This window comes from Leptidea sinapis, chromosome 19, assembly GCF_905404315.1.
Source record: "Leptidea sinapis chromosome 19, ilLepSina1.1, whole genome shotgun sequence".
Lineage (NCBI taxonomy): Eukaryota > Metazoa > Arthropoda > Insecta > Lepidoptera > Pieridae > Leptidea > Leptidea sinapis.
Window position 1 is genome coordinate 6,869,672 of NC_066283.1, and position 63,928 is coordinate 6,933,599.

Below are 63,928 nucleotides of genomic sequence, written 5' to 3' on the forward strand. Positions count from 1 at the left end.
GCTCATTCGATCTATCTCGACTGCATCAGCTAAGTATGAAGCGATATAATGTGGGCCACATCATACCACATGATGTGGCGGTAGCTGGCCAGACTAATTCCGGTCTAACGAGCCTGCACAGTGTTAGATAGGAAATTACCATCATGAACTGTAACCTCGTGGTCATCTTTCGCGAGTACAGAGACGCGATATCAAGCAAGTTTGTTTGGATGCTAATCAATTAATTAGTAAAGTTTCGTGATTTTTTTTTATTTCGATTGGATATTATATAGGATTAGACTATTACGGTTCCGATTCAACTGGCAATTTACTGGATTTTCATGCGTTGCTCTGAGATTTATGTTACGTAATGTATTTTGGTGGCTAAACGGTGGCCTTATTCGATTGTTCCGTGGGCCCCACGGAAGCTAAACTGGGCAGATGGGATCAGTAGAGATTTAACTCCAAAATTTTCCAGGTAATAATAGAGAGCAAGCTTATAGGCTGGAATAAACCAATACCCGGGTGTATTAAATAACTTTCCATTGTTCGGGAACGAACTCTAGCTTAAGGACAGTGCTGTAAATCTCTGTTGCCCTCTATCAGGAAGTTTCAATGATTAGTTCGTATTAAGGGGCCTTATACGAACTTATTAAGTTCTAGTTTTAGTGAATTTTTTAATAGGCGATGCCAGTTTTTTGGTTATTAACAAGCTTTTCAGTATTTCATTGATAGCGTAGTATAGCCTAAATGTCTGAGTGTTTTAACTACGATCAAGGACTCTGTCCCAGCTGAAGATGGTATTCCACATTAACTTTTAGCAAACCTTACTCAAGTTTCTCTTCTTTATTTTTTAGATTTTCTTAATAGAGTAATTCTATCGGGCAATAATTTTCAGCCTATTTGGAAATCACAATTATTACACCCATTCTTAAACCAGAAAAGTCACCGATTATAGCATCATCATATTATCGCCCAATACCTTTATCACCTGTTATCGCAAAAGGTGCTGATTATTTGTAAGGTTTAAATCGTCTTGAATGGATTAGTAAAAATCGTAGAATACTACTCGAATCACAGATAGGATTCAGGAAAGGTAGGAGCACTTTGGATAATGTGGGTACTTTTATGGTGTATATGCAATTGGGCAAGGCACGTAATAAATCGGCTATTGCTGACTTTTAAGACTTACAATCAGCTTATAATAATATTGTTAATCCCAATATTCTTCAACATAGAAAGATTAATTTTCTATCCCGGAAATTCTAACTTTAAATCTTCTGTCGGGTAGTACAATTTGGCCAACAACGGGACCAAAATGGACTTGTGTGGAAAGGACTTCCACAAGGATCTGTGCTCAGTCTGATACTTATAACTTGGAATCGTAACTTCTAAACTCGTTTAAGTGTAAATATGAAGCTTTAGCTACCATTCCGACTGTTATTTTAATTCCAAATATGAAAAATATTATGCCAATAGTTATTTTAATTCTATTCTTAAAAAAGACAGGCCAAGTTTGCCAGCCCAAAAATAAAGAAAAGTGCATGCCATCCGTAATAAGAGTTGATACCACAGGCATTAAAACTAAAGCGCACACGCCTTTGCTAGCTGCTAGTGTTCAGAGGATATGCTTTTTATCTCACCTTCCTTCTCGTTGCATTGCAAATCACAGTGGTAAGGTTTTTAACGTACTTTGTGTTCCGGAGTTATGTTCTTTGCGCACTTTTGTATTATATATATAATATATATTGTAATACCATATAACACATCGAATTAAAAAAATCTACAAAACGTATGTTTTTAGTGCGACTACCTATCCACCTATATATCCATTTTTTATCGCCGCCTATAATAGGTAGGTACTAAATGAACACACACTTGCAGCTAGGTTTAAGTTTGAACAAATACATACCCGAGTAGGTAATGCTTATTTAGAACATATATACATTTTCATATTTTTCCCACGAATTACGGCTATTTTATAACTCCAGAAATATTGCATATATTGAAGTGAAATAAAAACTAATGTAATTTACATGCTCTACGATCCGATGTAAGGTGTATTTGATAGTAATATTTTGACCCCTTTGTGTGCTCCATTATTAGAGAAATCGTGAAACTGATGTTCGGAATGTGCGAGCCATATATCCAAAAAAGGAGTCGGGAAAGAAATAGTATTTGTTATTCGTAGTCAATGACGTTCTATACATATAGACAATGCACCCCATATAAAATAAAAGCCGAAATATGGCACATGCCACAAATGACATCATAATAACCTTCGACTGCTATATCTATACTTTTCTGCGTTTACTCCAGTTGTTTAAAATATTATTGGTGAATAGGCAGCAATGATAACACTATTTCAATTTCAGCTGCGTATTTTGAATTAAGAACCCGATTAGGACAGTGACATCAGTGGACTAGCAGTTAGGTATTTTTTTTAACCCAGACGAAAAAGAGTTGCTATAAGTTTTTCGTTCGTCAGTGTGTCCCTATTTTCCAATCAATATCTGTTCAGTCAGAGGTTTTTTACGTTTTTAATCAAAAATCACACTCATATTATAAAGGGGAAAGTTTGTATATTTATTTATGGGCTTGTGTTTATATTTGTTACTTCTTTACGTTCTAAAGGGATTTGGGTTTAATAAGTTAAGGTAATTAGTGTTTTAATGAGTGAAACTAATACTAAAATATAATATTTTTATTTACATAAAATAATTAGTTAAACTTTTTATTTAAATGTTAAGTTCCTTGAAATAAATCAAATTTGTATATTAGACTTGGATATCTTTTCCAAGGTACCTTTTTGGTATATGTAGTGTAAGCGGACATCAACATATATTTGTATGACAGCTTTTGTCATTTTAAATATGGTTAAATCCAAAAAACATAAATCCTTTACTGGTGAAATATAAATATGCATATTTGGTTTGTAAATTTCTTCACATCTCTCTCTTGCTACCAAACTGGCGCGAATTCTCTTTCATTATCTCGTGTACGGGAATGCTGAAAGTCGGTTAAAAAAGAATTATTGAAATCGGTTCACCCAGTCGAAAGTTCTGAGGTAACAAACATAATATATACCGATGAATTGAGAACCTCCTCTTTTTTTGAAGTCGGTTAAAAAGAGCGACTCTATTGTTTTCATTTCTGACTGTGTCCTCCATCTGTCCCATTCTGACAAGCGGGACTTGTCAATAATATTGTACCATATTTAATGAAAAAATATTCGTTTTATTAAATTACTTCCGCTTTTTGCATATTAATCTTAAATAAATAAAATAACCTTACCGATGATAAGTCACACCATCTTTTTTTGAGTCGTTAATGTATTATTTAAGCACTTTTAGTAGCACTCTTAGGCTTGTTGTGTGTGTGTTGGCAAAAGTGTGCTTACATTGTACACTTTTGCCGTTCCGTTATAAGACTGCGAATGATATGTCCATATGTATAGAACGTCATTGTTCGTAGCAAAGAATACGTAATAGTACTAGTATTCGTAGGTAGGTAGGTACTATCAAAGAGTTTAATAATGTATATAGAGTAATAATGTACAAGAGTCTTATAGTAGTAGTATCTAGTGCAGAGACGTACTATTGTGAGCTTGTAAGAGTAAATATTAAATATACTCAATATAATACAATTCTAACAATATAAAATAAAGTGAAGTGATAAGTGAACTGTGATATGAAAAGTATACTTAAGTAGATAATAAAAAAAAGACTTTATTAAAGGTCTTAGTTACCAGGTCATAAAATCCCAAAGTAAAAAAAATAACAAGTTAGAGTAAAAGTGTTCTGTGTATCACTTAGTGTGTATCAATTGGTGTTTAAATTCTCTTTGCTTGCACCTATGACACAATAATTTTTAGAATTTTATTATTTTTATTTATAAACAATATCGTTTGTAAATTGTAACCAAAGTGTTCAATAATTGTGCTCATAAGTTAGTTTTGTAACATAGACTTCGCATACATACTCAAAAAATTATTTCAAAATCATTGTTTTACAAATAAACAATTCTACCACATCGTCATGCAAGGTGATTATTTATAATTTGGATTGGTTGAACAATGAATTACGAAGATATTAATTATTCTTTGATATAATATAACTTTGATATGGTTTCAGAATCAAGACCAGAACTATATGAAGAAGTAAAGTTGTATAGAAATGCTAGAGAACGGGAAAAGTTAGTAAAGATTTCCTATGACTTATGGAATTATATTTACTATGTATATTTATATAAGCAATAAAATTACTATTGATTAAAATTAATAATCAATTGAGATACTAATAAATTATTCCAGCAATTCTTATTATATATTGCAATATAATTTTAGACATGATAATATGGCAGAATTATATGCTGTGGTGAGCACACTACAACACTTAGAGAAAGCCTACATGAGAGACTGTGTGAGAGCTCAGGAGTACACTGCTGCATGCAGCCGCCTGCTGGTGCAGTACAGGGTGGCCTTCAAACAAGTGCAAGGGGATGAGTTTCCAACTATAGAGTCATTTGTCAGTAAATACAGAGTAAGTGATGTGAAGTAACATATTATGTAGGTAGTAGTAATTATTATTTATAATAGACTAAGCAGCTTTCGCTGATGCGTCTATATCATTTGCATTAATGTTTGTCCAGTCTATTCTTAAACTGATTAACAGATTTTAATTTAACCACATCCTTGGGCAATCTATTCCATATATGAACAACTCTGTTGGTCAGAAAGTGTTTCAATGGATTTGATGATGCTAATTGATATTCTAGCTTCATATCATGTCCCCTAGGATTGCTCTTCCTTGGAAACATACTCTCAAAATTTGGGACATTATAATAATTATTTAGTATTTTGTATGTTTCAATTAGATCACCTCCTTCTCACCTGCTTTTGAGGGTGCTGAGTCCAAGCTGTGTAAGTCTTTGTTCATATGTAAGATTTTTCAGTTCCCTTGGCAACTTAGTGGCTCGCCTCTGTACCCTTTCCAACAATTCTATATCCTTAATAAAATATGGATTCCAGACCTGAAATGAATACTCCAGTAATGGTCTGATATAAGTTTTATAGATTTTTAGAAATGTTTTCTTGGCGATGTTGAAGAATGCTTTTCTGATTGGGTACAGGATTGAGTTGGCTTTCTTCACAGTAGCCACAATGTGTGCTTCCCATTTGAGATCATTGCTTAAGATCACTCCTAGGTCTTTTTGTGTATCAACCGCTTTTAGTTGCTTATTGTCTAACCAATATGATACTCGGGGATTATTTTTTCCAATATGTAGAACAGTGGTTTTGTTGACATTCAGTGAAAGTAACCATTCCTTTGTCCAGTGTTCATTCCCTCACGTGAAATTTTCGATCATTTAGGAAGTGACTAATGACACCAGACTAGCAGTTTACCACGTATGCCAAGGTGTTCTAATTTATGAAGTAGCCGACTAATTGGAACTCTGTCGAACGAAACGCTTTCTCGTAATCCAAATAGATTATATCAGTTGGTTGACATTTGTCCCAATTTAATATCCACTGTCTAAGACAGCTGAGAAGGTTAGTGATAGTAGATCGCTTCTGTGTAAAACCATGTTGTTCTCGAATAATTATGTTTTCTCTTGTTATGAATTCTCTTAAGCTGTCAACTATGATTTTCTCCATAGCTTTACACAATATGCTCGTCAAGCTGATTGGTCTGTAGTTTTCAGCATTTAACTTATTGCCTTTTTTGAAAATAGGTGTAACCACTGCTTCTTTCCAGTCTGTTGGGAGTCTTCCCGTTGCAAAAGACAGATTCATTATTAAGGTTAATTGGTTAATGATGGCGCTGCATTGTTGGAGCATAATAGCAGGAATATTATCCGGACCACTAGCTGTTGATTCATCAAAAGTTTTTATAGCCTTTAGAACTTTCTCTGGTGTAAATACAATGTTTTCTAATGATGCCTGTACTCTCTCTATGTTCACATCTGGTAATTTCCCAGGTGGCTCACACACATATGCGTGTTCAAATTGATCACCAAATATTTCAGCTACCTCTACTGACTTTGTTGTGATTTCTAATGTTTTTGGATTCATAAGAGCTCTTGTTGATATTTGGTTTCTGACATATGCATAAAAGGCTTTTTCTCCACTATCAGCAATGTTTGATTCAAAATTGATCCTATTTTGACGTGTAACTGTACTATTTTATTATTTATGGCACGATATTTTTTATAAGATTCATTATCTCAGTCAAGTAAATATATATTCCATTGCTTCTTTTTCCTGTCCGTTAATTTACATATCTCCTTAGTAATCCATTGTTTGGTTTTACTGTAACCCTTACGACTTTTTATTTTTGGTATAAACTTATCAATAGTAATAGAGATATTTTCTTTGGACATCCTCCATGTATTATCTATAGAGTCATTTTCTGGAATATCAGATGTGAGCAAGTATTTATTAATTGCATCATAATCACCATATTTGAAAGCTCGTTTATAGGACATGGATTCTTTTATAACTGGACCCACCAGTTGTATCTCAGCCAACAGAATCACATGATCACTTTTTCCTATTGGAGGGTGATAATTGATTTCACTAATGAGGGACTCATCATTGCAAATAATACGATCCAGAAGAGATTCTTGCTTGTTCCGTTTCCTGGTATTTTGATTTACCATTTGTGAAAGATTATTATCAATTATAAGATCAATAAAATTTTCGTGTAATTTATTATAGCCTGAGGTTTTTTCAATAGGCCACTTTATGTCTGGCAAGTTAAAATCACCAATTATCAACAGGTTTGAGTTTGAATTTGCAGCTTTTTTAATATTGTTGAAAAGACATTCATCAGATATTTCCATGTTGTAGTGAGTGGTAATGTTCACTATCATAAAATTAATATAATATAAATATATTATTTGACTTTAATGTTATTGGCTTCCATGCTACAAAATTTTTAAGATGAAATAGCTATTAGTACACACCTCTAGCCACACAATGCAGGGTAGGGAAATATTAAAAGGGAGAAATACACACACAGTAGAGAGTATCTGCCACATAGGCAGTAGTTGAATATTAGAGAGTCATGTGGAGTAAAAGGAGATGTATTGACAGTAGGGTGATTTGATTATGGACCTATGTATACCTTCCAAAATCAAGTCAAGAGTATCATGAAAAAAGAATGTGTGTATGAAGGGTTTCATGGAAATGTATGAAATAAGGAATGTTATATTAGTACAGAGGCGAGGAGGAGGTGGTAAGGTAAGGGTTATGGGTGTTTGTATGTATGCTGCTTTCTGTAGCATGTGTATTTGTTCCAAAAGAGATAGTAAAATAGCTCTAATGTATACTGATCACCACCATAAATATTAAAATGTTCTTTATAAAACATGGTGTAAGAATAGACTAAAATTTTGATTTTAAATATTTGAAAAAGAGAGAAGTTACAATGTTAGTTTCTAAGAGTTTAAGTCACTGTCTGAAACCAGAATTGATATGTGCATCTTAATTTCAGCTAGACTGTCCTGCCGCACTAGAGAGGATAAGAGAGAACAAACCCAATTTGATCAAAGATGATAAGGGCAATACCAATAAATACATTGCTGAGATTGTGTCTGTATGTATAATTTACTTTACTTTCTTTCATTATATTATTATTATATTGACACAACGAAATTCATAATAAATCATTGACTGACAAATTTTCTTGCGTTTGGTTCATTTTCACATGTAACAAGAGTTTTAGATTTGCCGCCAATTCACAAAAACAAATGACAAATGAATGCAATATACTACATTAGGTTACCAAAGAGCAATGTTTCTAACTGACCAGTTCTAAACATTTTCATTAAAAACTTTACCCACATACAATAAAAACTTTTTATTATTAGATTTTTAGGTAATGTGGCTATCACTTCAATTTGTATTCATTGTTTTATACTGATATCAATTATTAAATTGCAATTAGCACAAAAAGTGTACCAAACTTAAGATGCTAAATTAATCAACATGTAACATTATTTAAAATTATAACATTTCTTTGTCAAATTAAATAAATTTGTCACTTTATATTAAATATTTTTTCTGGTAGTGTTAGAGCTCAGCCGTTCAAATATATTTTATTACAGTTGTTTATAACTCTAATGGACAAGCTGCGGCTGGAACTGAGGGCCAAAGACATGATCCATCCAGAGCTGAGAGAACTCAAGGATACAATGGACTGCCTGGGCATACTGCCTTCCGATTTTGAGGGAAAACTAAAGGTATTATCTTATTGTCTTTTAAAGATGACAACATATATAATGTTCATATATGTCAGTAGTTATTAAATTTGTGACTTAATAATAAATAATATTAGAATTATAGTACAAGATCACACACTGCATTGTTTTTTTCATAAAACAAATTTTACATAAATGTTGACCGAGTATGTGATGTATTAGCCTATAAAAACCTGTAATTTATTTTAATATATTTATTAATTTGCTGATATAAATTGCAACTACTGTTGTTTTTATCAGTTTTGCATAATTTTAAATGAAAATTATGTAAAGAATTAAAAAAAATGGTTGCCAGCTCTCTGTCAGCCTTAAATGTAGGGTTGCCAGGTATATTATTGTCACCTGTTTTTTTTTTTTTTATTTAAAACAAAATGAAGTTTTATATTTGCTGTTTACAATATTCTTTGTTTGCCTGTTAAAAATGGCCATAAGCAGAGTTCGTCACAATTTCAATAAATGACTCTTTTAATAAACCTTATTAAATTATCTGCATGTTTTTGACAGACATTGAAAGGGGTTTGAATAAAGGATTGTTAATCCATTTATTTAAAAAACTGTGCTCTATGAAGTTTGTAATATGTAGCAGAAAAATTACTGTCCAAGTGGTGAGTGCTAGTACCGGTGTACATGTGGTGTTTTTCAAAAAAAAATATTTGAGTTTTGTGGTGTCATGCTTTTTTTTGGTGGAGGGACTCAGTCAAGAAGTTCCTAAGGATATTATTAATAGCGACCATTAGTGTGTATCGCCATTGCTTTTTGCATGATATTTTTCTATAATCTGGTGTGGTTTGTCCCAGGTGCAAGAATGGCTGGACAAGCTCTCCGAGATGACGGCGTCAGACGAGCTCACCGAGGCGGAAGTGAGGCAGCTGCTGTTCGACCTGGAGACATCACTCGGGGCTTTCAACAAGTTCCTGCAGAGAGGCTGATTGTACCGTTAGTATTATATCATTGGTTACATATTTGTCTGACATTAATAAATTACTCTTAGGCCTCATTTACACGAGAGTTATAAGACTAGTCAAGTGTGTGTCGTCGTACAAGTTTGTAATATAATAATATAATTTTACATAATTTTGTAAAATAAATAAGATCAAGTAAAAGTCATTAAGAATAGTGAAGTAATTTGAATTGGTTAGTAAATGAGTAAGTTAATAAAACATGAAGAGTTACTAAAAATAAATATATACAATTTTAGTACTTAAAATACAAAAAAAGCATTATAATATAATAAATAATAATGGAAAGGACAAAGGCAGAGCCAGAACCGAATCGGCCCTTGTTCACTAGTAGGTCCCAAAAACAAAGGAGACAGTTTTTTTTGGGCTCACTGGATATGGTGATGTTTATTAATTGTTTTATGTTAGTAAAATTGTAACTAATTTATTATTGTCAACAGGCCATATTTTATTGTAAAATCTAACGGGGTTTACGAAATTGTAATAAAAAGGCAAACACTTGATACATTTCCTGTATCCAGTTATGGTCACCACGGCAAAAAAATGTGTATGATGGAACATTTGTTACATTCATGTGAGGAAATAAAAATATTAGTATAAAACATGGTGGTAACAGTGATTATCGGCTTTTGAAAAGTTACAAATATCTATAAGATCTATGAACCTAATTTTAATTATTGTTTAGACTTTAGAGCTAAAACTAATTTAGCAATATGTACATGTTTTAATATTACCGTGCAATGGAATAAAGTAACATAGACAAAGTCTATATAGATATGTTATCTGTATAGACTTTGTCTGACGACCTGTATAGCCGAGTGGTTAGCGATCCTACCTACTAAGCTAGAGGTCCCGGGTTCGAATCCCGGTAGGTGCAAGCATTTATATGATGAATATGAATGTTTGTTTCTGAGTCATGGATGTTTATTTGTATTCATGTATGTTTAAGTAAATATATTGTATTAAATATAACATTGTCTTCCACCCATACAGGCTATGCCTAGTTCGGGGCAAGATAATTTGAGTAAAAAGTCTGTCAATATTATTATTATTATCATTATTATCTGTGCATGTCATTTTGATTTTTATGTTGTCAAAACATAAACGTTTCTTTAGAGTTGCGTGACAGTTTAATTTGCATTATTATAATTATTTGGTTTATTTCATAGATTTTAATATCGCATCTATAGCATATTATACTCCAGAGAGTCATTGTGTAAATTGTTCAGTACGATTTCATCGTAATTTGCGAAAACAATAATTAGTGTATGAGATACATGGAGACTTGAATAGGAACTCCGAAATGACAGGAAATGAGTTTGGTCAAAATAAATACATATCTTCTACAGGGTAGGATACAATCAAGGCACACAAGCAGAAAAACTTGTTTACGGGTTGACCCGTCGATTTCTAATACTAGAGATACTGTTGCACGTTTGGTGGGTTGACATTCTGTTGGTTGCTGTGCACATGAAATGTCCGTTATGTGGTATTTAGGGCAGGGCATCAAGATGAGATTGAGCCACCTGCATCGTTTCTGGATGAGATTCTAATTATAAAGGATGATTTTGAAAATGAAGATGACTAATATATATTTATACTAATGTGTTTTGTCTTCCTATGATAAACAGTGTATAAGACCTTACCTCAATAGTATTTATATGAAATACTTATTTTATTAAGATTAGACTTTGAAATTATAATGATGGTTATTAAGTATTTTTGGGAAGCTTTGTGGTTTAGTTGTTATGGTTAGTGCCCTGACTGCTAAATTGAAGTATTGAGGTGTCGGTGTACACTCGCCTGGAACTATGAATATACTTGTGTGATGAACATTTCTGTTCTGTATGTCATTGTAAGCCTTCTTTTATCAGCTGTATCCTTACTCTTCCTAAAGGCTCTGTTTATTTTGATATCAGATAGTACTACCCCTATCTACTTAATTATGGCCGTTTCTGTTTTCTCAAGGTAATAGCTTATTATCATATTTCTATATGATTTTTAGGTTATTTTGACGTTCACATTTGTATCGTATTTCTCAGTATTCCGGTTAGACGATTTCTAACTAAATATACCGTTGTAATTTAGAGATTATACGGAAGAAATCAATACATGTTTCAATACTATACCTACACTAAGTTTCGAGGTGGGCCTCATCGTCGAACAAAAATAACTGTCTCCTTTAGACTTAATCACATCTTTAAAATTACCGTATTATTCGGGAATGTCCTTTGCACACATAGAATTTAGACTGTTTACATTATTTTTTTTGTATCACTACACGACGCCATTTTTCCTTCTTTGAATCAGCAGCGACGCGCGTGGTAAGAAATAGAACTAAGTATCCATTTGCCGCGGCAGTTTGTAAACGGCGTTTGAATTGGCCATGAATTATTGCTACATATTATATAATGGTAAGGTAATTATTATGGTAATTAGTAAGGTAATTTACATTTCGCCGAATTCATATTTCATAACAGCGATGGTTTGTAAACGTGCGACGCCGTATGTGAAATCATACAACGTGCTTGCGACATATAGATTTTACTATTATAGTGTTAACAATTGTTATTTTAAAGAGATATCCCTCATTTCTGGAATTAATTAAATAAATTAAATTTGAAACCAAAATTTATGAACGATGCGGGACTCGAAACCGAGACTTCTCGTCAATTTCCTAATATACAATTATTGAGGTTGAGCAGGTTATCAAGTGTAAAGTAGATTCTGGAGATGAAGCCACAACCTAAGAGTTGAACAAGATATACCCAAAGTTACGATTTACTATAACAAATAGACTCAGTAGTAAGAGCGCTCGGACGAAACCCGAGACGTCGCGGGTTCGAGTCCCGCATCGTTCATATATAAGGGTTTTTACCACGGACTAGTAAAAAAAGGACTCCGCGCCGTGATATTAGCAAGTGAAGCACCTTTATGCTAGTGTGTGTGCGGTTACGGGGTATACCAGTTACACAATTTTTTCTCCCTTAGATAATCATATATCCACAAATACTTTCATATTATTGTTTTTACACTTTTTCACAATGCACAAGGGTATTTTAAAATATTTTATTGCGACGCAAACTGATCTGTTACAGACGATGGCAAATCTAATAATGGCGGCCGATCGGCTTGTATTAGTGTAAGTGTATGCGTGGGGCTATGTATTTACACGTTTACCGGCTTGTTTTGGTGCCTCACTGTTATGGAAGGTGACACTGAGTCCTTTATTTTTACTCGTCCGTGGGTTTAATTTGTTAATTATAGTGTAATTTTTATTCTAATATTGCTCTTTTCTTTTTATATTTGTAGTTACATTATTGTCTATTCATATATTATATTTTATTTCAGGTGAACCTGACGCTCAATAATTAAACTTTTGTATACCATTCGCTATATTACTGTTGTTATTTTGATGTTTATTATCGATAGTCAGGACTCTAGTAACTTTGGAATAAGGTTTGTTTTACATTGACATATGCTTCAACACTAAAACAAGAAGTTGTTTCCAGTTGATGTTTACGTCTTAAGTTATACCTTATTATGTAATTATGAATGTATAGTTAATAAACAGTTTTACAACAAACATTTGTGTGTATATTTTTAAAAGCAGTTTTCTTGTCGAAACTTCATAAATTCCATAATTCTTCATCATCTCATAAATAGAAACACTATTTTAATGGTTTTTATATAAATTTATGGTTGCAATTACTAATTGTGACAGTAATCACGACCATCATGTTCACTAAGCATCTTTACACAAACAATGAGTTCAAACTCTAAAGGTTGATGCATCCAATATACGATAATTTTTATTCATACATATTATCATTCTTTATTACTTTTCATGAAATAATTTATTTTATTTAAACACGACTCATTATTGGATGTAGCACCTTACAAACTAATTTGTTATGTATATTACAGCCATTGTAAAATACTCTATTTGACTGAAAAGAGTGGCCGTTGAGTTTCTTGTATGTTCTTCTCACGAGCTCAACTTTTAACTAAAATATGGTAAATTCAGTAATTTAAAATAAATATGTATTTGTAGTGATGATCCAAAAGCGCTTAGTTTAAGCCTATTAGAATAAAGTTTATTTGACTTTGACTTCGATTGTTCAAAAGAAGTACCTATGATAAAATACCAATGCAATATGATCCAGGGATCTTCAATGTTAGAGCATAATCACAATACAATACCTAGGTACTGAGAAAATTTAAATGAGTTTATTTCGGAAGAAAAACTTTACCACAAATTCAAACAAAATAGGTAAATGAAAACACATATTAGGTAAATTTTAAATACAAAAGAAAGCAATAATATTATGTGTGGCATTGGTCTTCTAGAACTGGAGTCTACTCAGTTACAGTTGTGTCCATACTAGAGCACAACACTGATTTTCAGTGACATTTAAAGCTAACTGACATTTTGGAGTGAAAATATAAATAATTATGGTACTGTTGGCGCCGCAATTGTTTATTCTCGTTGTTGTAATTTTTTGTTATGGCAAACGATAGTGCAGATAGATTCCTGTTTGGCCTATGGACTTGCATCCCGTGCCACTAAATAAAAAAAAAATATAGATTCCTGTAGGTAATAGAGAGAAACCTATAGACGACAGACGCATTGGTTTCTGATTGGCTAATCTAATGCCAATTGACTCTCGCGCCGGTTAATGACGGTTAATAACCAATTATCAACAGGCACCTTCGCACGCTTTTTCATTAATAATTCATCAGTGGTCAATGGAATATTCACATCGCATCAAAGATCTCGGTGTAACGGATTCATTCTCCAAAAGCCGAGCGAACACACACTTTAACACCAAGAGTTCCTAAATCCTAAAGGATCAGTGGGGGCACCCAGCTGCAGACCATCTCAGTACTTCAGGCATAGAATTTTGGCACCGTGTGATAGCCGGTGCTATCTCTCCAGTGTTGTTAAGAGTTGAGTTTAAGGCAAAGAAAATCAGCAATACTTATAGCAATGCATTCTCCGTTCGCATATTGGCCGACGACGGGCTGAAGTAGCCAAGAGCAGCTATTTACAACGTCCAGGACTTTCTAATTCCGGACGGTACTTGAAAGCTGTTAGCCGATTATAAATATCGGATAAATTCCAATCCTCAGTGTTCAGCGCCGCAACCCAGATTGCTGCTTTAAATGGCACATTCAAATTCAAATATTTTTATTCAAAATAGGATTTATAATCACTTATTGAACGTCAAAATCTACCACCCATTCAAAAGAGACTGCCTCAGACCTGAGAAGAATGGGCGCAAGAAACTCAGCGGCCTTTTTTTTTTATATAAAATATGGATTACAATGTAATATCGTACAATAAACATTTATAATTAAAGAGCCTGAGGGTGTTCGCATTAATCCCAGTCCGTAGTGTCATTAAGAAAATCGTTTATGCTATAATAACCTTTCCCACACAAACGTTTTTTAACAATTCTTTTAAATTTCGTAACACATTTGTTTTGTACATTTTCTGGGATCATATTGTAGAAGCATATACATCGCCCAACAAAAGACTTACTAACTCGACCCAACCGAGTAGTAGGCATAACAAGCTTATGTTTGTTCCTCGTGTTAACATTATGAATGTCACAGTTTCTAGAAAATTCCTCAATGTGCTTATGAACATACAAAACATTATCAAAAATGTATTGAGAAGCAACAGTCAAAATGTTTATTTCTTTAAATTTTTCTCTTAATGATTCTTTAGGACCTAGGTTATAAATCGCGCGAATAGCCCTCTTCTGCAGTACAAAGATAGTATTAATATCGGCCGCACTGCCCCATAACAATATACCATAGGACATAATACTATGAAAATAACTCAGTCAGTTAACCGTCTGATTTTCTTAACCGCATATGCTGCAGAACTAAGCCTATTCGCCAATCCTTCAATATGGGGGCCCCACTGCAATTTGGAATCAAGAGTAATGCCAAGAAATATAGCAGATTCCACTGGTTTTACCACCTCTCCATTTAATAAAATATTCGCATCTACATTTTTGACATTTGGCGAGGTGAATTTAATATATTTGGTTTTATGATTATTTAACAATAAGTTATTGGCGCTAAACCAGTACACGATGTCAGATAGAGCATTGTTTACTTCGTCATAGAAAACTTGGCTTCGTTTCACTTTGAATATAAGTGAAGTGTCATCCGCAAACAATACCACCTTGTGTTTTTTTTCTACAAGGTTAGGTAGATCATTTATATAAATTAGGAAGAGGAAGGGTGCAAAAATAGACCCTTGTGGTACCCCCATACCGAGAGGAGTCCCAGGAGATCTCCTGCCATTCACCTCGACCCTCTGAATCCTATTATTTAAATATGAGATCAGAAGATCGAGTGCAGATCCTCTTATACCATAGTGGCATAGCTTCCTGACCAGCGTTGAATGTTGAACACAATCAAAAGATAGAGAGACTTAGATAAATCACAGAAGATACCAAGTGCATTCTGTGATTCCTCCCAGGCCTCAAAAATATTCCTGATGAGTTCAACACCTGCATCCGTAGTCGAGCGTCCCCTAGTAAAGCCAAATTGTTTTATATGAAGTAACTTATAAGTGTTAAAGTGAGTAAGCATTTGGCTTAAAATAATTTTTTCAAAAATTTTACTAAGGCTCGGCAACACCGAAACAGGGCGATAGTTATTCGGGTCAGAAGTGAGTCCCGATTTAAATATTGGTGTAATTTTACTATACTTCAGAAGGTCAGGAAACACGCCATGTTCAATACAGCTATTAAAAACTAGTGCTAGATATGGTGCTATGACGTCAATAACAGAACTTATTATTTTTACAGATATGCCCCATATATCAGCAGTTTTTTTCATTTCTAAGGATCTGAAGGTTTTAATTATTTCTGCTGGGCTAACAACACTGAATTTGAAATTTTGTTTACATTCCTTAACATTTTCCAAAAGAAGTGACTCGGCAACACTGGTGGAGGAGACAAGGGTGCTTGAGATGGAAACTGGAATGTCAGAAAAAAATTTCTCAAAAGCAGAAGCTACTTCCTGCTCAGAGTGGATTTTTGTATTGTTTATTATTAGATTATATTCAAACTTGCAGTCTTTCGCTCTTCCAGATTCCCAGTTAATAACTTTCCAAGTCATTTTTATTTAATTTGAAGCATTTTTAATTATTTCTCTAATATGCATTGATTGAACCAGGCCTCTGATCTGCCACCTTAACAAGCGGTTTAGCAATGGTTATACCGCTTCAACCTTACTCGAATATGTGCTTTTAAGTATAGAAAGCAAGAGGAAATCGCATTTATAAAATATTGCTTAAAAAAGATTTTGAAAAATTATGCCTCGTTTATATAGTACCAAACCGGACGATATTCTCGTCAAAAGCAGTCAATAATTATGTAAAGTTAATGAACCAAGAAGATTTAACGTTCCTTGCATAATTAGAAAACGCGTTGGTTTTGTTTGAATGTGATTGAAAATGCATAAATATTTTGTGAAATATGTGATATGTTTTTGTTTACTTTTATGTACACAAGAGGTTTGTAGTTAAGTACTTTTTATAGAGTAGGAGAATACGTACGGGTCACCTGACGGATAATGATTACCACCGCCTATGCTCTCTAGCAACATTAGGGATACCATAGAAGCGTTGCGGGCATTTCAAGATCATGTCATGACTATCGATGGTAATTGAACAAATGAAGAACATTTCACAGTTAGTGGAAGAAAGTTCCTTGAGAATGGAACTGTATATAGACGGCACATTCAAACCTATATAGTGAGAATAGTTCCTATTTGTGCTCGTAGCATTTAGTGCAATGCTGTAATCCAGCGGCACGAGTCGGGTTAATTAGCGGTACATACCCGTGAAAGATGTGGTAGATAACACAAATTTAAGCGTAATATTAACACAATGTCACACAGACTACATACGAGCAATTATACCCAATTTTGTGGAAGGGCCTGCAGCACCTTTGGTGAGCTAAGCAGAGCTCGGGCTTTAAGCATTATTTCGCTTAAATGTAGACACCCAGTTTTGAAGATAATTGGACTTTATCTGCCAGATGATTGCGGTGCTGGCAATCGCTCAAAACCCAACATTCCGATGATGGGCATATTCGGTATCCTAATTGTGATATTCCCAAGAAACATATTTCATCCGACTCCCATCTAAGTATGATTTTAGGAGCCCTACATGACAGTTCTGAGTATATGGCATCTATAGTACTATAATAAATCGTCTTGCATAAGAAGAATATATAGTATTGGAGATGTGTCACAATTTTTCGGTACCCAATTCTCATGGGATTGGATTCCAAGTAACAATAATGACGTCCTTTAAGGACAATAGTCCTGAAAGATGAAATGGAGCCCCTTGTGCCATACTCGATCCAAAATATTCGCTTTAAAAGTAATAGGCCTACTTTTAGGTATTGTCGAGGACCGCCGCCGATCTGTCCATGTTGAACCAAATTAGAACACGAAATTTCATAGGCAGTTTTTCAAGCTCTGTCTGTGCCTAGGTACTTCGGTAGTGTACATATAAGAATGTTCATAAAATGTGTGGTAAACACATACTCAGCGGATGTGCGCGGTTTGATTACCCTCCTATTAAAAAAAAGGGTGACAATAAATAGCATTACTTATTATATCATTTTTTTCATTAATGAATCACCATCTCAATAGATGAACAGCACCAAATTCGAAACCTTAGACAAAAGGTATCACTTGGTGTCGGAGGCGTATCACAGAGCCAAAACACTCTTCATTCAAGGCCGCACACAATACGATAAGCTCAAGGAGAGGTCTCTGAGCACCATGGATATGTTCCTGGATCTTGTGGAGATTCTGAACGAGCACATGTCACAGGAACTGCGGAGTGCCATCGTCAAGTATTACAAGATCAAGTTCTTACATGATTTCAATAATTACGTCATCAACATGGAAGAGGTAATTTATTTAAAATGTTATTTGTTAATTGTGAATATTCCGACTTATCACCGAGTTTATTACAAAACCTAATAACCACATCAGTAGCCAGCAATTGTTTACGATATATTGTGATTATGACTTGACGAATTCCGATATGATGTGTCATGTGATCATTGACCAATGAGCAATCACCCCGCTCCCCTTTACTGAATCTATAGGAGTCTATTGGGTTATGAGGTAGATGATACGGGTATAAACGAGTGGTAACGAATGTGACGTAGGTAAGTTAGGATGACAAATGTAAATTTTTTGACCTACTATTTTTTTGTTGCTATGAACTATGACGTCATAGTAGGTTCATAACGACTAAGCGCGCCAAAATGGTAGGTGTTTCATATATCAGTATGTAGATTTGTTTTAAATACTTTGTGTTATCTAGCATAGTGAACTGTATACTAAAAAAATAAAAAGCATTTTTGTAGATTATCCGGAACAAACATAAACGGAGATAGGTAATATTTATTATTTTATGGTATAAGTATCTACCTTATCAACATACCTAATATACAAACAGACTCTTCAATTTAGATTGCATTTATATTTTATAGATATTTAACTGTTTTCCAACAATAGAAGTTAGAGTTATGACTGGAGGTTAAGGTTTTTCAAATCTCACATTTTTAATGGATGGATTCTACTAACTTCAGTCAACATGTATCTGGGTAGAACTGTAAATCGTTCATGTCGTTTGAAAAAAATTGATAAGAATAGCGCATCTATGAAACAACTTTAAATTAATTAATAATTATTTCGATGGTAATTGATACGCCTGCCCATTACAATGGCACTAAATTTGCGCTCGTCACCTTGAGACAAGGTGTAAAGTATCATTTGCCCAGTAATTTCACTAGTTTCATCGCCCTTTAGGCCGAAAAACAATAATGCTTAAAAATTACTCCTTCACGGCGGAAAAAAGTGCCGTTATGGTACCTACCCATAATCTAGCCGGTATCCTGTGCAAAGAAACCTCAGGTCTCTACTAAATTACTTAATCAACAGATAATGGACATTATTGAGCACTGTCTGATTGGACCGACAGAGAAGTTGGCATTCGTCCGCAACCAATTCCACAACATGATAAAAAACTTTGAGGACGTGCGAAACTTCGACACCGTGGACAAGTGTCACGATGAGTTGCCCGATGAGGTCTCCGCAGCCCACTGCATCCTGCATCAAGCTGTGCTGTGAGACACTTGCTGATTATATTCAATTAGTTGAAAAATTCGTTGGAGACAGAGTTAATTACTTTAATTAATTACCTGTATGTATGTTTGTTTGTAACCGACTCATTTGGGCGCGATTTTGACCCATTTTACTACACATTAATATGATAAAATTATTCCATTCTTCAATTTGCAAAATAAGATTTTTGTTAATTTATATAATTTTCACCAATTGTCTATTAGGCAGCAATTGATTTTAATTTAGTTCGGTTTTCTATACATACATATTATCACGCCTCTTTCCCGTAGGGGTAGGCAGAGACCACTTCTTTCCACTTGCTACGATCCTTACATACTTGTTTCGCTTCGTCCACTTTTCTGCTTTCCTGTTTCTGCCATACCCAACTTTCACTTCCGTACATGAGTGTTGGAACAAACACCCCCTCATGCACAGCCAAACGAGCTTTATTAGACACCTTCTGCCTGTTCATAAAGGAGTACAAAGCTCCATTCACCATGTTTCCTGCATTCACTCTTCTTTCAATATCACTCTCATACTTTCCATCTCTTGTAAATTTAGAACCCAGACACACAAACTCATTCACCTGTTAAATTTTTTCATCTCCAATCACAATATTGTAATCTGTCACTACCTCATCTCTTTCAAACACCATCACTTTCGTCGTCTTTACATTCATCTTCATTCCCTTTCTACCAAAAGCTCCATTCATAGCAGTTACCATCTCCTGCAACTCCTCGGCCGAAGATGCAAGTAATACTTGGTCGTCAGCATAGGGAAAACATTTGATGAGTAACTCATTCATTCTCAACCCACTTTCATTCTCTTTTAAATCTGTCAAGCAATTATTCATGAACAGATTAAACAGTCACGGTGACGCTACACATCCCTATCTAACCTTTTTCGATATTAAACCATTCCGTGTATGCCCCGTTTATCCTTACACAAGCACTAGAATCTCTATATAGAGATTGCAATGCTCGTATGAGGACACTGCTCACACCGTGCACCGTTCGCGGACAATATATCCCCTGGCACATTCCCTATTTGGGGTCGGCCCTCCTGATACAAGATCGCCACTGTTTGCGATCTTGGGTCATTACTGGCGTTAAGCCTAGCATCGTCATGTCTTTGTAAACTGTTCTAGTCCAGGTAGTTGCTGGGCGGCCTCTGCCTCTCTTTGCCTCATCCATATCCATGACTAGTCTCGTCATATGGTGTTCGTCCCTGCCCATACCAGCGTAATCGGCCTTCCTGCATTTTATGATGTATAGATGTAATTTTAAAGGTGCCTCGGATATACTCATTACGAATTTTGTCTGACCGTGTAACACCCCCAGACCAACGCAACATTTTCATTTCGGTGACATGCATTTTTTGTTCGTCACACTTTCTCATTCCCCAGCATTCGGATCCATAGAGCAAAGCTGCTCTCACTGCTCGTTTGTACACGGTGCCCTTAGTTTTAATTGGCATTTTTGCGTCACATAGAACACCGGTAAGAGATCTCCACTTCAGACATCCTGTTTTTATTCTATTTTGAATATCACTTTCGATATTGGCTTTAGTGTTAATAATGGACCCGAGATATTTGAATTCGTCAACCTTATTCAATGGGTTGCCCTCGAGTGTGGGTGGTGGCTGGGTATATGTGTCGCTTTCAGAGAAATTGCAGTGCATATATTTAGTTTTCTGTCGGCTCACTCTTAGACCTTTTCCCTCCAATGCTATCAGCCATGCTTCGAGGCTTCTTTGAAGTTCCGACCTTCCTTCCGTTTGTGATTCCTCTACTAGGACTACATCATCCGCATATAAAAGTGTCAACGGGGCCGATTTTTGAAGATCCTTGGTGATGTAGGCCATGACGATGTTAAATAGCAGGGGACTCAGTGCAGATCCTTGATGAACGCCGACTTTCACTTCAAAGCTGTTACTCATGCCAGCAGGTAACACAACTCGGGTGGTTACGTTTTTATACATGTCTTGAATTGCACCGTTCGCGGACAATCCTGACCACAATTCATTCCACACAACTCTATCATAGGCCTTTTCTAGATCTACGAACGTGCAAAAGACCTTCTTGTTTTTAGCCAAAAACTTTTCAGCAAGGAAAAGACCTGATCCGTATATCCCATTACCTTTCTAAATCCCGCTTGTGCATCCCATACTTTTATAAATTGAAAAACGGTACAGCTGGCTAGCCACTATGCCCTGTCCAGCCCTCAGCATCTCGACGGTAATCCTGTCATATCCTGAGGCCTTACCTAATCTCATACTTTTCAATGCTTTCACTATTTCGTCCATGCTTATCTCACTTTCATCAACATTTATATTAGTTTCAATAGAAGGCGCCGGGTGTTGTTCATGCACATCCTGTCTTTCAAACAAACTTTCATACCTCTTTATCCATCCACACATTATAGTTCTTTCTTCCTTTTTTCCTTACCTCAACAGCAACATTCACGACTCCTTTTTTGAATGTCTCCCACAAATCTTCAATCACACCTATCTCTTCTATGCCTTTAAAACTTTCTTTCAGTTTCTCTACATACTCGTCTGTCTTTTCTTTTTCTTGTAGATTTTCCACTTTTACTCTGTCCAAAACACTCGTAGGCTCAGCTCGTCGATGTCGCCACCGTTTAAAAAGGCCACGCATTCGGGCTATGACCAGGAAGTGATCTGCTCGAGGCCTACACCGCGGTATGCCTGAGCATCTAGCACTTTCTTCCTCAGTCTTTCATCAAGGCATCATTCATTCATTCAATGCAAGGCGTGTTTTTTAGATTTTTTAACCGACTTCCCAAAGGAGGAGGTTATCAATTCGATCGGTATTTTTTTAACTACTAAGTAAGTACTATTTATTTAATAGCATAAATGGTTCAATTGACTTATTGTACGCCTACCTAGCCGTCTCTATACGCCGTTCGTGGGGCTTACAATCATTTTTGTGAATACAAATAGTACCAATATTTTCTTTATTGTATCTCCAGAACCTATAAACAACAATGTATGTTTTATAATACGCCAATCATTTTCCGAACCAATATTATTTCGAACCAATTTTATGATATTTTTGTAAGTATTTCTTTTATATAGAAAAGAAAAGTATGTATATGCTCCAGACATTTGTTTTGGGCTGTGTTCATATCCAACGTTTGATCTAGTTCATAACATCTCATAGAAATCTATTGAATATAACAATCCTATTCGAGTAAAATATAAGCATACACCTTTGGTATAGAGTCATGTGGGGTAACCGTACGCAGCGGGTAAGTGTACGCAGTGAACATCGTGCGAAGGACGCAGTTGACAACTGGTCGAGACATGTCGTATTTAGTTCGCACCAGGGGGGTGCAACTTCCCTACATTGGCACATGAAAAAAAATTGCATTGAAAGTGCTGCCACCTATTCTATTAGGTACGCTGCAACTTCACCACGATGGCGATAATTTAATATACATGATAGATTGATTAGATGGAGCTAGTGATAGCAAAAAACTCAATTAATTTTTTTTTATTTACTTTTATGGGTTGGGATAAGTGTGAAGGGGGAAAGTGTCCGCAGTATTGAAATGCGTATACTCTAAGAGAATAAGAAAACCAAAGATGAACATGGAAACCAAAACTAAGCCAAAGAAGAAAGATAATATTAACCTTTCCGCATCGGCCGTGCCTAATACTAAAACTAAAGACAATAACAAGAATAAATGTTCATAGCAAGACTGTTATTGTCCGTTGTGTCAAGAAAAATACGAAGATACGGCTGAAGCATGGATTAAATATTCAATTTGTAAATCTTGGTGGCACGAAGCCTAAACCAGCTGCGAGAGTGGCATATTTACTTGTGATCTATGTGTAGTAAAAGATTAAGTGTCGGATGTGCGTACACTTTTTCGACGTTGCGTACACTTAACCGAAGGCATGCGGACACTTTCCCGCCGATACTGGTAAGTGCCCGCATTTCTCTTGATGATTAAAACTTTCAATAAAAATAACAACCATTAATAGAATTTTAATAAATAATAATTTAATTGCGCTCGTCTCCTTGAGATAAAAGATGCTAAGTCTCTTCAGACCGAAACACAGTAATTGTTACACATTAGGTACCTACTGCTTCACGGCAGAAATAGACGCCGTTGTGGTACCCACAATCTAGCCGGCATCCTGTGCAAAGAACCTGCCATTGGTGAGTTTGAGTGGTTTCACTCTGAAATCTCGCACCAAGGAGGTTTTATTTTGATGCTAAGTAGCCAGTACCTCAAAACGACAATTTCAAGCATAAACCACTATAAGTTTGTTTTTAATAGAGCACACTGTAAGGTAAAAATCAAAAGGTGATATTCTTCAGCCTTCCTCTAACAGATACGAGTTATAGTACAGATTCAACGAGACGATGCAAGATAGTCTGGTGTCCATAGTGGAGATGAAGACTAAGCAACACGCCCGAGATGTTAACGCGTCACTATACGAGGTGCCACCGTGTCTCAATTATTTTGTGCCTCACTTCTTTAATCAATTGCTGGTTGATTCATTTTCGGGTAAATATTTTAGTGAAGTTTATTTTTCAATATCTTCGTCCACATTTAGAAGGTTATGTAAAGTTACAGCATTCAGTTGTGTAAAATTAAGATTTATGTGGGTACCTAGTTGTTTTTGTTGTTCAATTTTAATTTCTTATAAAAGCTTAAAATTTAACAACAGAAGCCGGGTTCTCGATGATCGTCCAGCCTCCACAAGAATGTACCATATTTTACCCCGGGACGGCCCCTGCACTTCACGAATCTATAAATGTGTGGTGTCAATACGTCGGCTAGTTTTCCGAAAGACAACCTCGCTCTGTCTTGAAAAGCTGCTAGGGCTGACGCTGCCAACATTAACCTTTGCTGATAATTTTAAATTTCCACTACAGAAATAACTACAGCACTGATACATGGCTATTGAAATACATATTTTTACCAACATCCCGAACGTATATCCGGCTTAAACTAACTCATACATAGTATATTATTATCAATAGCTTAAACATTTACTTATTTATCAAAAGGAAATGCATGCAATTAACACTCACCCATTCTCCCTACACTCAACTCACGTTAAATACACCCTAAATTATAAGGTAGAGGCGCCAATGAAGGCCGACTTAATTTAAAAACTTAATACAAATAAGTCGTAAATAAAGAAAAAACATAATGGAAGTTGTAATATATTTATTTGAGAAACAAGATATCTAAAAAAGTAGTACTTGGCATATTAAAATAATTGTAAACACTTTTTAGAAACTTGGTATTCGGCTATCATGGGAAGCTGGTCGCTCAACACTTTTAACATAAAACATCAAATAAAAGCACATCCTTCACATAACATATATATCACATAATTCATAAAAGGTAAAATATCAAACAAAAGATCAACTTTGAAAGTAACTTATTGAAAATATAATTATAAATCAGTTATTTTTTCTAAATTTTTTTTTAATGTCATTCATAGGTTATGTAAGGAATGCTGTAAATTTACTTTGAGATCAATCAAAATATAGGTACTTAATTAGTTAAAACAAATTAGTCGCTAATTAAAGACAGTAGTCTTTAATTAAGTTTGTACACTCCTAACAAAAAAATTAGAAAAGAATCTCAAAAATAATTGACTTAAAAGTTTAATCAGATCTTTAATTGCACTCTGGACATGAATTCCTCCTCATCGTCTTTGGTTAAGCCCACACAGACTTCATGATACCATTTTTGACAATTTTGGCAGTGGTGCATATCTTTAAGTCTATCCACCTTGCATCCATGGCAATACCCACCATGTTTTTCGAGTGTTTTAGATTCCTTCTTCTTACTTGCTTTTGTCACCTTCTTATTAATATCTTTATTCAGTCGTGTTTCTCTGGGTACTTTTTTAAGTTCATTACCTTTTTTCTTGTTTATTTCTTTTTTACCTTTATTAGAGTCACTCGCCGTTTTTTCTTTAGTAGTATCAAACAAATCATTAGTTATTTTCTACCCTATATAATTCATTACTTTTCTTCTCGGTTTGTATTTAATGGTAGCGAAGTTAGGAGTGGGGATTTGTTTGTTGAATTGTGATTTATCAGAATGTTATTTCAGTTCTGATAATGGTAAATTATCTTCTGGATCATCAAGTGGAACTTTATTGGGCTCAGAGTACAAATTTTTTTTGAGGTCCGTATTTAAATATTCTTCGTCTGATTCAGAAGATAAAGTATATATTTTAAAACGATTTATAAAAAAAAATTGGATGGCCTTTATCAAAATCCTCGTTTTCAGGTAAATCAGGCGTACTTAAACCTAAACGCGGTATTAAAGGCTGCTTATTTAAGCCAGAGGTAGAAGGAACAGGTGAACAAAACTCTGTACTTCTATTATATTTTTCCAAAACAGGTAGTTTTTGAATCGGATCTTGATTCTCCAAGTTGTCTGTGTTAAAGTCTTCTAAAGAGGAGTTATAATCAACAAATTTTTTGACAAATGTTGGAGATTGCGGATAAGATTCAACGATTTCGACGTAATTTGCATAATTTGAGGATACATCATCGTGAATGAAAATTGATGGTGATTAATTCCTGTCTTCTTCATCATTTGAAATATTTTCATCCGAATGATTGTTGCATCTTGGGTATATAACAGGACTTCTGAATGAATCGTAATGAATAGAATCTCTTGAAGGTAATGAATTAGAAACTGAATCAGGCATTCTTGAGGAACTTGCAACCTGTGGATCAGGCATTAGTGTTAGGACTGAAGGTGCATCCGCTTCTTCAGGAATTGCGCTGGGATCGTACGGGAAGAGGCCAGTAGCTCTAAACCCACTGATTATGTTGTCCTTGTTGTCATGCAAATAGACCAAACTTTTGTAAAAAAATTCGAAAAACGAGATTTGTACAGTTTACGTTCTGGATGCTGATATGCATTCAACAAAACCTCCTCGTCCCAAAAATGTTCGAAAGACTTCTTAACGGATTTGTGTAGCGGTTGAAGCTCATGAGTCGTATTTGAAGGCAAGCAATATAGTACAATATCATGGGCATCAGCAGCGTCAACGATTCTTGCGTCTAAATGTGAGGAGGCCCCATCAAAAATAAGTAGCATTTTCCTGGAGATTTATTCTGCCCTATGTGATGTATGAAATTAACAAAAAGTTCGGTTGTCATGCTGCCCTTCGGAGCCATTTTGACTAAACTACCAGGTGGTAAATTGTCACAAAATTCTGGTCTCTACCTTTTACCCTTAAATAGTATCATAGGTGGCACAGTGTTGCCCGTTGCACTTACACATATAGCGACTGTGACATTTTCTGCATGTTCTTGACTGATCAAGTGCACTCTCTTGGTCCGGTTTGCTGCAAAAACCTTCTGTTGGTGGTGCAATGTTAGACGACATCCCTTTTCGTCCATGTTATAAAAGCGTTCCGGGTGGTTGGAAATATTTAAATCATCGTATATGTCTTTTGGGGCTTCAAAATGTTTTGAAACTATTGCCTTGTTAAGTTTTTGTGTTCTAGCGGGATTTAACAATTGATCACGTCGAAGTAAAATATCAGGATTGCATTTCATAAAATTTGTAAGCCGTTTTTTTTCAGCAATATTCTTTTTATCACTAAAAAGATTCGGTACATTATTCACTTTACAAAATTCGTAAGCCTGCTTCCCAACTATTTTGGGAGTTAATGGCATTCCTATCTGAGACAGTCTAATTATCCTTTTGCATAAATCTTTTTCTTGTGATTTATCAAGAATAGGGGCACGACCAGTTCTATGTGGTTTCTTAATGTTCGCCATGTTATGCCATATGTTTCAGCAGCTTTACGCTGTGACATTTGGCAGCTTTTTACTGCTTGAAGGGCGGATTTCAACTACGTTTTCTGTCCATTTTCCGCGCCGTTTTTAGTTGAAGGCTCCATTTATATCTGCGATAAAAAAATGCATAAAATACTAACACTACATTGCAATACTCCTAAAAAGGCCCGGGCTACGTTTGGGACATATACTATGGGCCATGAAAGGAAATTACACCTTAGTCGAGTATAATTTCGTAAAAATACAAAAAAAGGAAATAAAATAATAACACTCCCTTAATAACTGTTCTTTACTGTTTTTTTTTGTTTTTATTATCAGTTTACCAAATCTAAATCAACTTAATTTACCTAATAGGTACCTTTTGCCTGAAACATCATTCGATTCTGTATATAGAGGAAGAAATATCTGGAGAAGGGCGTTGTTGAAAGTAGTGTAATAGCACAGTAGACTACATGTGTCTACTGTGGTAATAGTGTTTAAATTCTCTTTCGGCGTTGTCAGCTGCGCTTACTTTGTCTTATGTTATTGTTCCGAAATAAACATCTTATTATTATTATTTATTTTCAGATAACTGCGAATTTATGCGAGTAGTAAATGCCTCAATGGTCGATTTTACTTCAGATAAGTGGCGAAATAATTTTGAAGCATTATTTCCCAAGAAATGGGGACCTTTAATTTTAACCTTAAAAGAAAAGTAAGAAGTTATCTCTATTCATTGGCAATATCGAGTATCTGTTTTTATTATACACTGTGTAATAATGCTTTGAGTTGTATTTTAATTGTTTCTAATAAGTACTACTTTTCTATCATTTTAGAGGAAAAACGCAAGGAATCAAGTATATACAAGAGCATACATGACATTGCTTTCAGCTAATATTTCTTCTGAAGTGATATACTTCTTTGAGTAGTGAAGACCTTCATTCTAATTAAACACACCTATATAATCTATTTGCTTTATTTATTTTTAACTTCTTTCCCAATATCCAAATTCCAGTTAACAACGTAATAAATACGAAAGTCGTCTACTCTTAGTTGTAAATACCTACTTAGTTATAAGTCGGTAGGTAGTATAAAACTGATATATTTGGATTAAAAAATATTATGAGGCATTTCACAAGTGAAATTCAAGTTCATGTGGATATATAAGTGATTAACGAGTTAGTCATATGACGACTAAAAAATCTATATTAAGACTGCCTGTTACGATATAGGTGCTATAAGCCTCTCTAATAGAATCAATTGAATAATTTGTAATAAAATGATAAAAATTTACTAGTTTCTGATTCCTTTGTATTCATCCTTCAACTACGCTACCTAACTAATGTGTATGACAAATTTGAACTTTCGAGGTCAGCTAGAACTGGTTTACGGCCGTTCCCAATATTCAGTCTATCTCCGGTTGCGGCCTACTTCAGATAAAAATCGTTACTATCTGTCTGTCAATGGGAGGACGTATAGCTTACCAGCGATAGAAGTTTGTATGGAAATTTCAACTCACGCGTGCCAATATAAGGCGATAAGAATGACTTATCGGGTGTTTTGGGACAGCTTCACATTATTGACAGCTAATTACTGACAGTAGAAGGTAGTAATTTATCTTTTACAAATTCAATTTCAAAAACACTTTATTCATGTAGGTCACAGAAATGACACTTGTGAATGTCAAAAAAAAATATATAAATATTGTTTCTTATTGAATTTACCGCTACTTCGTAAAGGGTTGAGCTAATGAGAAGAAGTAGCAAGAAACTCATTTCCACTCTTTTAAGTCAAGATTTACATTTTAGTTGTTTTACAAATCATTTCAATTACAATATATGCAAAGTGACCCAACAAAAATACTCAAAAGTCAAAAACTGAAAGGCTTACATGAGTAAGTCAAAAAAAGAAAAAATAAGTAAATGAATACTTATAAACACAAAAGTTATTGAGTATAGTAGATGCATCAATCCACACATACCGTAAATAAATAGAGGCATTATGAGAGCTTTTCATAAAATAAAATATATAATAACTTTAACTTTAAAGGAAATAATAATAATAAAAAAACACATCAAGCAGACCTCCCGGTAACAAGATCATCCAGCCCCCACGAGTAGCACCCGTTCACGAGCGTGACACATGGACCAGCCTTCGCCTCCCTCGGCCATATTTTAGGGAAGGGAACGACCCGCCCCACGTCGCCGCCACAAGCAGAGGCATTTAAGCGAGCATGACGATACCTGTCACGAGAAATCTACCGAATAACAAAACAATTCAAGTTCATCTACATATTGTGCAATACTTACTAAATGCCTCTACTTACAATTTTGTTTCAAATTACATAACTCATGATAATGATTATTAAAATTGATTAAAAAACAGAAACAATATTAATATTTAAATTTTATAACTATAATGACATTTATCAAACTAAGACAGACATGTAACAGCCCAGCAGCTCAGTATCTCTATCTGTAGATAGTATATTGGGAACGGCCGTTAGAATGTTGATCTGTAGGTCAGTCAGTAATAAAAATTATGATTTTTGGAACTTAATATGTAATCTAAATAACCGTTCAGGTATGTTTATGAAATTTGGTGCAGATATGTAAGCTTGGTGTCTCCTACAATGCATTTGAGAAAACTATGGCTTCAGAGAGTTGGCCACAGGGAATATGCATAAAACCCTGGTCTCAGCCCTTTCGTGGGTCAAAATAATAAGTACCAGGCATGTAGCCACAAAGATGTTCAAGTTGGGAATATATTATCAAAACGTACGTTGGTTAAAATCCAAGCTTCAAACATTTAGAACCAACTTAACAATATTGGACGATATTAATATAGTTGCTATTACAGAAACCAACTTAGACAAATCAATTCATGATTCAGAGGTATGTGACTGTGTAAACTGGTCGATATTAAGAAAAGATAGAGAAGCTCGTGGAGTAGGGGGAGTTCTTCTTGCTTCTCGCTCTTGTGTTACGAGACAGCACACTGTGAAGACCTCTGGGCGAGAATCAAAGTTGCTGATAAATATGTGTACATAAATGTTATTTATTTGCCACCACGCACTAGTGAGGATATATACTTTGAATGGTTTAATAGTGTGGAGCGTATCTGCTCGAAGTTTTCATGTTGTGAAGTGATTATATTGGGAGACTTGAATCTGTACAGCGCAAGTGTTAATGTAAATAATTATTTTCATTGTTTTCTAAGTCTTTGTAATCTTTATCAGTATAATAGCGTGACCAATATGAATGAGAGAATATTAGATGTGGTGCTCACCAGTGCTGACATAAGTAAGGCCGTACGAGTGAGGGAAGCTACCCTGCAGGAGGTGATCACTAAGATCGACCCTCACCATCCTCCCTTGATGATTGAATTAGAGTACCCATTTAGGAGTGAAGTACTTTTAATTGATCCTACAAATATAGATAGCAATTTACACTGGAATTTCGCAAAAGGCGACTTTGATCAACTTTATAGTTTGCTAACGGATACTGATTTCAACGAACTTTACAAAATCAAAGATACTGACGCAGCTCTACAGTTTCTTTATGGAGTCCTTTGTGCAATATTTGATCAATCCGTCCCGAAAAAATCGCGAAAAACTGCACGTCATAGAGTATATCCCGTCTATTACACAAACACAATAATTTGTGATATAAAAATGAAAGCTTTCTATCATAGATTATGGGAAAGTACTAGTGATATATGTTTTTATAGGATATTCTCAGAATTGCGACGAAAAATAAAAAGTGATATTAGCTCTGCATACTCTAACTTTATACACAGAATTTCAACACAATTGTTAACAGAACCAAAACAGTTCTGGTCATTTGTTAACGCCTTGCGGAGTAAAGGTGCTGAGGAGATTAAAGTCACACGAGCCGGTAAGGAGTATCAGGGAGTCAATAGTGCAAATGCTTTTGCGGAGCATTTCAGTTCAGTATTTGTAGATCAGGAGCCGCGCTTAGACTGGCAGAGTACCAATGCCAATTCGTACTCCCATGCAAGGCAAGTGAATATACAATGCTTCTTGGAGTCTCACGTCCGTACTTCTATCAAAAACCTTAAGGCTGCTTCTTCGCCAGGACCTGATGGAATACCAGCATATGTAATTCGTGGTTGCGTTGATATTTTGATTAAACCAATCACTTATATATTTAATTTGGTTTTACAGACAGGTAACTATCCCTCAGTATGGAAGAAATCTCGAGTTACTCCTATTCTCAAAACAGGATCCAAGACTGCGGTGGAAAACTATCGGCCAATAGCAATTCTTTCAGCTTTAGCTAAATCTTTTGAGAGTGCCTTGTACGACATAATCTTACCGCAGTATATTCCCTTCGTTACTGAGACGCAGCACGGGTTTCTCCCACGACGATCAGTAAGCTCAAACCTTCTCCACCTTGTGGATCTTGTATCATGGGAATTAGAGCAAGGCAACCAAGTGGACGTCATCTACCTGGACTTCCAGAAGGCGTTCGATCGGGTTGATAACGACGTCATGTCATGTCATTCACAAATTGGGGATGATTGGTTTCTCGCCAAAACTGTTAAAGCTTTTTGCAAGTTACCTATCTCAAAGAGAGCAATTTGTTAAATATGGTGAGTTTGTATCTAATCCTTATAGAACGCGTTCTGGAATTAGTCAGGGGTCTAATTTGGGACCTTTGCTCTTTATCCTATTCATAAATGATCTCCCAGAAGTCATACAGGATTCTGAGGTGTTACTGTTTGCTGATGATCTAAAGTTGGTCAAGGCAGTAAAGAGCTCAGAGGACTCCTTATCTCTACAAAACGACTTAGATCAGGTTTACAAGTGGAGTGTTGATAATAAGCTGTTTTTTAACCTGTCGAAATGTGAATTCATGTCATTCTCACGCTCCTCCGCCGTGCAAGAGTTCAATTATTTAATTGGTGATGTGCCGGTGATGCGAGTACAGGAAGTACGAGATCTTGGGGTTGTATTCGATCCTAAGCTCACGTTTCACTCACATGTGGAGACTATTGTTGAGGCTGCTTACCGACGGCTTGGATTTGTTCTACGTAATGCATCTCATTTAACGAACCAAGCACTTCGTATCCTTTATACGGCGCTAGTCCGTAGCATTCTCGAGTGCAACTCAGTTGTTTGGAACCCACATGAGAGCAAAAATACTTTAATGATCGAACAAGTCCAAAAACAATTCCTTAGACATTTGTATAAGAGGCAATATGGATACTATCCATTTATGTACCCAACACTCTTTTTGCAAGGACATCTGAGCTTTGATTCACTGCAGTTACGTAGGTACGTAGCTCTTACTAAGTTTGTTCTCAAAATAATTCGGGGCAGAGTGGACTGCGTATACTTATTACATCGTTTGTTGCGTTTCTTTGTACCGACCTCGTACGTACGCGCGCGGCGACACGCACTATTAGCGCAGCCACCTGCACGCACTCAAGCGCATAAGCACACGCCTGTAATACGAGCCATCTGTCTTCTAAACTCTGTACTTGAGGTAGCACCACAGTGTGATCTATTTGCCAGCTCGATGGAATGTTTGGTCAAAGAATGTAAGAAAAGATTTGAGAGTTTGATGCCTGTAAGCTCTATAAAATAAGATAACTAGTTTATAATTTTCATTGTTTGTTTTTTCTTTAGTATAATATCTTTGTAACGCTTTAGATTTAATCTGTAATGTTACATTGTATCTTTGATAAATAAATAAATGTATCTCGCAACTCTCAATACATATTTATGAGAAATAGTCTTTGACTTATGAGGGGGTCAAAAGTGGTTGTAATATTATGTGGTTGATGTAACGGTGCTTCTCGCGAGTTTATCTATAAGCTACTATATATTAGCATGGACTTGGCTTGACATGCTAGCACGTGTCTAAATAAACACAGCTGCAATGGAGGTTCCATACTTCGACTCTGTCTCCAATAATTTTCAGCAGTATCTGGATAAAATACCGCTAAAAACGAAATCCAGTACAGTGGAATGTGGACATTTATATTAACTTTCCAAAAATTAAACTTCCTTAGTATCCTCCGAAAAAAGCCGCGAGAGAGAAGGCAGAGTGACAGGGCACATTAAAAATTAACGTTTCATTATATAAAATAGTAATTATTATATTTCCTTCTCTTATGAAATAGTACGAGTTTGTTGATATTTCGAGTCAGTAAGACAGTATTTTCTTATTTTATACCTGAAACAAATGTACATGCTGTTAGACTTTATAGTTTAAAGGACATTCACAAATATAATTACATAAATTACACAACGTCATTTGTCAACTGTCAGGCCAAGCAAGCGTTATGTCATTCGACATCCCGATGACCAAAAGGTAAATATTACGTCATTCGGAGCGCGCCATTAGTTTGTTGTTGTACTTTGTTTTGTTTACATTTTAATTTAGATGCTTATTATTTTAAATTGTAATCTTTGATTTAAAATAGCATGTTACATAGATCGTATAGATCAAAATGCCTAAAGCTACGCGGGAAATGCTTGAAAATGGCTTTTCTTACGATGAACCCGATCGGATGCCGAACAATATAAGGATAAAAGATTTGGATATTTTCATGTATGGTGTGGCTATTGTTGGCCACTTTGTAGACTTAGGCTTGGACATAAATGTTGCAGTTCAGTATTTTATCACTAAGAACATAGTGGAATTCGGTTGGACTTTGGTTTTCATTCTGTTGCCAGCCTTTGTTAACACTGCTGTATCAGTAAGGATGTAAGTATTTTTAACTGATTTATTTTATTTGATGTACAATTTTTAGGCAACTGTTAATTGTTTTTATCTCTTCACATTAAAAACTACCAATTGAGGTTGAACTTCTTCTGGAACTGGCAGAGGAATGATTAAGTTAGTGAATGTACTAATATAAAAATGCTTAATGCATTCCTTGTGAACAAGCAAAGCTAAAAGTTAAAACTTTAGAAGTATGTGATTTGTTAATAAAAGTGATATTGCGACATGTTGATCTTAAACTACCTGAAAATATACAATACTAAATAAAAAATAATTAACATGTTTATAATGTTGAATCCCCATAACTCTAAGGTATAATGCTTTCATACAAAATAATTGAAATAATTATCAAATATCATTGTCATACACCTTTACAAGAAAATTGGCAACAGTGCATAATAAGAGCTTCAAATTATCAATGATTGTTTATTACCTTAGGAATGAGTAGAATTACTAAGACTTGGGCTTGGCACGCTGGTTATAATCAAGACACTGTACATTTAATAACATTTTTTACTCTCATAATAGGCATTCTAGAACACATGTTTCTTGGAATTTTCTTTTTAGCTATAGATTATAACCCTAGAGTTATGGTTATTCAATATAAATACATATAATCTGAAAGCCATCAAAACTATACATTATTTTAGAACTAAGACATGGATGGTCTGATGGCCACTTTTTCAGTGAAAATAATGATTTAAAATTTAAGACTTTGTAAGGATTTATACTCCTGGTTATTATTTTAATTATAACATTGGTTATTCTGATTTTTTTTTGGTAGTAACGATTAGTTAAGCCTTTTATAACAGACAGACACAGAACAATAAGAATAAAAACTGAAGCCTAAACTAATCTTCTGCTACAACATATGTCTGAGTGCCGTGCCCCTTTGGACAAAGGCCTTCTCCAACTGTGAGGTTTTTCTTCTATCACTAGCCATTATTGACCATGACCTGCTGTAGCCTTTATTTCGTCAACCCATCTTCTTTTGCGCCTACCAATTCCTTATTTTGTTCCTTGTATTTTTTTTATGATAATAAGGAATGAGATGAGCAGGATGTTCAGCTGATGGTAATATATACGCCATGCCCATTACAATGGAGTGCCGCTCAGGATTCTCAAAAAACCCAAAAATTCTGAGCGGCACTACAATTGCGCTCGTCACCTTGAGACATAAGATGTTAAGCCTCATTTGCCCAGTAATTTCACTAGCTACGGCGCCCTTCAAACCGAAACACAGTAATGCTTACACATTACTGCTTCACAGCAGAAATAGGCGCCGTTGTGGTACCCATAATCTAGCCGGCTTCCTGTGCAAAGGAGCCTCCCACTGGTGAAAACCAGTATATTATAGATTTTGACCATTATTCATGTCCCCTAATTGTATGTCCTGTCTATTTCCACTTTAGTCTTCTGATGGTTACTCTTACATCTTTTGTTTTGAGTATTTATCATACTTCATTCAAGTGAATATTTGTAAGTCACTAGCTTTTTGGTGTGATCTTTATTTTTGGAAATCATATTGTTCAATCATCAATTGTTTATTAGACATCTTTACGACTTTCTTTTTTCAGAAAGTCCCTCAGACCCCAGTTTTGTTTCTAAGTTGTTGGTAATTTATTTTAATTATTCAAGTACTTTCATTATAAAGTAATCTTACATGGTACTATTTTAGGAAGGTTTTGGCAGCTTTTGAAGGCTTCTCAGCCCATCTCATACACCGTGATCAATAGTCTAATATGTTTTTAGGACTTTCTAAAGGACTGGGGCTTATATTTTGGGTTGTCATAATTGTTTATGGCAACATGGCGGAAAAAAACATTATATGATCATACAAATTAATAATTTTAAGTTTTAATTTTTTTTACAACATTAACATAACCAATTATTAAATTACATTAACAAAATTATGATATCAATAACTAAGAAAATACATGTCATGTGAATGCAAAATTATATTCTGTTGCATGTAACTTTAAACAAAAAAAAAACATGTGTCTTTGTGGGGTGGGAGAGGTATCATTTTAAAGGAGTAGCAAACTCTTAGAAATCAATACTGAACAACTAATTTCCAGATGCGAATTTCAAACGTCCACCGCAGACCTGTATAGATCTATACAGTAGGGAATTTTGTGTGTCAATTAATGCCTTAAGGAAAATATTAACTTAATATTGTATGGTTGCAGGTATTCTCAAGACAAACAACAACATTCATTGAGTAATGAATTCACAAAGAGGAAGTGGTTACGAATATTTATTCTGGTCCTGCAGATGGCTCCCATACTCCGATTTGCTGATGCTCTCATGTATGTCATATACACATTTTTGGAATTAAGTTATACCTAAGAATAAACCAAGAATATGCTAAATGTTTACAAATAATCCGCTAATATGCAAGGCTGCATGATATTCTAAAAACCGAATTATCATTGTATTGACAGTGTTTATTGTGTTATATGTAAGGCCAAATGAGTTTAATATAAAAAATCTATACATGTTACCTTCAAGAAACACAACTTCATTACAGCATCTGTAAGGGATCGACACATTTTGGCTTTTTACATTTAAGCCTTTATGTAGACAGTGCCATCATCTTTATTTGATTACCCTTATAAGTGATAAGTCCAGCACTATGATAGTTGTGGGTTTTGAATTTATAATTTGTGCTGTTTGGTTCCAGCTATGCAATCAAGTCTCGTCGGGCAGCGCGCAAACAGGATGTATCATCACAGCGGATGTACTACGGTCTCATGCTGAAGGAGGATTCTGATGCAGCACTGTTGAGGATATTTGAATGTTTCCTCGAAGCTGCACCTCAACAAGTACTGCAGACCAGCTTGCTGCTCAGACAGTATGAGCACTTAGCTGGTACATAACACTAAACTATTTATTAATTAAATATAATAGAGGGAGCCTTATTGTTCAACTATTCACTTACAATAATCGGATTTCCAGGGTAGTAACCAGCTAGTTAGTAGCTTGGTCTGGTTGGCAATAAGTCTGATGCCTGAAACAATTATTGCACAATTAAAAAAACAGGTTTTTAAATGTCCCCAAGTTGGTAGATTAGTGTATATCTTAGGCAGTAATGATGTAGCCCTTATCATATATGTTTGCCTGTTCGCTAATCAGCACCATTTCATTTTTAAAATAGTTTTGTGTGGGATAAAAGCCCTAAACTTCACAAAAAAAAAGGCGCACACACCTGCGTAATATTGGTAGGCTTTTTTAAATCAACGTAAGGATTACAATGTAATATTTGACTGAAACAGGGTGTCTGCTTCATTCCCAATCTGTAGTATCATTAAGAAAATCATTTATGTTATGATAACCTTTCCCACACAAACGTTTTTTAACAATTCTTTTAAATTCCGTAACACATTTATTTTGTACATTATCTGGGATCATATTGTAAAAGCGCATACATCACCCAATAAAAGACTTACTAACTTGACTTAACCAATAGCAAGTTTATGTTTGTTCCTCATGTTAACATTATGATTGTCAGTTTTTAGCAAATTCCTTAATGTGCTTATAACATATAGAACATTATCAAGAGTATTTTGAGGTACAACAGTCGTAATGTTTATTTCTTTACATTTTTTTCTTATCTTTAGGACCTAGGTTAAAAATAGCGCGAATATGCCTGTTCTGCAGCACAAAGATGGTATTAATATCGGCTGCACTGCCCCATAACAATATACCATCCTATGGTATATGTAATACTATGAAAATAACTGACGTAAACTAGTCGCGGGCTTATTGCATCAGCCGTCTGCCAGGACCAACCTTTTTACGACTCCACCATATCCCGTATGTCCAAATCATACAACGCTATTTGTGAGAAGGTGGATGTATTTGTTGACGAATGACCGTGAGAGAGAACTGATAAATTCACTTTCTCAAAATCCCATATAATTTTTGTATTGCACTATTTTTAACCGACTTCAAAAAGGAGGAGGTTATCAATTCGATCGGTATTTTTTTTATGTATGTACACCGATTACTTTGAAATTTACATAGTTTGGCCCAGTAGTTTTCATTATATGAAAATATTTGTCTAACTGGATGACATAATTGTTTTCTGTGTACGGCTGTTTTTTGGAGTTTTAATTTAGATTGATTATATATTATTATGAACTGACGTAAGACGTACGTTTGCGTAAGAGGTGTATTAAATTAAATTTTTAGTTATTTGATACTTTTCAGTTATTGAAGTCGGTTTTTTTAAACGTACTTTTTTTTATATTCCTTTAATTGACTCTTTTCCTAACATTCTTAAAATGTTGTGCATGAGTTGTAAGATTATTGTTATAAATTTATATGTACCTACGTTATATTGTACCAATAATTGGATATCTAATTATAAATAAATAATCTTTTCCACATCAATGTTCGTAACATCTATCGTGTATATTTCCAGTACATCAGCTGCTGTCGATATGCTCGTCGATCGTCGGTATGGGCTGGTGTCTGGCGGCGTATCAGCGAGCGGTGCGGTTCGCTCAGCAGGACAAGAACAATGTGACCTGGATCGGGACAATACTGCAGGTTCTGTGGCACTTCCTCGTCACCTGTAAGTACTTATATCCAAGTTGTCCTGGGAATTAATTTATGAAACAAACACGAATAATATTTAATCAAACAGGCTCAGCAATTTTGAATCGCCATTACATATTCATTTACTGAATCTATCAAGTGTTTGGAGAATGTGAGAAGAACATACAAATAACTTATTAGCCAACTTTTTAGTTAGTCATTCAACAGTCATTTATCTCTTCTCAGAAATGCCACTCACTTTACCATGTCGCTCACATCCTCATGTATAAGAAAAACAGAACATCCACTGAAGAAAATCCCCAGATTTTTGTATAAACATATCCACTGAAGTTATTTTTTTTGCTGATAGTAATATGCACTTAATTTACAATAGTTACATTACAATTCAAGGTTTCAACTTTAATTTCATCAACATGAGTTTTGTTATAATATTGATTTCTAATTATTGTTTCAGTGAGCCGCATCACATCTATATCAATCGTAGTGTACATGTTTCCACTATGGGCTGTGCTGGCTTGTGGGATTCACATTCTCGTCATGACCACTTGGCTGCAATTCTTCGATCATTCCTCTTTCTGTTCTCACAATAAACTAGCCCAATTTTGCTTCTCATTGGCCCTTGGAGGAGTTTATTTATTCACCTTCATCCTACCTGTTGAAGGCCGGACACGGTACCGATACACCGTTTATTATACTTTATGTTTTCTACAGAACTTTGTGTGTAGTATTTTGTGGTATGTGTATGTAAATGATGATATGAGATTAACGGTCTTCTTTTATCCTGTGTTTGTGTTAAGTATAGTGCCATTTGTGTTTGGTATAATATTTATGTTAGTGTACTACGGATTTTTCCATCCTAAGGTTAGTGTAAGATCATCATCCATTTCGATGAAAGAAGATGAAGATAGTTAGCATATAAATGCTTTTATTGTCTTATGCATCATTTTTAAATTAAATTTTAATGTGATGATAATTGAAATGTCTCTAAGAAGGAAGGAATAATATCATTATTAACAATAATATGCATTTAAAAAAGGACTAATACAAATAATTTTAAGATGAAGCTGAATTTCTATGTGGATGATGTGTATCACAAAAATGATGCTGATATAATTGAAATTTAATATTACCTATTTCTTAAAAATATTTAAATACTTTGGGTACCATGTCTGTTCTTTGCCATTAAATACTCCTGTTACCAACATAGGCTGTGACTATCCAAGGGTTGTTTTAAGACCTTCTCATTAAATGTATTCTTTTTATTTATATAACAATAAATGTAATAAAAATAATTTTGGAAATTAGTGTAGCAAGTCTTCCTTTTCATGGTATTCAGCAAAGTGAATCTCGAAATAATCCTGTTTTCAATAATATCAGATAGTAACAATAATGTGATATTATATCAAAGAATAATTGTATGAGTACTTGAACTGTACTATAACACAAAGATATCTGATATCTAACTGTGTTAGTCTGCCTGTAATTAACAAGACTGTATTTTTAAATTTAATAGAATAAGTCATATCATATTGTAACGTACCTAATTAAGAATCTCAAAATATATTTTATAGTACAAGACTTATACAAGAATCATCATTTTTAAATTAGTTTTAGTACAGTATTTTTGTAACTATGTTAAGAAAACTCAAATAAAAACCAGTATTCTTAAATAAATCTATATTTTATACATTTGTATTTTTATTAAATACTATATAATTACAACTGACTTTAGTAGAAAACCAAGTGATGTGCACTGAATCACTTAATATGTATAGTTTATGTTCATCATATTCTTACATATTAAACCGTCTTATTATGTACACCAAAATTAACTACATTCTATTTACAAATTTAACTATTACACATACATAACAACCTGTCTGTCAATCCTCTGATTGTGGTTACCCCTCTGGGTAACCACATTAAGTATATTTTCCACATTCCTGACTCTATCTCTTTTGCACCAACCTTTTTAGTACCACATACACCTAGGTTTCCCTTTCACTTCCATCCACATCAACTATAAACTGCACCATTTTCTCAATGTGCAAAATTATGATGTTGGTTACACATTGAAACTATAAAGGACATTGCTGAATAAACATACTTAGAAACACATTGATGTTGTCATACATATCAATTCTGCCAGTTGATTTGTTACCAGTAATCAATTTGAAGTATCAACATATACAAAAAAAATTTTCTCTGAACAACTGTGATAAATCGTATTTGCAAATTTTTCAGCTACCAAGGTATAATAATATAATCCACCTGGTATTCTCTTCCCATGATGGCCCAAGACTTCATTATGATATAATATGTTAAACTGACAACTCGCCATTTTATTGCTAATGTGATGTTGCTCACATCTATAGCAAGTATATAGTGTTATTTCACTCAAAAATAGTTTGAGAACATTGAGAATACCAGGCCGAGTATATTATTACACTATGGATATCACCATATAAATGGTGCTCGTTCCCGTAAAATCTTTAAACCAAATTTATTCCATTCATTTTGATTAATCCACAGTTCAACAGCAGATTCTAAACATGACATTACTGCAGCCCCTTTCCACACAGTGCTTGCCGGATCTATGTCCTTAGGTGATGTAACTATTTCCAACTGCTCAGTTTTATAAGAATAGGGTATTTGTAGTGCAAGTCGATTCTGCAACCAGATATTCAATCCATGAATTTTAACACCACCTCCAACTATTAATATGCTACTGTACATTTTACGTTTCAATTCTTCACTTTGACAACGGTCAATACTTTGCAATATTGAAGCATCTAAACTCAGTACTTGTCCAGGGGCCAGTGAAATATCACCGGGGCCTCCTTCCAATGTGTCAACAACAATATCTTCATCAGGATTAGCAGGTGGCTGCACTTCTGCTGTTTCAAGATGTTGGCTTTCATATGCTGAAGTATCTGCTACTTCTTTCTTTCTGCCTGTTTCTCTGAGAAAATCGGCATCAAATGGATCCTCTGGATCACTTGTCTGTCTATTTTGTATTTTTGTTGTCTTAGGTCCAGTTATTTTAAATAGATCAGTATTAAAAAGAGCCAGCGGTGATATGATGCACTCATCACCAACCTGCAATGTGTACTTGTTAACAACATCCCCTGGATGATCTACCAAGAATGACTTCTCCTGGGGTCCACAAACATCAAGGTTAACATGACAAAATTCTTCATATAGATTTCTCATTAAAATGACATCTCTTGGTACATTTTCATTCCAATTCTTATATGGGAAAGCACTTTTATGAAACATCCAGGATAATGCCTGGCATATATCTCCAGCACCATAGTCCATTCGAAGTCTTGTGGTTTTATGTGAAATACCATCTTCAACACAAGATATTGCTGTTTTCTGATCTCCAATATCTACCACACAGGCTGAACCAATACCTGCACCAAATGTTGCTCCAACACTCTCCTGGAGGAGAAAACAATCACCAAAACCCAAATCTCGTAAAAGTAGTGACATCAAATACTTTAAATGACTTCTGTTATATATGTCTGGAATGAGTAATACACACCTGTACTTCACTAACTCAATAAGAGGTATACTTAACTTATATTCTATGATTGAACTCCAGATAGTGTATAAATCATTTAAAACCGAGGAAATAGAACCACCCACCTCTGAGTGGATGTTGAAATCACCTCTCTTGAATGGAAAGTGTAAATTATAAGGAAGTTCAGGGTCAACATCGAGAACCAGATCACCAACGATAATGTCGCATTCCACTTGGGGCCATGGTTCTCCATCACTTTCAGGTTCAGGCAATGATCTACGATTAAAAGCTGCAATTTGTTGTGGAGGTGTTGCATACCTCCGGGCGCCGTTTGACTGCATGCAAGACTGAAGTGTGTGTGATATTTGTAATCGACATTCTTCTAATTCTTCAATTAATTCTTTAGTTTTAGGTACACTTGGAGGTACGAATGGATCACGATAGATCTTCCCTCCAGGGCGACGTTTCCTTGCTATGCAGTGGAGTTGCTTCACTGGATTAAGATCAGAGGCTCGACCTATTCGTACATACTGAGATCCTGGGTGAATTATTATGATTCTATTGGATGGAAATTGGTGAAAAATATCAGGTCCCGGCTCTTGAGCCGGCTGACTCATTATAATGTATTATGGAAAAGATAAATCTACAAGTATTACTAAAGTCAAATAATCACAATATTACAACTGTTGTAGTATTTCCAGCTACATTACATCGTTACTAAATCAATGATTACTAATTATTTAACATCATTAACCTAAATAGTAAATCCTAATAAACATTTCAAATTTGAAGTTCGAACTTCGAACCAAAGAGGATGTAAGCACAACGTTATGAAAATACACACACACATAATACAAAGTTGTCAAATGTCAAACGATCCATTTAACCTTTCCGCATCGGCAAAGCACTTATGTGTCCACTTGTTTCCGGCCGGCGCAGCGAGCGGTCGTTATCAAGACTTTACACGAAGATCGTTCTTTGTGGAGATTTAAGCTTAATTTTATAATTAACATATACTATTCATTACAAAAACATAAAAGGAAATAAATAAAACAAGTAATTAACAATAATAACAATATTTATTTTAAAATATACCTATTTTTACACTTTTTTTCGAATGAAAAGTCTTTGTGAAATAAAAAAGAAAGACAATATGAATAATTTATACATGGTCTTATAGCTTGTTTCAATAGCTTTCAGTGACAGTCACTCAAATCACCCTAGTTATAAGCATTTTATAACTACACGTAAAATAATACACACGGGGAAAATGCCGCGAAAATGCCGGAAGCTTGCCGATCTATAGTGTACAGCGAGATCCGGAGCGCGCTGATGCGGAAAGGTTAAGTTAAATAATTAATTCCTGCAAAATTTTACTATTATTGTAGTTTTTTGTTCGATACAATTCATTTAATTAAATAAAATATTTTTATAATTTATTATACTTGAATTGTTTTTTTAATCTAGCTGTAGTTTAAAATTTGGTGACACCATTCGCAATCACGTAATTTTTTGTTGTTTGCTTAACATCAAAAATGTATATTCAATAATAAAAATGTCCACTGTCTCTGTGTCTCTCAACTTGAGGTTCCTCTCGAAGTGATCTCCACCGACTTCAATACATTTTGTGCTAAGTTTTATCAGATGGGCACGGACCCGTTAAAGCATTAGTTTCAGACCTAATTGTTTCAAAAGCTGTAACGATTCTAGCTCTCATTTCCTCCTTAGTGTCACAACTTTTGTATGTCCCCAAAGGTAAAAGTCGTAAAAAGGTAGATAGGCACATTGCCGACTGTACTCATTGTCACCCTATTGGGGAGGGACAAACGCCATGGTGGAATACATCTCGCTCAGTAGTCAGTAGTCGGTAGGTAAACTTAAAAAGTTACTATAAGATTGTAAAACATTGTCCTTTGATAGAATTGTTTTTTTTTTTACTTTACTATGATTAAATTGAAATTGTCCTTCCATTGATAGTAAAAAATCGTAGCACTGATAGATGAACTTATAAAACACATACTTACTCAAAGCTTGGTAGTGTACTTTTCGGGACACGACAAAGCGGTGTCTTCATAGACCAAGTATAGTAAGTAACTAGACTAATTGATAGCTTCCGACTCACTCACACGAGAAAAAGAAAAACTTATGACAGTCTTATGTAAAGAAATGAGATAGAGTGGTTAGATTTTTTTGTTTCGCCGTGCGTGCTGGTTTTTTCAAGGTCAGCACACCCTGTGTGCTAAACAAACTTGACAGCGCTGCACATATATTTTGTTTACTTTTATTTGTGTTTATAAAAATAAGCTATTATTTTTATTAATCGTGTGAAATATCCACTATTTATTCAACATCAGTGACAATAATTTTAAGTAGAATCGAAGGAAATATGGTGCGATGTTGTGCTTAACGATGTAAAAGTGATAGTGAAAGAACACTTGTGTTATATTATATACCTATATTATATAGGATATTATCTGTCTCATGTTGGCCACGCCAAACCGATTATATACGTACGGCACGCTATAATGGCCGTTTTGACGTTTGTCCACTCATGAAGCTTCGTATTAATTAATAATTACATTGAAGGAGCAAATTACTGTTCTTTATTGTCAATTTTCGAGAATAAATTGACATTTCACATCACTATTATAATATGTCAAAACGGCTATCATAGCGTGCCGCTAGTATAGTTACTATACTTGGTCTATGGGTGTCTCCAACTGAAGTAACTGTACAGTGCGTTCATACTTATTTTACCTCTAGCCGTTAGGTTACCTAACCTAAGCGTTATATTGCCATATTTAGTTTCTATGACTCCCTCAAACAACAAGTTACATTTTACGGTATTGATGATATTTTTTTTTCTTACAATATAATGATTTGAACGTAAAGTTTGTAATAAGATCTTTTGTTATTGGGACGGTTGAACGCATTTAAATTTATATTTGGAGTCAGATTAACGGTTTTTATGCAGTGAATGAATAGTATCGGGTAGAAGAGTAGAAATAATACGACAAGTTATTTTAATAGTTTTACTATTTGGATTACGATGATAAAAAATATACCTATCTTATAATAATCTTATACCTATCTTATAATATTATTTATACCTATCTTATTATATTAATTTCCGTTTGCTTTGTTACTTAATGTAAGACTATACCTTTATATATCTCTAAGAATATGCCTATCTTATAATATTATTTTAAAATAAAAAAACAATTAAGTGATCGGGAGATTTCCGTCAGGAGCAAAGTTCGTTATTCCAATTTAATAAATAGTTCAGTAAGATACGAAATGTTTTTTTTTTATATGAGAGGGGGCAAACGGGCAAGAGGCTCACGGGATGGGGAGAGGTGAGGCAACCGCCCATGGACATCCGCAACAACAGGTGTGTCAAGAAATGCGTTGCCGTCCTTTAAGGTGGGAGGATGTTTTTTTCTTGAAGGTCCCTAAGTCGTATCTGTTCGGGAAGACCGCTGCCGGTAGTTGTTTCCACAAAGTGGCTGTGCGAGGCAAGAAATACATATATATGTAATAATATTTACACAGTGTGTAAATAATATGTAGACAGGTATTTCTTTTCAATAATGTTCCTATTTACATTTTTACCTAATCGTATCAAATGCTACCAAACGAAAATTGTAGTTCTAACTTAAAAAAATAGAGGTCAGCTTGGCATTTATATTATTTATTTATTCAAATTAAAACCACTCAAGGCGACTTATACTAATTGACAATGATTACTCTATTAAATTATGAAATCATATAATATATTAAAAAGACTTAAGACTCAATTGAAGCAAATGATTGATTATATTACTATAAAAATAAAATATACAAAAAACATAACAAGATAGTTACTGTACTCGCAAGAACAACAACAAGCAGTCTAACATATTTTATCGTGAGAGAAAATCAAAGTTGACGCGACAGAAATTATGTACCGATGGCGGTAACACTAGGATATCAAGTTTCCACTAAAATTGGGAAAAATACTAAAGATTGGTAACCCTAATTTACATACGCGTCATGGCGGCAACTCGTTGACGAACATTTCCAAATAGAATTAAAAAAATATATATTTTCTTTTTCTTTTACACAGAAATCACGCACCGATAGTATAATATTTCTTCCGCTACTTTGAATTCTTTTCGGCATGCTAACAGATGAAATATCACAAATATGAAAGAAAAACGCTAGGAACTTCACAGAACGACTCGACAGGAACACCAACATAAAGAAAACATACAATGACTTCTGTCAGAGGTAAAATTACTGTGAACAGACTGTAAGAAGAGTAGAATAGAAGTTGACAGTTGACTCCCCTGGTTGACACTCGATAATTTGGCAGATGACATTTAATAGAGAAATCATCAAAAATCAAAATAAATAAATTGGAAATGCGAAGTTTTTAAAACTAATGTAAATGAACTATGAAGAACGAAGGGAATATTTAAAGGAAACCAATTCATAAATCCCATGAAAATGGTGTCAAGAAGTCTTACTGAAGTATATGTGCTAATGCGGAACAATGCAATACATAGCCGACAAATATTTACAGAGCAGGTATATTTTAGTTGTATTACTACATTCATGTTTTAATCACGTACAGGTATTTAAAATCATAGAGGTGTCTCTGATATAATCATCATCCCCTTGAGGCTGCAATGGGGATATTAAAAATTGTAGAAAACATAATAATAATAAAATTTAAACATCGTTGTCATAACTTTCAGAATGCTGTTTGTTTTTATTGTTCAGTGGTTCCTGTTGGCACTTATAATCACAGAGCTATTATGAGGCTTCTGTGTTTAAGTTTAAGGAATATTTGACATTGGTATGTTTTGAAATTTGGTTGACTGAATCAAATAATAATGAAAATAAAATGTTTGAACTAAAAAAAACACAGAACAAATTTTAAAGCCTTATAATGATAAAATCAGTAATTAGTGCCCTTTTGTTATAGTCAGACCTGCCTGCATCTGTCTGGGCATATTTTTTATTAAATTTTCAATTAAACTAATTGGTATTCAGTCCCATTTCAGGTTTGAGTTTTAAAATATACTCAAATACATCAAAAGTGAAAGTTGATGCATTAAAAGAAAATTATTCTCAATAAATGTGGCTTCTAAAAATATGTACATACCATTTCTGACCCTCCACCAAATCCTCCTTCTCCTCTCTTCCAATGTTACTTGTAAGTGTAACTTTCCCAGTGTAGTCTCCATACATTGGCCCTTCCATTATGTAGGAGGTTTAGTCATGACTGTAGGTGTGCCTATAATTGGACACATCATAATAGTGAGAATGAGCAAGACTGGACCAAGCTTCTTGATTACATGTGGTAAGGAAAGTTCCTTGAATTGTCCATCATGAAGAAATACAACACTAAGAATTTCTCAGTTTATTGAAGCACAACTGCTAGTATAGATATGAACCGTCTTTACATAAAACAACCGCATTTATAGCTTCCGTACAATAAATGAAACAGAGTAGATACAACTTCTTTTAAAACACAAATACAATGAGGTATTGTAAAATAATTCCTAAATACAGCTCAATAAATGTATTAGTGAATTTATATAACTTCAAATTCTTTTTATAATAGTGTGTTCATTTAATTTGAACAAACATTACGAAGTAAGAAGATGGCGCTGCAAGCAAGTTTCGAAATACAATTAAGAAAGACTTAATGCATAAAATAATAAAGTTTGATAAAGAATAACGATATTAATTCTAATACAAATTAATTTGGACATTTTCACATTCAATTAAGTATTTTAACAATAAATGAAACATCTTCAAACAGTCAAAACAGTGTCTATTAAATTAGTTAGACCTTAATAAATAACAGTTTTATGTATACAAATAGCTACTTGTATTTAAATCTTATATATTTTTTTTTATGAAAATAAGGGACAAGACGAGCAGGACGTTCAGCTGATGGTAATTGATACGCCCTGCCTATACAATGCAGTGCCACTCAGGATTCTTGAAACCCCAAAAATTCTGAGCGGCACTACAACTGCGCTCGTCACCTTGAGACAAGATGTTAAGTCTCATTTGCCCAGTAATTTCACTGTCTACGGCGCCCTTCAGACCGAAACACAGTAAAGCTTACACATTATTGCTTCACGGCAGAATAGGTGCCGTTGTGGTTCAGATTATATATATAGATTATCTGCCAGATATTTCAGATTTATCAATAATAATATATTCATTTTAACGATAAACTAAAACATAAATATCAATAGTTGCAAACAATTGACGGTAGGTGGCGATTTGCGTCCATATGCACTTAGGGTTTCTCATACTTTAACTGTGGATATACCTCTTGATGACTTTTACAGTTTGAAAATGTAAAATATAAGTCCACAAAAGTACACGCTGGGGCTTATGTTTTGGCATGGATAGACATTTTTTTTGGTAATATAGTCCATCATCCTATATTATATTTCTTATGCCATCTAACAAATATCTCAGAAGTTGCTAATTTTATGTTTAATTACTTTTGTTTGTTTTTCAGTCAAATGACCATGAGAGTGTTGGGTTAATGAGTTCAAATAACTATGATGTGGAAGGAGGGCTTGAGTTGAGGTCAGAGCGCAGTGTACCCCCACCCTGGAGTGATTCCCTAGAAGAAGTACATTATATAATATCAAGGTAGGTATTGGGGTACAAAATAAAGAGGAATAGTACAGAGGTTTTACTTAGTAACACCTCAAACAGTTGCTAATTTAGTTATTAGATTGCTAATAAAAATAATTTTAAATTTGTACTTAGTTGTGTTGGATTCATAACACATTGGTAAAATTATTATGCTCTCCAAAATTTACTTGTACTTGAACATGATTTTTATAAATGTTTGCTTAAACTATCAATATGATATTATATCAATATGATATTATATAATCTTTTGATAAAAGCTTTTTAAATAACAAATATTTCATAAAGTGTATTTCATAATTTCATAAGTAATAAATAATAAACTATCTAAATATAAGATGCATCAAGCCTTAGACTTTAGAGCTTGAACTTATTAAGTCTCGTGCCAGAATCTGGCAAGAAAACTCACAACATTTGGATAATTATGGAATTCCGCAAAATAACACCTAAATCAGTAAATTTTCTTACTTGCAATTAGACCACAATCCTGTTGTTAGCTCAGAGAAGATATATATTTTCTTGCCTTTGCATTTGTGGATAAATGAAAATAAGAGACATGACGAGCAGGAAGTTCAGCTGATGGTAATTTATACGCCCTATCCATTACAATGCAGTGCCGCTCAGGATTCTTGAGAAACCCAAAAATTCTGAGCGGCACTACAACCGCGCTCGTCACCTTGAGACATAAGACATCAAGTCTCATTTGCCCAGTAATTTCACCAGCTACAGCGCCCTTCAGACCGAAACATAGTAATGCTTACACATTACTGCTTCACGGCAGAAATAGGCGCCGTTGTGGTACCCGTAATCTAGCCGGCTTCCTGTGCAAATGAGCCTCCCACTGGTGAATATGATATAATAATGTATGTTCAAAATGCGTAAATACAGATTACGGACTAAAATAGCTGAACTGCAGTCGCGTCATGAGCTGCAGATCCGGCGACCCGCCCTGGACGACTCTGGAGAACAGCAGCATATTGAGCGTCTTGCCACAGACATAGGCAAGCACTTCGCGCAGGCGCATGCCAGGGTCACCGCCATCAGAGCGCAAGTGAGATGTGGTATGTCAGTGTTACCTTCTGTTTTTGAGGTATCATACTTCTTTAGACTTTTCTTTGGTGCTGGAGAAGAATGCTCGGTATATCGTGGACCGAATTCCGAACCAATGAGTCCATTCTTCGGGAGCTAGGCATCAAACAGAGACTGTCCACTACCGTACAAGCTCGCATTCTCACTTTCTTCGGGCATGTATCGGGACGTGGAAGCGACTCCATAGAACGCTTAATAGTGCAGGGTAAAGTCGAGGGCACTAGACCAAGAGGCAGGTCCCCGATGAGGTGGACGGACCAAGTGAGGCAAGCTGTCGACGGTACTCTGCATGAATGCACGAGAAGAGCGGCAGTTCGCGACGAGTGGCGTCGCATTGTGAAACAGGCCACTAACCTCAACGTGACGACCACGACCACTCTGACACGAGTGTAACGCCGAAGAAGAAGACTTCTTTAGAAGAATATACTTCTTTAGACGCGTTATGAAAATATGATGAGAGTGAAATTTTAAGATGCGCGCGCATCACTGTAACACAAAAGTAACAGGGTGGAGTTGGTTCCTTAATTTTTCTGACGTTTGAAACATTCGTTTTTTTTTTTTGGTTTCTTCGTCCATTATTACGATAGGGAAAGGGTTGAAGCCCGTACAGCCGTATTCGTTGCAAGATTTTTAAAATATTGTTCTTTCTAGAAATGTATTCTACATTTGCATGTGGAATAAATAATTTTAATGATTTTTGCTTCGTTAGGCCAAAGAAGTATAACTTCTTGCGTGCATACATAAGTACACACACATTTTAAAATAATAGGCGACAAAAGGCGCAACTGATTGCTGATCTTTTAACAAATACAAGATAGGCTTCGAGTCCATGAGACTCACATGATGAGCAGAAATGGATATTTTAAGTAACAATATTTATAAATATTAGAAGTAACTATAAGCTGTGGAATGAGCTTCCTTGTGCGGTGTTTCCGGGACGATACGACATGGGTACCATCAAAAAAAAGCGCGTACACCTTCCTTAAAGGCCGGCAACGCTCTTGTGATTCCTCTGGTGTTGCAAGAGAATGTGGGCGGCGGTGATCACTTAACACCAGGTGACCCGTACGTTCGTTTGTCCTCCTATTTCATAAAAAAAGGCAATGTAACAGATATGTTATTCACTGTGTGTATTACTTACCACATTTTCCCAGGGAGTAGTTCAAATTCAAATAAACTTTATTCAATTAGGTTTAAACTAAGCACTTTTGTATCGTCCCTTGAAATATTTCTTTTAAATTACTGAATCTGAACAGAAATGAATACTTTAAATAAAAATACATATTTGTAAATATTCGAAGAACTAAGTTTAAGCAAAGTAACGGACATGTTTTAAATAAATAATATCCGGACGACCGAGCCTTGCTCGGATTTTGAAGTTTGTACAAAACTTGAAAAAAAAAACAATAACTCACAGGACATTTGGATTCGAACTTTCGAGGTCTTCTCCTTTCCGAATCACCCAATTTCCCATCTGAGCTATAATAGTCTTGTATATAGTGGCGAAATTTACCTTCGTATTCTAATGTTATTGTAGCTGTTTCTCTTTGAAACACGGAAAAACTACATTTTTTTTTTAATTGAAACCTAACTAAATCGATTTATCGCCCCCGAAATCCCCTGTATACAAAATTTTATGAAAATCGTTGGAGCCGTTTTCGAGATTCAGATTATATATATATATATATATATATATATATATAATATATATATATATATATATATATATATATATATATATATATATATATATATATATATAATATATATATATATATATATATATACAAGAATTGCTCGTTTAAAGATATAAGATAAAGAGAAAAAAAAATAACAGTTTTAAATTTTAAGTTCACAACTTCAAATACCAAAGGTCTGAGAGAAGTATCTAGGGTTTGGTTAGTTACAGTATTACCGGTCTCCAATATTTGTTTAGTTATGACTCGGAACTTTTACAAACTACATGGTTAGAAAGAGAGGACACAGCAATGATCAACATCATGCACATTAACACTTTCACTTTTCATAAGAGGCGATGCGAGTATTTTTTGAAATCTCTTAATCTGCTACGAATACTTTACGACACAATCAAAAGACTGCACAGTTTTGAGTTGAGATGGCCCGTGTATGTGACAAGTACTGGCAGTCGCGTAAAAAGCCATGTTCGATACATGTCAACCTGTTATACTGTGCCCCTGCGGCCCGCTCCACATCTTTATATGTTAGGAAAAAACAGTTTTCAGGGTGGTGTCTTTTAAGTGTCGTTAAGACAAAATGAGTGCCCAAAAGTTCGGCTTCCACTTTTGCCGTATGGGTCAGCGAGTGCTACATGCTCTTTCGAAAAGCTGCTCGCTGATACTGATGACGTGCATTAAAAAATTATATAATTTGTTTATTAATATTTAAACAGCCATCACTGAGATTCTGCGCGATTTTTTTCCATGCAACATTCTGAATTAGTGATAATATTTTTTTTTTTATAATTTAAATGTGTTTTTAATAAACCTACCATTTTGAATAAAGTATATTTGACCTCACTTAAATTCAGCCCTTGGCAGACAAGTGCCAGTGCACTTGTCTTCAATTTATTGTGTATTATTAATGTATTATTCTCACACAAATTTTCTATCATGTGATACATACTTACATATCCATGATTCAGAAACAAATATATGCATTCATTATATAAAAAACTGCATCTAAAACAAAACACTGGTCATCCGTTCATTCCCCATTCTATTACATAAATTACATTATGACGATAAGATTACCCTGCATATCAATTATTCTTAAATTAAATGCAGTATGCCTTAAATCCGATATATAATTGATAATTAAATGATATTTGTAACATCATACCAATTTGTGTAATTTACAATAAAAATAAATTGTTTGATTTACAGAAAATAAAACCGAAGAAAAAGTGGGAGCAAATGTCGTATTAGCTCTTGTTACTATATTACAAGATTTAAGTATAACATTTCGAATGTCCCAATCGAACTATTTAAAATCCATCACATCAAGAGAAGAGAGGTCCAATGCATACTTCGACTTACCGAACTTTGAAGAGCTCAGTTTACAGGATAACTTACTACCAGGACTAACAAGTAATCAGACAGATTTATTGTTCTCTTTACCCAGCACATCTAACTACACAGATGACAATCAACATAGTATTAATCAGAAACAATTACTTCTGATGCAAGAAGAGAATACCCAAATGATCGCTGAAAGGGAGCAAGAAGTAAATAAAATAGTTCGGTCAATTGTAGACTTAAATGACATATTTAAAGACTTGGCACATATGGTGCACGAACAAGGCAGTATACTTGATAGAATTGATTATAATATTGAACAGACTGAAGTCCAAGTGCACGAAGGGTATAAGCAGTTGCAGAGAGCCGAAAGATTTCAACGGAAGAACCGTAAGATGCACTGCATTTTCATATTGGCTATTAGTATTGTTGTTATGATTATATTGTTAATTATTGTAAAGAGTTAAAACTTTTTAGATAGGTATTATATTGTGATGTGATAACTGACCTGTATAATAAATACCGCTGGACAGGCTGTTCCATATGTATGACAGCAAATTTTTTGTGCCAATTTGAAGCGCCACTCGCGAGCGTCCAGAGAACTAATTTTGACGTATAATACATGGCTGCGAAGGAACGTACAATACTCTCAAGTATTTTTGCATTTTGAATTAATTTCGTTCGTTTTCCGTGTTATTTATACTTCAAGAATCAACGTAATAAAGTACACATTTTTTTTTGTTAATAGTTTTCCACCATCTATGTTGTCCATTAGGTTGTCATTACTAGTTTTAGTACCGCAGACTCTCGCTACATGGCCAACAGCGCCAAAATGGCGAATATCAAACAGGCATAAAAAGCACTTTGACAGCCGCCAGTCCAGCGGTATATAGTACAGGTCAGTGGATGTGATATATATTCTATTGTATAGACATTAAATCAGATATCTTCTGTTCAATGTATTGCCTATACACCACAAATTTTTAATTACCAAAAAAAGGTTGAAAAGGTTTAAAATAGTTAAAGTAACATAGAAAATTGAGTCCATTTTTGTACCCCGAGTCTTCGGTCGCATTGGTATCCTTAAATAAATGTAAATATCACTGAAATGAATAAAAAAATTGTAATTTAATTTTTTCTCGCTATTTCATAAGTGTTGGGGGAAATTCCTTTAAGATCCAGGTGTCTTTTTATACATATAACTAGTGAACATATTTATATAAAATATGTAACGGTTAGTTATATTTGTTTATTTAGTGCACATTAAGAAAAAATACTTACAATGATATAATATCTAAAAGCTAATCTAGCAAAAAAAATTCATTGTATTTCTCAGTCATTTGCTATTTTATGGGATAGTTTACTGACGTTATTGACTGTCCCATAAAATATTTCACTAAGTAAGTTCAGTAATCGTAACTGATAAACCAGTTTATTTTTTGGTAATTTTATAATTATGGCGTAGGTATAAAGTGAAGTGTTGTTATCGTGTTTCCAATGCAGGTCTTCCATAAAGTTTCATAGCAGTTTTTTATTATTCTCAATGCCTTGTTAAAGCTTTTTATCTACACCCATGCTTTAAATCTATTAAAGATTCTAAAACAGTAAGTATCATCCAAACGAGTGTTGTAATGAAATTCAATACAACATTACATCATCCGTTTTCATAATAACCCTCTTTTGGATTATATTATGGTTACTAGGACTGGCTTTTTTAATGTTAGCAGTAAGCTAACACTTTCAGAATCTTTTATAGAGGATTCATATTATGTGTGTAGATAAAGTCTTGTATGCAACCGTTGATAATTAGGTATTAAAACACTCATGTGATACTATTATCATAACATAACCCACATTCGTTTTTTAATACCCCGTATTACACGATAGTTGCATAAATAACTACTGCAGAGCAGTTACTGTAGTACTATAGCTTTCACTAAATTCTAGGCATGATTTTTGTGCAGACTAGCTATTATTGTAAGGAATTAAATTTATATAGTAATATCATAAATTTATAGGACCACGACTAGATAGTTTTAAAGTTGTAATCATGAAATACATCATGTGACAACAGTCTGAAATCTGAATCGCAGTGATGCAAGGCTGATATGAGCTTAGGATGCCATATTGAATATAACTGAACAGTTAAATGTTCGAAATGGTACTTAAGCGAGTATAAAAATATTTTTAAGTAATAATGTTCAAAGCGGACTTGGTTTTGGTAAAATTTGGTGAAATGCTTAGATGCTTAGCAACAAGATGGGAGTTTGTGAGTACAACAACGGTACTTATGTTCTCAAATGATGGTAAATAAACTGGAAAGAGGATTTTTAGAGAGTATTCCGATCATACACCGATTGTATTTTCTTGACTTAATTTCAAACTTTATAATTCAAATGATTTGAGTTTTCTTTCTACACGACACGTGTTTCGCCTCTACACGAGGCATACTCAGGACGTGTTGTCTGTCCAAAATCTGGCACGATACTCAACTGTTGTAGTATCTCGTGTAGAGGCGAAACACGTATCGATTTGTTTTATGACAAATATTGACGGAATTAACACTAAAGAAAACTCAAATCATTTGAATAATTATGGATTTCCGCAAAGTAACGCCTATTTCAATAAATTTTCAAACTTTATAATTATTAGACGATGACGTCATTAGTTTAATGTTTTATCGCGCGCAACTTGATGCTATGAATAGACTAGGTGCCAAGTAATTGTACGGAACAAAGCAGAGAATTGAAAAAACTCCCATCTTGGTAAATATCTCGTTATTAATGTTGTGAGTTCATATTCTCATGAATTTATATTAATATATGCTTTATGAACATTAAGCTTATTACATACCTATTTATTTATAATTTTTAAAAGTATTTTGCGAAGTTATCTCATTCGAAACCATTTATTGAACTGGCAAATTTTCTTTATTTTAATTGCCGTGTGTGTTCATTAGGTGTGCCGTGTGAGTACATTTGAGTTATAGATCTATATTATTTAATTTAGATACTCTTAATTATAATCCTTACGGCCTCGCAATTAAAATTAGCATAAAGTTATACCTGAGAATAAACCAAAAGGTTTACATATAGAAATTTCTCTCACACTTTTTTTTATATTAACTGGCTCCGTCGACTGAATGTCGACGATTCGGCCAACGTCAAGGTGGAGAGATTTTAATTTAGCTGATTGAAGTATATAAAGAGCTGATTTAAAAGGAAATGATCGGTTGATACAGCTGTGGTTTTTTTTGTGAACTGAAGAATAGGCAACAAGAGTTAGTACGGTTAGTAAACACCCATAATATTAACTACCTTGTTAGTATCTAATCTAAGTTTAAGGGAGAAATGTGTGAATGTAAGTGGGAATATGTGCCTAATAGAAGCGTAGAAAGTATGGAGGATAGAAATTACAATTTCGCTTCCGATTGGTTTATTTGCAAGGTTGTTTGACATTCGGAAAAATTGAAAACTATCACTATTGACAGTGTTGTCAGCGTTTTAATCAACATTAACTTGCATTTTCTTGGTTTATTCTCAGGTATAACCCTATTCTAAGTTTTTTTAAGACGATACAGTCTAAGGTTTTTCAGCTATCATCATAATGATAAAAAGTATGCAAGAATAATACCAGTAACATTAGTAGGTATATTATTTTGCTTCGTATTAAAGCTTAGAGATAGGTACTTATTTATTTGACAGCTTCAGTGCGTGCGTGTGTGTAAAAATGTATAACTATTAAATTTTGAGTGACCAAACAATCAAAGCTGTCTATAAATTGTGAATTATTTCCTTATTGTAAATATTGATCATTGATTTATTATTACTAATGTATATGCCTGAGCCCCGGCACGGATACAGTCGAATACATCGAAATATTTATTATTTATTTATTTGAATAAAACGGTATTACAAAAATCACTGAATGCGCGCCAAGCCATGGCTGGCTATTCCTCCCGCGCCCCTCTGACAGCGAGACTCTTTTTTTTTTAAATTGTTCTGCGCATTTAATGACTAGGCTCTATATCCGTGCCAACCTATAGTGAATATGTTGTAATTTGTATAATCTAGTCCTTATTTATAATATAATAATTTACCTTATAACATATGCAATTAAAATATTTAAATGAAATAAAAAATGCATAAATGCTGGTGTTACAATTTTACCTTCCTAAGTATATAAAACTTGTACCTACGACCTATGTATGTTCATACCTAGTTTTAAAATGTCATGCACAAATACTAACTACCTATACTTGGGCTATTTCTCGTTCTGGAATACTTACTGAATGGTCTTGTGCATTTTATTTAAAAATAAAAAGGACGTGTGGCACTCGGGGACTGCCACGTTAAGCTATTCCATAGCATTTTTTATCAACTTATGCAATTATAATATTTATTTATTTTATTTATACAGTATATTTTTCCTTTGTTTTATTTTTCTTTGATTTTTTTTAAAATTACACTTTTTGAGCGTGGTGACCGATAAGAAAAGATTTTCTTTTCTTTTATTAAATAAATGAGAAGTTAATATTGTTCAAAATATTTTTATTTTTTTCTTACAATACATGTAGGTTATTCAGGAATATTTATCATTGAAACTATAGGTTTATGTTAACTGAAATAAGTTTCAGACTTGATATCTTCTAAATATCTGGAAAATACCGTGGTCCCATATTTTGTTGTGGATTCTTGTGGATCATTATTCATTTTCAAATTCAATATTTTCGAAAGAAAGTTGTCAACCGCTCTGATTTTTTATCAGCGAAGTTGATGTTGAAACCGCCAGCCAAAATAAGTGAAAATTTATTACCATTTGTACCAAGTATTTTCGAACCTTCTTCAGTGTACTCCAGTCAAGTCCGATGAATAAAATGCTCTACCTCGTCCAATTTTGGATTCGGAGAAATGTAAATAATAATAAAAATTAAATAAACGTGATAAAAAAAAAGAAGCTAAAAAAAATCAAGACGCACCCCAGGCTCGAACCTGGGACCTTCTGCACAAAAAGCATACGTGATAACCGCTGGCGAAATATCTATATACATCTAGTAAGTGGGGTGTTAGGTTATTTTCGTTACGGAATTTCTGGATTCGGTCTCCACGCTCAAGGCCCGCGATAGAAGCTATGCAATAGCTTAAAAGATATTTTCGTTTATAAAATAAACTATTTATCTATAAAGTTTATTAGACTGACAGTTCGTCTTCGATATGTTTTGAATTATTTATGTACCTAAGTAAAATCTCATAATTGTGTAGGCAGTAAAATAATAATTACTGCCAGCTGCGGATAGCTAAATCTTCATAATAAATATATTATATTATTATTTTGTAGTGGTACAAAATTCTATAATATACGATTGTCTAAAGTAACAAGATATATATTATGGGAGTAACTTAGGCTAATGGCCTATTCACACCATGTTTCCTTCAGACGCCTTCAACGCGTATTTTGCAAATGCCCATAGGCCGGGTCCACATGTAACGAATTCGGCCTTTAAAAAGCTATTGAGCAAAAGATTTGTGTAGTGCGGGAAGTGAAAGCAGACGAAGAGCCATTGTTTAGTGAGTCCTGCTGGCTTGGTAGTAATTTAATATATAATTATAAGAAGTAATATGTATGTAACAGAAACTCAAAAAAATATGGGAGAAACAACAGACTCAGCCGTAACACCCGTTGAGAGCGCTGAGGGCGAAATCTTCAGAAAAGCGCGTCTAAATCCTGCATCATCGCAAACATCCGACACAAAATTTGGCAAAATAGTGTTCAACAAGATATCTAAATCAGCTCCATGAATGTGTTTTTTTGGGATTCCTGACCTAAAAGATATTCTTCGTTCACTATAAGTCCATTAAAAATAAAATAAAACAATTCAATAGCTCTAAGAATAATAACGCTTAGAACGTGATTAGGCCCAAGCGAAATGAAGCAGTTTCAATGTGGTCCTTTATGACCACATACGTTTCCCGCCGCGTCAGTGTCATTCTGTCAACTTCCAGGACAATCAGTGCGCGAAATTTAATTGAAAAATGGCTTACTGTGCAGTGAAAGGGTGTCACAAAGCGTCTTATAATAAAAATTATGATAAGAAAATTTAATAAACATTTCACACCTAAATACTATTTCAAAACTTTAAATTTAAGCTAAGTCATTCGTCAAAACAGCAAAATATTTTGTAAACAAAACAGACGCCATTAAAAAATATGTTGCCAGCTATGAAAGTACTATATACCCCGAGGTTCCTCCGCTGGGATAGTTTTTTGTGTTTATTGGTAGATATTGATAGGAGGCTATAATGTACGACGCCACATGATGTTATAAGTATTCAAAGTCAAAGTCAAATAATCTTAATTCAATCAGGCTTAAGCTAAGCGCTTTGAATATACACTATAAACATTTCTTTTAAATTACTGAATTTACCATATGTTCGGAAAAAGTTGAGCTTGTGAGAACATTAACGGCCACTCTTCTTAACCGACTTCAAAAAAGGAGGAGGTTCTCAATACGTCGTTATGTTTTTGAAGTGAAACTTCTTTATCGGCGTATGAGAGAATTTTTTAGCAAATCACATCAAAATCATTGCACGGCGACCATCTTGGATTTAAAAAATGATCTCAAATTCGTTCTCTGCATCCTCGAGAACCTCGGATACGATATCCATATTTTTGATTGATAATTTTTCACGGCGGCCATCTTGAATTCCAAAAATTATCCCAAATTCGTTCTCTGCACCCTCGAGAACCTCGGATACGATATCTATATTGTTGAATACATAATTTTTCACGGCGGCTATCTTGGATTTCAAAAATTATACAAAATGCGTTCTCTGCACCCTCGAGAACCTCGGATACGATATCCATAATGTTATCATAACTTTGCGCGGTGGCCATCTTGGATTTAAAAAAGCAAAATGGCGCGTAACCGAAAATCGTGACAGTTTTGCTAAAAAAAATCTCATACGCCGATAAAGAAGTTTCACTTCAAAAACATAACGACGTTCAAAAATTATTCCAATTTCGTTCTATGCACCCTAAAAAACCTCGGATATAGCTGGTAATAGCGCCTCTATCGTCTCGCTTTTGCGTTTCATCGAGTTTCAAAAAACAACGTTCTAAATAACTTCTTTACTTACACTTCAAAAATTGTTGCAACAATAATTAAATGCATGATGTTTTATTAAATACTTAATTTATATTTTATTTCTTCTTTCTTATTACATATAATTTAGTATTTCTTACAATTTACTGATTTAGGGAAATGTCTATTCACTTGCAATATTATTTGGCTGTCTGTGTGCTTGTTGGCGAATGTAAGTATGTGACGCTCACGCACACATTAATTTTAATGTTTCATCTTAATTGACAGGAACTATGAATGAAATTATCGTTCTGAGCGTTATTATTCTATGACTACACTTTTCAAGGCGTGCGTCGTGTGGCAAAAATAGTGTCAAGGTAAGTCCAATACCTCTAATTTCAGAATCAACTCAATGAATGTATTTTATGTGGAATCATGATGAAAAAGATATTCTAATTTCACTCATTAGCCAAATAATATAAATACAATACATTGTTCAAGGCGTCGAATCTTTATGTTATACTAGCTGACCCGACAGACGTTGTTCTGTATATAATAAATTATTATTATTATATAATAAATTTGTCAATAATATATCATAACATCAAAAATTACTTCGTAAAATATGCACCCTGCTGTCGTAATGAAATTGTTTCACAGCAGAACTGTCAAAACGTGCGTGACTTTAAATCATCCTCGAAAATTTTCATTTTAGTTTTGAATTTAGGCATTCAACGTACTACGGAATTAGGTTGCTAATTGAGAAAAAATCAAGCTTCTACCTCAATAATTAAATGGCTATGATAAATATTGTCCAAAAAATACGAAATAATTATAAGTTGGAGTTACCGAAAATCGTGGAACATGTGGAGGTGATACGGATAGCCATGACGATTTTCCTCTAGATATCAGCTTGATAGCTACACACATAAATGATATATGTTTGATGGCGTGCATTATTTAACTTAAAAAGTAACAAACTAGAGCTGAAAGAGAATATTAATTTACTGTCATATCGCTCTCGCGTCGCGGCTAGTAACAATATTTGTTGCATTTTTAATACATAAGCATACATTTTTATTAATAATCTATACTAATATTATAAAGCTGCAGTGTTTGTTTGTTTGTTTGAACGCGCTAATCTCTGGTACTACTGGTCCGATTTGAATGATTCTTGCAGTGTTGGGTAGTCCATTTATCGAGGAAGGCTATAGGCTATGTTTTTTTTCTCAAAATTAGGGTTCCGTAATAAAATTGCTATTTTCTAACACAAGGTGTAAAATCGAAAACCTATTTTTGCGTGCGCTGCAAAAACTATTGACAATAGAACAAAATGATGTACAGGCTATAATATAGGCAATATTTTATTACTATGGCAAAACAACGTTTGCCGGGTCAGCTAGTGTATAATATTAATCCACGTCATTACCTATTATATGTGAATAAAGTAACGTTATTAATGCTATGTTGTCTCTACATGTTAAGCAAAAATAAAATTCTATTTGCAAACGATAGTTTTATAGATGATACCCCGCGACTCCATCCTCGTACTCACAGAACTGAGCGCGCAGTTGCGGCATTATAATTAAATTTTTGAAATTAAAGAACACCTATGACCTTAGATACTTTAAACGTCTAGATAGAGTAGAGAGAGATAGTCTCTTGCTGTTAGACAAACGATAAAAACAGGCTAGGAAAATAGTTTAGTATGCGTGACAAGTTACGTCTTACACTTGCGATTCGTATGACACTTTGTGTTAGTGCGCGTGAATTGCTCAAAGTAGAGATTAGTTCTAAACTCAATTTTTTCAACGTTTTCACAGCTGCCATCGTCTATCTAAACGTTTAAATGATCTAAGTTTATGACATTAACGCTGTTGCGACAACATTTGTAAATTTGTACAAAGTCGTAGTTATTCTATTCTATCATCAATGGTTTTCACAGCGCACGCGATGTAAAGAATATTATTATTATTTAAGTTTAAGTAAGGATCCCTACATTTTTGAAAATAGAATATAACCAACGACTAAAAGATAAAGAACAAAAATTGACTTCATACTTAGTTACGATAAAAAAATTGCAACTAACATAGAGGAATTAAATAGAGTTAATTTCTCATCTGACTTTGGGATGGTAAGATAATCTCTGAAACTTCAATAAACATTCGCAGCAGGACATTCAGAGGTAACCCTAATATGCTTAAGACTGGATATAAGAAAGAACTATACATACAAAATCTAAAAAAATATGCAACTTGATTGATTGAGATTCTTAGATAGCCATATGCCACAACCCGCAGAAAGGGCTTAGGATGTCCACTTGAGGACGAACAAGGATATCATCCCCACCATCTGGATGTGTGGCGGTCCTCCACAGTGCGGTTTTCAAGGACCTTTCTTCCACGTACTACAAAGCTGTGGAATGAGCTTCCTTGTGCGGTGTTTCCGGGACGATACGACATGGGTACCTTCAAAAAAAGCGCGTTACCTTCCTTAAAGGCTGGCAACGCTCTTGTGATTCCTCTGGTGTTGCAAGAGAATGTGGGCGGCGGTGATCACTTAACACCAGGTGACATGTACGCTCGTTTGTCCTCCTATTCCATAAAAAAAGCGCTCTGCGCCTTCCTCGACATTGAAGCAGCATTCGATAAAACACCCAATAGGGCTTTAGTTATGGCTTAAGCCGACTCTACTATAACCAGCGAAATACTTTTTTAATGGTCTTAAATTTTCTGAACATTTACCATACTTATGTAGGTATATTATGTTTTTCACACCATCAAAAAGTAGAGATTTGAACGAACAAAAAGCCCACCGGCTTTTTCCAAAAAGCTGATATTTTGACGTGAGAATTTTTGATTGAAAATTAGGAGGGTTCTTTTAAGTTGAGTCAAAATAAGATGAAAAAAAATATTTCAAATCAAAAAAAATACAGTATGTAAAAACATTACAGTAATTATGAAAAAGTAACGTGCAACCAAATTTCGTGGAAAAAAATTGTAAAAGAAAAAAATAACAACCAAAAACTTGGTTATTTGAATTTTTCACATAAATTTTGAGGTTATGTAAAAATAGAAGTTATAGTTCTTTTTATTACCCACAACTTTGCTAGTTACCTAACTTTTTTCCATAGGATTTGTAATTTAGCCGAAAATCAGGATAAACCGTTTTTAACGTGTTAAAAACGGCTAAAATTTAGGTGGGGTGTTTAAGGAAACACCCCACCTTTCCCACTTCCCGACCTCAGATCGCCCGTTACGCTTTCCGCATCGGCGCTCTCCGCCGCAAAATGTACGCCTTAGTTCGGCAAGCGTTCGGCGGTCGCGCAGCGTTTTCCCCGTGCGTATTTTACGTGTAGTAATAAAATGCTTATAACTAGGGTGATTTGAGCTATTGAAACAAGCTATAAGACCATGTATAAATTATTCATATTGTGTTTTTATTTTATTTCACACAGACTTTTCATTCGACAATAAGTGTAAAAATAGGTATATTTTAAAATAAATGTCGATTTTCAATGTTAATTACTTGTTTTATTTATTTCCTTTTATGTTTTATAAAATAAAACCAAAATCTCCACAAAGAACAATCTTCGTGCAAAGTCTTGATAACGACCGCTCGCTGCGCCGCCCGGGAAAAAGTGAACACAAAAATGCTATGTCCGTAAAGCTATGACGTCGAATATTGGTGGCCTTGAATCGTAACGGATCGAAGTGTGTATCGGACTTCACTCGTTCATAATTGCGTAGGCAAATAAACCATCTTGTACACCTAATAAGGGTGAAAACTGGGTGAGGTAAAAGAGTGCCTTGGGGCACTGCAGAACTCTGTGTGTTTGGAATTTCAAGTGCCTGCGGTCACGTCCGATGCGGAAAGGGTAATTTATTTTTTTCCTTTCATTTTTGTTATATTCTCTTCCTTTTCCAATGGTATCCTACTATTATTTTTTTTTGGTATCAAAAATTATCGACCCTGGTCTACATCGGAAAAAATAATTGTAGGAAGACAAAAGAGAAGATGACAGAACATAGTGGAGATAG

At 34.5% G+C, this 63,928-nt stretch overlaps 6 protein-coding genes across 7 annotated transcripts; 5 read left to right on the forward strand and 1 right to left on the reverse strand.

The window, feature by feature from the left end:
* Positions 1-3,805: 3,805 nt before the first annotated feature.
* On the forward strand, positions 3,806-12,788 carry LOC126970053 (vacuolar protein sorting-associated protein 28 homolog). The gene is made up of 7 exons (XM_050815734.1): positions 3,806-4,023; positions 4,113-4,173; positions 4,325-4,520; positions 7,476-7,577; positions 8,089-8,223; positions 9,039-9,177; positions 12,552-12,788. Exons 1-6 carry the CDS (start codon positions 4,017-4,019, stop codon positions 9,168-9,170), a joined length of 633 nt encoding a protein of 210 aa, XP_050671691.1. The 5' UTR covers positions 3,806-4,016; the 3' UTR covers positions 9,171-9,177; positions 12,552-12,788.
* Positions 12,789-16,643: 3,855 nt separating this feature from the next.
* Positions 16,644-28,321, forward strand: LOC126970051 (uncharacterized). Its single transcript, XM_050815731.1, has 7 exons — positions 16,644-16,740; positions 17,889-18,152; positions 19,194-19,378; positions 23,757-23,914; positions 25,664-25,735; positions 27,760-27,886; positions 28,008-28,321. Exons 1-7 carry the CDS (start codon positions 16,681-16,683, stop codon positions 28,048-28,050), a joined length of 909 nt encoding a protein of 302 aa, XP_050671688.1. The 5' UTR covers positions 16,644-16,680; the 3' UTR covers positions 28,051-28,321.
* A 1,597-nt stretch (positions 28,322-29,918) lies between these two features.
* On the forward strand, positions 29,919-33,185 carry LOC126969695 (uncharacterized). Its single transcript, XM_050815241.1, has 5 exons — positions 29,919-30,065; positions 30,410-31,291; positions 31,358-31,749; positions 31,811-32,736; positions 33,073-33,185. The coding sequence occupies exons 1-5, from the start codon at positions 29,919-29,921 to the stop codon at positions 33,183-33,185; spliced, it is 2,460 nt and encodes an 819-aa protein (XP_050671198.1).
* A 356-nt stretch (positions 33,186-33,541) lies between these two features.
* On the forward strand, positions 33,542-40,176 carry LOC126969800 (XK-related protein 6). Its single transcript, XM_050815367.1, has 5 exons — positions 33,542-33,908; positions 36,116-36,235; positions 36,610-36,797; positions 38,353-38,505; positions 38,944-40,176. Exons 1-5 carry the CDS (start codon positions 33,652-33,654, stop codon positions 39,399-39,401), a joined length of 1,176 nt encoding a protein of 391 aa, XP_050671324.1. The 5' UTR covers positions 33,542-33,651; the 3' UTR covers positions 39,402-40,176.
* LOC126969796 (actin-related protein 8) lies at positions 40,152-42,808 on the reverse strand. The gene has a single exon (XM_050815363.1). The coding sequence runs from the start codon at positions 42,630-42,632 to the stop codon at positions 40,947-40,949; it is 1,686 nt and encodes a 561-aa protein (XP_050671320.1). The 5' UTR covers positions 42,633-42,808; the 3' UTR covers positions 40,152-40,946.
* A 3,550-nt stretch (positions 42,809-46,358) lies between these two features.
* LOC126969805 (syntaxin-16) lies at positions 46,359-60,588 on the forward strand. 2 transcript variants are annotated; one of them, XM_050815373.1, is made up of 5 exons: positions 46,359-46,584; positions 48,545-48,681; positions 49,573-49,745; positions 52,677-53,198; positions 60,177-60,588. In XM_050815373.1, exons 1-5 carry the CDS (start codon positions 46,498-46,500, stop codon positions 60,218-60,220), a joined length of 963 nt encoding a protein of 320 aa, XP_050671330.1. In that variant the 5' UTR covers positions 46,359-46,497; the 3' UTR covers positions 60,221-60,588. The 2 variants fall into 2 exon arrangements, with proteins under 2 accessions (XP_050671330.1, XP_050671329.1); XM_050815372.1 differs by lacking the exon at positions 60,177-60,588 and having other exon boundaries at positions 46,360-46,584; positions 52,677-53,944.
* Positions 60,589-63,928: the final 3,340 nt, after the last annotated feature.

Coding starts and splice junctions, on each gene's coding strand:
- LOC126970053 (XM_050815734.1), top strand. Junction 4,174..4,324: donor AATGCTAGAGAACGGGAAAA/GTTAGTAAAGAT, acceptor ATATAATTTTAG/ACATGATAATATGGCAGAAT. Junction 4,521..7,475: donor CATTTGTCAGTAAATACAGA/GTAAGTGATGTG, acceptor TCTTAATTTCAG/CTAGACTGTCCTGCCGCACT.
- LOC126970051 (XM_050815731.1), top strand. CDS start 16,681: ATGCATAAATATTTTGTGAAATATGTGATATGTTTTTGTTTACTTTTA. Junction 16,741..17,888: donor TACTTTTATGTACACAAGAG/GTTTGTAGTTAA, acceptor CCATCTCAATAG/ATGAACAGCACCAAATTCGA. Junction 25,736..27,759: donor GCCAGAGGTAGAAGGAACAG/GTGAACAAAACT, acceptor ATTTATTTTCAG/ATAACTGCGAATTTATGCGA.
- LOC126969695 (XM_050815241.1), top strand. CDS start 29,919: ATGTTCAAGTTGGGAATATATTATCAAAACGTACGTTGGTTAAAATCC. Junction 31,750..31,810: donor ACTGTTAAAGCTTTTTGCAA/GTTACCTATCTC, acceptor TAATCCTTATAG/AACGCGTTCTGGAATTAGTC. Junction 32,737..33,072: donor GGAATGTTTGGTCAAAGAAT/GTAAGAAAAGAT, acceptor AAATAAACACAG/CTGCAATGGAGGTTCCATAC.
- LOC126969800 (XM_050815367.1), top strand. CDS start 33,652: ATGCCTAAAGCTACGCGGGAAATGCTTGAAAATGGCTTTTCTTACGAT. Junction 33,909..36,115: donor ACTGCTGTATCAGTAAGGAT/GTAAGTATTTTT, acceptor GTATGGTTGCAG/GTATTCTCAAGACAAACAAC. Junction 36,798..38,352: donor ACAGTATGAGCACTTAGCTG/GTACATAACACT, acceptor GTATATTTCCAG/TACATCAGCTGCTGTCGATA.
- LOC126969796 (XM_050815363.1), bottom strand. CDS start 42,632: ATGAGTCAGCCGGCTCAAGAGCCGGGACCTGATATTTTTCACCAATTT.
- LOC126969805 (XM_050815372.1), top strand. CDS start 46,498: ATGAAAATGGTGTCAAGAAGTCTTACTGAAGTATATGTGCTAATGCGG. Junction 46,585..48,544: donor GACAAATATTTACAGAGCAG/GTATATTTTAGT, acceptor TTTGTTTTTCAG/TCAAATGACCATGAGAGTGT. Junction 49,746..52,676: donor CAGAGCGCAAGTGAGATGTG/GTATGTCAGTGT, acceptor TTTGATTTACAG/AAAATAAAACCGAAGAAAAA.